Source organism: Micropterus salmoides, unplaced genomic scaffold (assembly GCF_014851395.1).
Source record: "Micropterus salmoides isolate LMB-PRFRI ecotype aquatic unplaced genomic scaffold, ASM1485139v1 Ms_hic_scaffold_11, whole genome shotgun sequence".
Lineage (NCBI taxonomy): Eukaryota > Metazoa > Chordata > Actinopteri > Centrarchiformes > Centrarchidae > Micropterus > Micropterus salmoides.
The window spans coordinates 35381957-35454045 of NW_024040152.1; the positions used below are offsets into that span (position 1 = coordinate 35381957).

Below are 72089 nucleotides of genomic sequence, written 5' to 3' on the forward strand. Positions count from 1 at the left end.
AGCTGCACGGTACCAGCTCGCCTCGCCTCTTTCTGTTTTTTACTTGTACCTGCTCCCAGGTCCTATCACCTCCGTCTTACCTGCCTTTACATTCTGAGTAATGTTGAAATGTTTTAACTTAAAATCAAGAGACAGCTGTTTGTGCGTCGCATCGAACATTACGTCACGGCAGTCGTGTGTGTCGTCGCTATGACGACCAGCTACATTGAGGGTACCATCTCTGGTACCGGTAACGGAACAACGGAATAAGAAGCGGGAACGCTGACGTGTCTGCAGCGGAGGTACGTCAGGTCTGTGAGTGAAGAGAACTGACGAAGTGATACTGACGATGGAGAATGAAGAATAATTAAAACGGTGAAATAAGAAACAAGTTACTAAAAATAGTCAAAACATGCCCGCTAAACCTCTCCACCACATTAGCAGAAAATACCGACATATATTTTATACCAGAATTGTGACTTTTTGGCCGTATCGCCCGGCACTACTACAGCTGCCACTGATATTAATAATTCATTTATAAATAATCTTATATATTTTGAAAAGAACTTCTTATTACCTTGACAACAATATTATATTTTCTTTCTTTAAATGTGATATATTCAGTCACACCTTTAACAGTTTATGTATAGTACATTTTTAAATTGGTATTATTTGACACAGTTAAAGATTTAAATTCTTTCAACCATAACGTGAAGTCATGTTTGATGTAACTTTATATGTTGTGGGGGTAATAATCATATTTCCGTCTGGCAGCGGCGCCGGTGCCCCAGTTTATTCTGCATTGTGTTCTGAAGCAGAAAGGTTCTAAGTCTGAAAGTGGATCCTCACTGGTGCGGGGTTGATTCCTCTTTTCCTCGACCAAAGTCCAGGTTTATTTACTCCAACAACAAAACAGCGTCACAAAGACAGAAATAGAAGACGAGGCGTGGGGCGAGGCAGCAGAGAAATTTATGAACGTTTAATATGATGGAGCTGATATGAACATAAAAGAGGCCGGGCTCTGTTTACAAGAGGAATGACTGGAAGCCACCTGCTTCCTCTGGCACATTTATATGTTCAGTGTTTTTATGTGAATAAAAGTCATGTAACCTTTCTGCATCAAACTAATTTGTCTCTTTTTCATTTCCCTAAAGTCAATTCTTCTCTTCACTGCGTTTCCCGTTTTTGATATCTCGTTACACATTTTATATTCACGTCTTTGTCTGCCTGTAAATCCACAGGTTTACCAGTCCTGCTGATTTTATCATGATTGGCTCTGCTGTCTGACTGACGGGAAGATGGAAGCGATTCACAATTTCTTTTTGAAAATAGTCAATACAGCAGTTTTTTCCCTTTTCTTGGGAGATAAACTCAGCTATTCTGAGAGCAGATTTTCAGAATAAATATTCTGTTAAGGCAGTGATTCTCAGACTGGAGTGAAGGGAAATCAATAATACTGATATAATAATATCACTGGAACAGAGCCATCATTAATGTAATTAGCTCCACCTGACAATTCAAAATGTATGCTGGGAAAAAGTTTCCTTATGTCTGATGCACAGGAGAGGACCAGGACCACACGTGCGTTTATACTTACTAAACGGTTTCAGAGCGGCGGTTCCGGCGCGAATCCTGCGTGATCAAACGTGACTCTAGACGGAAACAAACACGGAGGCAGACGCGTCGTCATCAGCTGGTCGACCTTGTGCGTGAATCAAACTGTGGATGAATTCGAGGCTGAGAGGAGGGAATCAGCAGGTTTCTACATTTTATAGAGCAGCTACACGCTGGGGACGCTTCCCGCTCAGCTCTCATTGGCTGGGGCGCGCTCCAAGCAGTGGGAGAGACAGCGTAAACAAACAGCGGTACGTTCGAACACGCTGGACTCAGAAACAGCCACAGAGGGAAAGACGTTCTAAGAGCAGGCGAGGGGAAGACCTGTGTGAACATCTGTGAGCGGCTTCAGTGCTGGATAAATCTAGGAGATTAGAGAGGAATGAAAACCGATGCTGAGGGCGCTCTGTTTCTGCCGGACAGGGTGAACGGGTGAACAGAGAGAAGCGGGTCGGCTCCTCGTTCAGCAGTAAATGTACAGTAGAAGTTACAGAGGCAGCTTCTCAGGATGAAGAGGAGCTCCTGTGCTTCCCAGCTCTTCTCAGTCACTGAATCTTTGTACAAACTATTTCCAATAACTCTAGTTTTTTTCCTCTGTTGTGTTTGTGAGCTTACATGTTGTTCGTTTGATGATGTTTGTTCACTAATTGTAACTGTTGAAGTTCCTACCGATAAATAAACTAGACTCCGTGTCTTAGTTTTACGCTTAGAAAAGTATTTTGCTTCAGTACATGTCATTGTCACACCTTCTACAGTGCTGCTGAAACGCGCCCTCTTATTGAGGCCGACGTGCTCTCCTGCAGCAGATGCTGCAGCAGAGTAGGACTGGTTACCATGGCAATGGCCCGAAGGCTCGGGGTAAAAAGTAACGTCGGGACAGTTGAACTAGCAACCCGAAAACAAAAAACATTAGTATTTAAAATAAACAGATTAGAAACTCGACATCCTGCAGTTGCTTTGCAGCTCATGGCGCGTACCGTTGTACATTCACTCATCTGGCAGACGCTTTTATCCAAAGCGACTTACATTTGAGGAACAAGCATCAACTACAGATCTACAGCTGACAAAACATACTAGTAAGAGCTCATAGTTCATATCACATCAATGGGGTAAATACCGAGGGGAAGGAAGTAAGAGTTAACAAAAAGTGCAATCAATACAAGATAATTGTGGATGACAGAAGAAGAAGAGCACAGGAAGTGCATGTTAGAGGTTAGAGGTGTTATCAGAGGAAGTGTTCTCTGCATCGTAGGGCTGAAACGATTTATCGATTAAATCAATAAAATCGATTCATAAAATGCTTCAACACAAATTCTTTGCATCGATGCTTCGTTTAATCCATGTAACTTTCCAGCACAGTGTTTTGCAGGGACATTTATTACTGTTGCACATGGCGTTTACGCTGTGAACACGATGTGATTATGATGCCGCTGTTTGCAAAGTGGAGGAAAAGAGAAAACGGCGACAAAGTCTGGGATTATTTCAAGCTAAAGAAAACAACAACTGATGTTACCATCCGTCCACCGTAAAACCCAACTTATGTCGCCTCGGCAACAGCACGACGCCGCCTGATCAGTTCTGCAGGCGGACCACAGACGAGCTAACGGTAACTTTAGCATTTAGCTGAAATCCTGACTGATTGTTAAGTTGAAGCCAAAGTACGCCGCAGACCTCAGCTGAAAATGTGACCACGTCCTTTTTGGGCCGTGAGCTGTGACCTCACAGTCAGGAGGTAACTGGGTGACGGGGAGCTGTAGGAGGACGTAGGGAGCACGTAGTGTGAACGCCACAACGGCTTCAAGACTGCCATCATATTACAGCAGGTTGTGTGAACGGCACGTCCATCGGTCGTGTAGTCTGCAGGAGCCTTTAGTGTAACTTGTAGCACTCGGTGATGTTTGTGTTTGTAAAGCAGCTGTCTGGTTGTTGTTTTGATGTTTGCTGTATGACACACTATGAATTTCCAAAAAGACCAATAAATATCTATTTATTGGGGGGGGGGCGTCGCCAAGCAAAAGTACTTCTTAAACGACGCATCGATGAATCGCTGAAATAATCTATAGAAGCCTCGAATACTAAAATCATCGTTGGCTGCAGCCCTACCGCAGAGTGTTCAGGAGCTTTAGGGCGGGGCTACAAGCTGATCGACAGGTCGCTACTATGGTGGGAGAGGGAGCACGTCATGTTCGAGTCTGTTAGTATGTTTTGTTTTAAAAGTAAATTGTTTTGTTAAACTTTTGATTTTTTATGATTTTAACTGTGGTTTTTAGTTTTTTATATCCAAACACTGATAAATAACTTTTGGAGGGAGGGACAGAAAGTGTCAAACCGACTGGCCCAAGTGAATTATTTAAACAGCATTCGTACAGGTGTTGTTCTGCCCCGAGCTGATCGATCACTTCAAAAGGTTTCTACTGCGGTCCTGTTGAAGAAAGAAAAAAACTGACTGATGGCTGAGGGGAAGAGGCGGGGCTTCATTATGGCCAACACTGTCAGGAAATCGCCTGACGGGTGCAGAGTGACTCAGGCGTGCGTGTGATATCAAAGGAACACCCATCATAGTCTGACAGCTGTTCTGTCAACACCCTGTTCACTCTCACTTTCCTCACCTGAGACCTGACCGCTCTCTGGGCTCAGTTAAAAGGTAGACTATGACCACAGGCGGGGATTACACAATCATTTTACACACTCAAACACTGTGTCACACTTTTTTTTCACTCCCCTGTTCTGTTCCACCGTTTTCTTCTACGGGACTTTTAATTAAATTACGAGATACGCGCGGTACAGATTGGTGCTTTGAAACCAGTTTTATTAGCGGCCAAACCAGCAGACAGCAGGGAGGAGATGAGGAGGACGTGGGTTTAGCGAGCTGGATATTCAGCCATATCAGGTGTTTTTTGTTGAAACGTGTTCAACTTTTCATAAAATCGACGTGCTCGTTAATTTCACTTTTCGTCAACTGACCAATCACAGGCGGGATATAGAAATGGTTTGACGTGCTTCAGTAAACTTTCAAATGCATGAATGGTTGAACTGCAGGAATGGTTCTGATTATTGATGAGCGATAGCTGCATTAACAAATTAAGTCGGCCATTTTTCTTGCACAAGTATTTAATAACTGAAAATATGAAACTGCTGTTTTGTCCAAATGGAATTCATTTTATACCAGTGGTGCTGTATAGTGTACTATTACATAAAGTGACATTAGCCTACACATGGTAAAATAATAATAAATAATTTATATATCAACATACCAGCAGCATACTATTAGATTAAAATTGAAATGTCTAGTTTCTCGTCCATGTTCTGTGAAAGAGCGTCTGCCAGTATGTGCTGCTTCCAGCCTTCCCCTCGTTCAGATTCACTAAAGTTACTGTAACGCTGCTCACTAGTCTTGTTTCCATCTGCTGTGGGTTGTTTGGCTGCTGCTGGTGGGTCGTGAATCCGTCCCTGATCAGACTGATCAGTGTAAAAAGCTTTAACGAAATATTAAGGTCGATGCCGAGGTGTCCAGATACCAGGGTCTTCACTTCCTGTCCTCTACTGGTTTCACACCATAGTTGAACACAAGGAGAAGAAGCACACATGTACTCTAAATATGTGTAAGATAAATAGTTTGTTAAACTCTGTTACACGTGCTCCTCGGGGAAAAGGTTGGCGTAGAGCCCTGCGGTGCGACCAAGAAAAAACAAACTGGCTGCACTCTGTTTAAAGTTTAGTCTGAAATGTTTTTAAGGTTTGGGGAAGCAGAGACGACGGAGCTACAGATTTAAACAACCGGGCATCTAACTTAAACATGTGAGCGAGTGTCGTTTTACGGGATTTATTTTGTGTAACATTCATTAAAAGGTTAACGATGTGACTGACTCACAGGCCGTCCCTCCTCCCGCTCAGACTGCCGCTGGTCTCCGTCCTCCCGTCCTGCAAACAGCAGAACAAACACGCTCAGCTTAACACGATTCACTTCCTGTCAGCTGTGATTCACCTGAACTCTTCTGTAACTCCCCGCTGCACAGAAACAGGTTTATTATCTCATTATTAATTATTAAACGCTCTCACTATTACAATAATGACTTCGTAAAAGAAAACCACACTCCAGCACTGCAGGTGGATCATCATCAAGAACAAGGGGAAAAAGGGGAAATTCTAATTCAATGAAACAGGAATTAAGTTTTAAATATGAAAGAGGACTTGTGTTTCATTTAGGGCTCCAGCTAACCATTATTTTCATTATCAGGAATGAAAGAGGAAGGTCTCTGAGAAGTAGTAGAAGTACTGGACTGAACACATTTCAGCTACTTGTACTTTATCGAGTATTTAACAGATTTGTACACATAAAACACATGAAGAGTTTATAAAATCTGATGTTTCGTTATAAATTAAACTTCCAAGAGTTTATTCAAGTATTGAATGACAGCTGTTTAAGAAGATTTGCAGCTTCTCCTCTGAATGATTGTAATAACTGATGTTTGTTAGTAACGTTGAGCTCGTGAAGGCGTCTCTGGGCTCTGGGAAACTGTGGCGGCAGAATCTTTACCAACCAAACAATCAGTGGATCGATGGAGGAAATAATCAGCACATTGATCCAGAATGCAAAGAATCATCAGCTGCACTTAAATGAGGAGGAAGAAGAATCTGAGGAGAGGACATCTAACATTTAACTGCTTTATTACTTTAAGGACATTTTCTGGATTATACCCACATACTTTTACTGAAAGAACATGTAACAGTATTTTCAGAGTGTAGTATTAATACTTTTACTTAAGTAAGGGACCTGAAACTTCCTCCAACATTTTCCTGATTGACGATTAATCCTTTGTTCTTGATCTGTGATGTTCTGATGTCAATTTTGATGAAAATAGATTTTAAAGCATTTCTTTCCAGGTGAACTTAAGTTCTACACGTCCGTAGTTGAAGCTACAGGAGACGTTGAGAGCAGGACAAACACACATCGACCTGTTTTTCTCTTTTGCTAAAAACACATTTTATGTGTAAACTGTTTAAAATCCACATGGAGGAGGTTCAGAGAGGAAACTAACCGTCCAGAGGAGCGCTGAGATCTGCTGCTGCACAGGAAGAGGAACCAGAAGCACCGGCTGCCGACTCTGCATCTGACAAAAACAACAACAACAACAACATGAGAAACAGCCCTGAATAATAATCTGATGACAGGATATTTAGCAGCATTCAGATTGTATAGAAGTCTGTGAGAAACTGTTTCTACTTGTCAGCTGATTTATTCCCTCAGTAAACACTTTCCTGATGAGTTTCTGGTCTCAGTCGCTAGTTTCAAGTCTTCTTCAACACAGCATGGTGTTCATTTAGTAAATTATGGTCCCATTTAGAGGAACAGAGACCAGGAAGCAGGGGAGGCTTTAGGGCGGGGCTACAAGCTGATTGACAGATCGCTACCATGGCGACCAGGACAGAGGCAACTCGTATCCGCTTTAGGTGAGTGTCGCCACTCGGCAGCCATCTTGGTAACGCCTCTGGGCAGTTATCTGGGACTAACAAGGCCTCTCTCTGATGAACGGGTTGTAAAACCTGCATGTATAGAAGCAGCATGAACAGCTGAAAAAATGTGATGACTTTTTCCCCACCGGTTAAACTTGTACTACGCATGCGTACTAGACCCTGACGTCAACCGAACCGCATGATTGGCTTAATACATTTCCCGGCTGTTAAAAGCAGACGAGGCTACAAAACGTAATGCCGCGTTCCAGACCGTTCCCAACTGGGAAATTTCCAGGCTGAAATATCCGACTTCCAACCTCAAAGCGTTCCAGGTGCATGTTGGTGCCCGACGCTGAAAGTGAACAAAATAAACAGCTGACTGTGACAAACTCTTTATCAACTGTGCACCCAGTTGCACTGAAAACTGAAGTGGTCGTCTTCAAAACACAGTAAACGTTGTAGCCGACATTATACTTCCTAATGTTTTGGCAATTTTTTCATTTTACAGAATAACCTTTGTGCAGAGAAGATGAGTCACCTAGCAACAGATTTCTACATCAGTTTACATGCAGAACAGGTTTTACTATTTGATAGTATTTACACTTTTTTAACTTTTTAAAACGCATGCAAATAAACTTTATGTTATTGTTTACTATCTACAATGTGCTTCCATGGGAGCTGCCATTGTCGTCATTCGGCTGCTGCTCCTCAAGTACATATTTTACTCCAAGTAGGAAATCCAACTTCAAGTGGCGTTCCGTTTTTTTTCTTTTTCTTGTCGGAGGTCAGAAATTTCCCTTTCTGTTCTCTCCATTTACCAAAGAATCTAGGATCAATGAGAAACATTTACAGCCGTTAAAGTTTGCCCGTCACATGACCTTTAACAGGAAACACACCCTGCGGGGGACGCTGCCTCTCTGGCTCTTCAAACATGGCGTGCTAGAAATCAACGTGCCCGAGACAAAAGAATCAATAACTGGCAGCAAACATGATGTGACAACAGAGCCCGTTTCACACGGCGGCCAACAGGATGAAACTTTAAATATCAAACTTTACAGGATCGATCAGTGGCGTGGAAAATATTCTGCAGAGCCCAAAACGCCTTGACCCCACGATTTTCAGAAAAAACAACAAACTAAAGAAATACTATCATACCGTCGATATTCTGAACAATACGGAGTGACTGATGACATGTAGTATTAGTACTTTTACTTCTATCAGAGCGTTTTCACACTGTAGTATTAGTACTTTTACTTCTATCAGAGCGTTTTCACACTGTAGTATTAGTACTTTTACTTCTATCAGAGCGTTTTCACACTGTAGTATTAGTACTGATCCGGAGAGACGGCATCCATCCCACTTGGGAAGGAGCAGCTCTCATTTCTAGAAATCTGGCCAAGTTTATTAGTGGACCAAATCCATGACAACCCAGAGTTGAGACCAGGAGGCAGAGTCGCAGTCTAACACACTTCTCTGCTCCTCCATTTCAGGAGTTACTTAGTGAAAACCCTATAGTGACGGTGTCTGCCCCCCGACCATCGAAATTATTTAAAAAGGTAAACAGAAGAGGAGCTGTGCATAAAAACCTCATAAAAATTAAACCACAAGAGCAATAGTGCAAATGAATAGGAGAGTTAAATGTGGACTCTTAAACATCAGATCTCTCTCTTCTAAAGGTGTACTAGTAAATGAACTAATATCAGATTATGATATTGATTTATTTGGTCTTACTGAAACCTGGCTGGGTGATGGAGAATATGTTAGCCTAAATGAATCCACCCCTCCCAGTCATATTAATACTCACATTCCTCGAGGCACAGGCCGAGGAGGTGGAGTTGCAGCTATCTTCGACTCTAGCCTACTAATCAGCTCTAAACCTAAACTAAACTATAACTCATTTGAAAGTCTTGTTCTTAGTCTTTCGCACCCAAGTTGGAAATCACTGCAACCAATTCTTTTTGTTATAGTGTACCGAGCACCTGGCCCGTACTCTGAATTCTTATCTGAATTTGCAGAGTTTTTGTCAACTTTAGTCCTTAAAACGGACAAAGTTATTATTGTAGGGGATTTTAATATTCATGTGGATGTTGAGAATGACAGCTTTAGTACTGCGTTTATCTCTCTGTTAGATTCCATCGGCTTCTCTCAGAGTGTTCATGAACCGACTCACTGTTTTAACCACACCCTCGACCTTGTTTTGGTGTATGGTATTGAAATTGAACATTTAGTGGTGTTCCCACAGAATCCCTCTTTATCCGACCACTGTTTGATAACTTTTGAGTTTGTATTGCTGAACTACTCGCCATTGGGCAAAAATTTCTATACAAGATGTCTGTCTGATAGTGCTGTAGCTAAATTTAAGGATGCGATTCCATCAGCTCTAAATACATTATCTAGTCACAAAGTAACGGAGGACTCCTATGCTAATTTCAGTCCCTCCCAAATCGATCATCTTGTTGATAGTGCTGCAGGCTCGCTGCGAATGACACTCGACTCTGTAGCCCCTCTAAAAAAGAAAATACTAAAACAAAGACGGTTAGCTCCATGGTATAATACTGAAACTCGCAAATTAAAGCAAATATCACGGAAACTTGAGAGGAATTGGCGTTCCACCAAAGTGGAAAATTCTCGTTTAATTTGGCAAGATAGTCTTAAAACTTATAGGAAGGCCCTCCGTAATGCCAGAGCAGCGTACTACTCGTCATTAATAGAGGAAAATAGGAACAACCCCAGGTTTCTTTTCAGCACTGTAGCCAGGCTGACAGAGAGTCACAGCTCTATTGAGCCAAGTATTCCCATAGCTCTCAGTAGTTACGACTTCATGAGCTTCTTTAATGATAAAATTCTACTATTAGAGACAAAATTCACCAAGACCTGCCCTCAACTGGCACCAACTTATCTCTTAACTCAGGAACCTTAGAAACAGCTGTAGAACCAGATACATGTTTAGACTGTTTTGCTTCCCTCAATCTTTACCAACTAACTTCAATAATTTCTTCATCTAAACCATCAACCTGCCTCTTAGACCCCATCCCGACTAGGCTGCTTAAAGATGTTTACCCTTAGTCAGCACTTCTATACTAGATATGATCAATCTATCTTTATCAACAGGCTATGTACCACAGTACTTTAAAGTAGCTGTAATTAAACCTCTTCTGAAAAAGCCCAAACTTGATCCGGATGTTTTAGCCAACTATAGACCTATATCTAACCTTCCATTTCTCTCTAAGGTTCTGGAGAAAGCAGTTGCTAAACAGCTGTGTGACTTTCTACAGAGCAATAGTTTATTTGAGGATTTTCAGTCAGGATTTAGAGCTCATCATAGCACAGAGACAGCACTGGTGAAAATTACTAATGACCTCCTTATTGCATCAGACAAAGGACTTGTCTCTGTACTGGTTTTATTAGATCTTAGTGCTGCATTTGATACCATTGACCATCAGATCCTATTGCAGAGACTGGAATATTTCATTGGCATTAAAGGAACCGCTCTAAGCTGGTTTAAGTCCTATTTATCAGATCGATTTCAGTTTGTACATGTTAACGATGAGTCCTCCATGCATGCCAAAGTTAGTCATGGAGTTCCTCAAGGATCTGTCCTTGGACCAATCCTCTTCACTTTATATATGCTTCCTTTAGGCAATATTATCAGGAAACATTCCATAAGCTTTCATTGTTATGCAGATGATACTCAGTTATATCTATCGATCAAACCAGATGAAACTCATCAGTTAGCTAAACTTCAAATGTGCCCAGGATGTTAAAACCTGGATGACCTGTAATTTTCTCATGTTAAACTCAGATAAAACTGAAGTTATTGCTCTGGGGCCTAAGCACCTCCGTGACGCATTATCTAAAGATATAGTTTCCCTGGATGGCATCACCTTGGCCTCCAGCACCACTGTGAGGAATCTTGGAGTTATCTTTGATCAGGACATGTCGTTTAAGTCTCACATTAAGCAAATTTCAAGGACCGCCTTTTTTCACCTACGTAATATTGCGAAAATCAGGAACATCCTGTCTAAAAATGATGCAGAAAAACTAGTCCATGCATTTGTTACTTCTAGGCTGGATTACTGCAATTCCTTATTATCAGGCTGCTCGAAAAAGTCCATTAAGACTCTTCAGCTGATCCAGAATGCTGCAGCACGTGTTCTGACAGGAACCAGGAAAAGAGATCACATTTCTCCTGTTTTAGCTTCTTTGCATTGGCTTCCAGTAAAATCCAGAATAGAATTTAAAATCATTCTTCTTACCTACAAAGCTCTTAATGGTCAGGCACCATCTTATCTTAAAGAGCTCATAGTACCTTACTACCCCACCAGAGCACTGCGCTCCCAGAATGCAGGGTTACTTGTGGTTCCTAGAGTCTCCAAAAGTAGACTAGGAGCCAGAGCGTTCAGCTATCAAGCTCCTCTCCTGTGGAACCAGGTTCCAGTTTGGGTTCAGGAGGCAGACACCATCTCCACATTTAAGAGTAGGCTTAAGACTTTCCTCTTTGATAAAGCTTATAGTTAGGGCTGGCTCAGGTGAGTCCTGAACCATCCCTTAGTTATGCTGCTATAGGCCGGGGGATTTCCCATGATGCACTGAGCTCCTCTCTCCTCTACTTTCTCTCCCTCTGTATGCAACCTTATCCCATTATTGCATGTTACTAACACAACTTCTCCCCTTTCTGGTAGTCTTGTGCTTTCTCGTCTCTCTCCTCTCTCCTCCTATCACTTCCTGCAGGTTTTCTGGCTCTAGAGCTGTGGAGTCTGGATCTGTGGTTGCGGGTCACCTGCTTCCCCCGTGTTCCTGCTCGACACCCTCTGCTGCAACGACTATTGTTGCTAGTCTTATTGTTATTATTGTTATTATAATCATTAACATTACGATGGTTACCATTAACACTATTATAAATATCTGTACCATTTTTCATTTAGTCTATAGCAACATCACCTTTACTGTCTGTACCTCTGTGTGTATATTGTGTAGGCTGCCTCCCTCCCCTCTCTCTCTCCTTACATCTCTCTCTCTCTCTCTCTCTCTCTCTCACCCCAACCGGTCGAGGCAGATGGCCGCCCACCCTGAGTCATGGTTCTGCTCGAGGTTTCTGCCTCTTAAAAGGAAGTTTTTCCTTGCCTCTGTCGCCTAGTGCTGCTCTTGGTGGGAACTGTTGGGCTTCTGTAAATAACATCACAGAGTACGGTCTAGACCTGCTCTTTATGAAAAGCGCTGTGAGATAACTGTTGTTGTGATTTGGCGTCATATAAATAAAATTGAATTGAATTGAATTGAGTACTTTTACTTCTATCAGAGCGTTTTCACACTGAAGTATTAGTACTTTTACTTCTATCAGTGTTTTCACACTGTAGTATTAGTACTTTTACTTCTATCAGTGTTTTCACATTGAAGTATTAGTACTTTTACTTCTATCAGAGCGTTTTCACATTGAAGTATTAGTACTTTTACTTCTATCAGAGCGTTTTCACATTGAAGTATTAGTACTTTTACTTCTATCAGAGCGTTTTCACACTGTAGTATTAGTACTTTTACTTCTATCAGAGCGTTTTCACATTGAAGTATTAGTACTTTTACTTCTATCAGAGCGTTTTCACATTGAAGTATTAGTACTTTTACTTCTATCAGAGCGTTTTCACATTGAAGTATTAGTACTTTTACTTCTATCAGAGCGTTTTCACATTGAGGTATTAGTACTTTTACTTCTATCAGAGCGTTTTCACATTGAAGTATTAGTACTTTTACTTCTATCAGAGCGTTTTCACACTGTAGTATTAGTACTTTTACTTCTATCAGAGCGTTTTCACACTGAAGTATTAGTACTTTTACTTCTATCAGAGCGTTTTCACATTGAAGTATTAGTACTTTTACTTCTATCAGAGCGTTTTCACACTGTGGTATTAGTACTTTTACTTCTATCAGAGCGTTTTCACACTGTGGTATTAGTACTTTTACTTCTATCAGTGTTTTCACACTGTAGTATTAGTACTTTTACTTCTATCAGAGCGTTTTCACACTGTAGTATTAGTACTTTTACTTCTATCAGAGCGTTTTCACACTGTAGTATTAGTACTTTTACTTCTATCAGAGCGTTTTCACACTGTAATATTAGTACTTTTACTTCTATCAGAGCGTTTTCACACTGTAGTATTAGTACTTTTAATTCTATCAGAGCGTTTTCACACTGTGGTATTAGTACTTTTACTTCTATCAGAGCGTTTTCACACTGTGGTATTAGTACTTTTACTTCTATCAGAGCGTTTTCACACTGTAGTATTAGTACTTTTACTGCAGAAACATTTCCAACGCAGGAGTTTTACTTCTATCAGAGTGTTTTCACACTGTAGTATTAGTACTTTTACTTCTATCAGAGCGTTTTCACATTGAAGTATTAGTACTTTTACTTCTATCAGAGCGTTTTCACATTGAAGTATTAGTACTTTTACTTCTATCAGAGCGTTTTCACATTGAAGTATTAGTACTTTTACTTCTATCAGAGCGTTTTCACACTGTGGTATTAGTACTTTTACTTCTATCAGAGCGTTTTCACACTGTGGTATTAGTACTTTTACTTCTATCTGAGCGTTTTCACACTGTGGTATTAGTACTTTTACTTCTATCAGTGTTTTCACACTGTAGTATAAGTACTTTTACTTCTATCAGTGTTTTCACACTGTAGTATTAGTACTTTTACTTCTATCAGTGTTTTCACACTGTAGTATTAGTACTTTTACTTCTATCAGAGCGTTTTCACATTGAAGTATTAGTACTTTTACTTCTATCAGAGCGTTTTCACATTGAAGTATTAGTACTTTTACTTCTATCAGAGCGTTTTCACATTGAAGTATTAGTACTTTTACTTCTATCAGAGCGTTTTCACATTGAAGTATTAGTACTTTTACTTCTATCAGAGCGTTTTCACATTGAAGTATTAGTACTTTTACTTCTATCAGAGCGTTTTCACATTGAAGTATTAGTACTTTTACTTCTATCAGAGCGTTTTCACATTGAAGTATTAGTACTTTTACTTCTATCAGAGCGTTTTCACATTGAGGTATTAGTACTTTTACTTCTATCAGAGCGTTTTCACATTGAAGTATTAGTACTTTTACTTCTATCAGAGCGTTTTCACACTGTAGTATTAGTACTTTTACTTCTATCAGAGCGTTTTCACACTGAAGTATTAGTACTTTTACTTCTATCAGAGCGTTTTCACATTGAAGTATTAGTACTTTTACTTCTATCAGAGCGTTTTCACACTGTGGTATTAGTACTTTTACTTCTATCAGAGCGTTTTCACACTGTGGTATTAGTACTTTTACTTCTATCAGTGTTTTCACACTGTAGTATTAGTACTTTTACTTCTATCAGAGCGTTTTCACACTGTAGTATTAGTACTTTTACTTCTATCAGAGCGTTTTCACACTGTAGTGTTAGTACTTTTACTTCTATCAGAGCGTTTTCACACTGTAATATTAGTACTTTTAATTCTATCAGAGCGTTTTCACACTGTAGTATTAGTACTTTTAATTCTATCAGAGCGTTTTCACACTGTGGTATTAGTACTTTTACTTCTATCAGAGCGTTTTCACACTGTGGTATTAGTACTTTTACTTCTATCAGAGCGTTTTCACACTGTAGTATTAGTACTTTTACTGCAGAAACATTTCCAACGCAGGAGTTTTACTTCTATCAGAGTGTTTTCACACTGTAGTATTAGTACTTTTACTTCTATCAGAGCGTTTTCACATTGAAGTATTAGTACTTTTACTTCTATCAGAGCGTTTTCACATTGAAGTATTAGTACTTTTACTTCTATCAGAGCGTTTTCACATTGAAGTATTAGTACTTTTACTTCTATCAGAGCGTTTTCACACTGTGGTATTAGTACTTTTACTTCTATCAGAGCGTTTTCACACTGTGGTATTAGTACTTTTACTTCTATCTGAGCGTTTTCACACTGTGGTATTAGTACTTTTACTTCTATCAGTGTTTTCACACTGTAGTATAAGTACTTTTACTTCTATCAGTGTTTTCACACTGTAGTATTAGTACTTTTACTTCTATCAGTGTTTTCACACTGTAGTATTAGTACTTTTACTTCTATCAGAGCGTTTTCACATTGAAGTATTAGTACTTTTACTTCTATCAGAGCGTTTTCACATTGAAGTATTAGTACTTTTACTTCTATCAGAGCGTTTTCACATTGAAGTATTAGTACTTTTACTTCTATCAGAGCGTTTTCACATTGAAGTATTAGTACTTTTACTTCTATCAGAGCGTTTTCACATTGAAGTATTAGTACTTTTACTGCAGAAACATTTCCAACGCAGGAGTTTTACTTCTATCAGAGTGTTTTCACACTGTAGTATTAGTACTTTTACTTCTATCAGAGCGTTTTCACATTGAAGTATTAGTACTTTTACTTCTATCAGAGCGTTTTCACATTGAAGTATTAGTACTTTTACTTCTATCAGAGCGTTTTCACATTGAAGTATTAGTACTTTTACTTCTATCAGAGCGTTTTCACACTGTGGTATTAGTACTTTTACTTCTATCAGAGCGTTTTCACACTGTGGTATTAGTACTTTTACTTCTATCAGAGCGTTTTCACACTGTAATATTAGTACTTTTACTTCTATCAGAGCGTTTTCACAATGTAGTATTAGTACTTTTAATTCTATCAGAGCATTTTCACACTGTGGTATTAGTACTTTTACTTCTATCAGAGCGTTTTCACACTGTGGTATTAGTACTTTTACTTCTATCAGAGCGTTTTCACACTGTAATATTAGTACTTTTACTGCAGAAACATTTCCAACGCAGGAGTTTACTTCTATCAGAGTGTTTTCACACTGTAGTATTAGTACTTTTACTTCTATCAGAGCGTTTTCACATTGAAGTATTAGTACTTTTACTTCTATCAGAGCGTTTTCACATTGAAGTATTAGTACTTTTACTTCTATCAGAGCGTTTTCACATTGAAGTATTAGTACTTTTACTTCTATCAGAGCGTTTTCACACTGTGGTATTAGTACTTTTACTTCTATCAGAGCGTTTTCACACTGTGGTATTAGTACTTTTACTTCTATCAGAGCGTTTTCACACTGTGGTATTAGTACTTTTACTTCTATCAGTGTTTTCACACTGTAGTATTAGTACTTTTACTTCTATCAGAGCGTTTTCACACTGAAGTATTAGTACTTTTACTTCTATCAGTGTTTTCACACTGTAGTATTAGTACTTTTAATTCTATCAGTGTTTTCACACTGTAGTATTAGTACTTTTACTTCTATCAGTGTTTTCACATTGAAGTATTAGTACTTTTACTTCTATCAGAGCGTTTTCACATTGAAGTATTAGTACTTTTACTTCTATCAGAGCGTTTTCACATTGAAGTATTAGTACTTTTACTTCTATCAGAGCGTTTTCACATTGAAGTATTAGTACTTTTACTTCTATCAGAGCGTTTTCACATTGAAGTATTAGTACTTTTACTTCTATCAGAGCGTTTTCACACTGTGGTATTAGTACTTTTACTTCTATCAGAGCGTTTTCACATTGAAGTATTAGTACTTTTACTTCTATCAGAGCGTTTTCACATTGAAGTATTAGTACTTTTACTTCTATCAGAGCGTTTTCACATTGAAGTATTAGTACTTTTACTTCTATCAGAGCGTTTTCACACTGTGGTATTAGTACTTTTACTTCTATCAGAGCGTTTTCACATTGAAGTATTAGTACTTTTACTTCTATCAGAGCGTTTTCACACTGAAGTATTAGTACTTTTACTTCTATCAGTGTTTTCACACTGTAGTATTAGTACTTTTACTTCTATCAGAGCGTTTTCACACTGAAGTATTAGTACTTTTACTTCTATCAGAGCGTTTTCACATTGAAGTATTAGTACTTTTACTTCTATCAGAGCGTTTTCACACTGTGGTATTAGTACTTTTACTTCTATCAGAGCGTTTTCACACTGTGGTATTAGTACTTTTACTTCTATCAGAGCGTTTTCACACTGTAGTATTAGTACTTTTACTTCTATCAGAGCGTTTTCACACTGTAGTATTAGTACTTTTACTTCTATCAGAGCGTTTTCACATTGAAGTATTAGTACTTTTACTTCTATCAGAGCGTTTTCACATTGAAGTATTAGTACTTTTACTTCTATCAGAGCGTTTTCACACTGTAGTATTAGTACTTTTACTTCTATCAGAGCGTTTTCACACTGTAGTATTAGTACTTTTACTTCTATCAGAGCGTTTTCACACTGTAGTATTAGTACTTTTACATCTATCAGAGCGTTTTTCACACTGTAGTATTAGTACTTTTACTTCTATCAGAGCGTTTTCACACTGTAGTATTAGTACTACAGTGTTTTCACACTGTAGTATTAGTACTTTTACTTCTATCAGTGTTTTCACACTGTAGTATTAGTACTTTTACTTCTATCAGAGTGTTTTCACATTGAAGTATTAGTACTTTTACTTCTATCAGAGCGTTTTCACACTGTAGTATTAGTACTTTTACTTCTATCAGAGCGTTTTCACACTGTAGTATTAGTACTTTTACTTCTATCAGAGCGTTTTCACATTGAAGTATTAGTACTTTTACTTCTATCAGAGCGTTTTCACATTGAAGTATTAGTACTTTTACTTCTATCAGAGCGTTTTCACATTGAAGTATTAGTACTTTTACTTCTATCAGAGCGTTTTCACACTGTGGTATTAGTACGTTTACTTCTATCAGAGCGTTTTCACATTGAAGTATTAGTACTTTTACTTCTATCAGAGTGTTTTCACACTGTAGTATTAGTACTTTTACTTCTATCAGTGTTTTCACATTGAAGTATTAGTACTTTTACTTCTATCAGAGCGTTTTCACATTGAAGTATTAGTACTTTTACTTCTATCAGAGCGTTTTCACATTGAAGTATTAGTACTTTTACTTCTATCAGAGCGTTTTCACACTGTGGTATTAGTACGTTTACTTCTATCAGAGCGTTTTCACATTGAAGTATTAGTACTTTTACTTCTATCAGAGTGTTTTCACACTGTAGTATTAGTACTTTTACTTCTATCAGTGTTTTCACATTGAAGTATTAGTACTTTTACTTCTATCAGAGCGTTTTCACATTGAAGTATTAGTACTTTTACTTCTATCAGAGTGTTTTCACACTGTAGTATTAGTACTTTTACTTCTATCAGTGTTTTCACATTGAAGTATTAGTACTTTTACTTCTATCAGAGCGTTTTCACATTGAAGTATTAGTACTTTTACTTCTATCAGAGCGTTTTCACATTGAAGTATTAGTACTTTTACTTCTATCAGAGCGTTTTCACACTGTAGTATTAGTACTACAGTGTTTTCACACTGTAGTATTAGTACTTTTACTTCTATCAGTGTTTTCACACTGTAGTATTAGTACTTTTACTTCTATCAGAGCGTTTTCACATTGAAGTATTAGTACTTTTACTTCTATCAGAGCGTTTTCACACTGTAGTATTAGTACTTTTACTTCTATCAGAGCGTTTTCACACTGTAGTATTAGTACTTTTACTTCTATCAGAGCGTTTTCACATTGAAGTATTAGTACTTTTACTTCTATCAGAGCGTTTTCACATTGAAGTATTAGTACTTTTACTTCTATCAGAGCGTTTTCACATTGAAGTATTAGTACTTTTACTTCTATCAGAGCGTTTTCACACTGTGGTATTAGTACTTTTACTTCTATCAGAGCGTTTTCACATTGAAGTATTAGTACTTTTACTTCTATCAGAGCGTTTTCACACTGAAGTATTAGTACTTTTACTTCTATCAGTGTTTTCACACTGTAGTATTAGTACTTTTACTTCTATCAGAGCGTTTTCACACTGTAGTATTAGTACTTTTACTTCTATCAGAGCGTTTTCACATTGAAGTATTAGTACTTTTACTTCTATCAGAGCGTTTTCACACTGTGGTATTAGTACTTTTACTTCTATCAGTGTTTTCACATTGAAGTATTAGTACTTTTACTTCTATCAGAGCGTTTTCACATTGAAGTATTAGTACTTTTACTTCTATCAGAGCGTTTTCACACTGTGGTATTAGTACTTTTACTTCTATCAGTGTTTTCACACTGTAGTATTAGTACTTTTACTTCTATCAGTGTTTTCACATTGAAGTATTAGTACTTTTACTTCTATCAGAGCGTTTTCACATTGAAGTATTAGTACTTTTACTTCTATCAGAGCGTTTTCACACTGTGGTATTAGTACTTTTACTTCTATCAGTGTTTTCACACTGTAGTATTAGTACTTTTACTTCTATCAGTGTTTTCACATTGAAGTATTAGTACTTTTACTTCTATCAGAGTGTTTTCACATTGAAGTATTAGTACTTTTACTTCTATCAGAGCGTTTTCACACTGTGGTATTAGTACTTTTACTTCTATCAGAGCGTTTTCACACTGTAGTATTAGTACTACAGTGTTTTCACACTGTAGTATTAGTACTTTTACTTCTATCAGTGTTTTCACACTGTAGTATTAGTACTTTTACTTCTATCAGAGCGTTTTCACACTGTAGTATTAGTACTTTTACTTCTATCAGAGCGTTTTCACATTGAAGTATTAGTACTTTTACTTCTATCAGAGCGTTTTCACATTGAAGTATTAGTACTTTTACTTCTATCAGAGCGTTTTCACATTGAAGTATTAGTACTTTTACTTCTATCAGAGCGTTTTCACACTGTGGTATTAGTACTTTTACTTCTATCAGAGCGTTTTCACATTGAAGTATTAGTACTTTTACTTCTATCAGAGCGTTTTCACACTGAAGTATTAGTACTTTTACTTCTATCAGTGTTTTCACACTGTAGTATTAGTACTTTTACTTCTATCAGAGCGTTTTCACACTGTAGTATTAGTACTTTTACTTCTATCAGAGCGTTTTCACACTGTAGTATTAGTACTTTTACTTCTATCAGAGCGTTTTCACACTGTAGTATTAGTACTTTTACTTCTATCAGAGCGTTTTCACATTGAAGTATTAGTACTTTTACTTCTATCAGAGCGTTTTCACATTGAAGTATTAGTACTTTTACTTCTATCAGAGCGTTTTCACATTGAAGTATTAGTACTTTTACTTCTATCAGAGCGTTTTCACACTGTGGTATTAGTACTTTTACTTCTATCAGAGCGTTTTCACACTGTAATATTAGTACTTTTACTTCTATCAGAGCGTTTTCACACTGTAGTATTAGTACTTTTAATTCTATCAGAGCATTTTCACACTGTGGTATTAGTACTTTTACTTCTATCAGAGCGTTTTCACACTGTGGTATTAGTACTTTTACTTCTATCAGAGCGTTTTCACACTGTAGTATTAGTACTTTTACTGCAGAAACATTTCCAACGCAGGAGTTTTACTTCTATCAGAGTGTTTTCACACTGTGGTATTAGTACTTGTACTCCAGTAATGGATCAGAGTACTTCCTCTGCTGGAGCCTTTGAAGCTCAGACTGAAGACCCTCAGCTTTCATCACACTCTGCAGAGCTGAAGGACTTCAGGCTGGTCTGCAGCGCCCCCTGCTGGCCTGAAGGCTCAGGTTCAGCAGTTACCTGCCGGGTGAAACTCTGCAGCAGAGCAGCAACTTCAGGGCTCGTATTCTCAAACCATCTTCAGGCTCAAAGGAGCTCCTGACAGAAGAGGAAGGTGACAGTCCAAAGGTTTCCTCCTCAGTGTTCGCCTTTGCATTCTGAGATAAAATCTTTCCCTAAGCTGCTTCTGGTGTTAAAAGTTTGACACTACAAACTGCTCAGTCTGACAGAAGTTCAGGGTAGTGCAGAGAGCTCTGAGTAAGGCTGTACCTAACTTTATTTTCATTAGTGACTCAACTTCTGAACTAACAGAATGTAGTAATGTGTGTAAGTTTAAGAAAATGTTCAAAACCTCTAGATGTCACCAAAGATGTAACTGATATTCAGAAATGTGTTTACCTGTTTGTGTTTTAAGCTGGTTCTTATCATATTTATTTATTTAGTTTCACTGCTATGTTGGGTGGAGCAAGGGAAGGGAATTGTTAAGTAATAAAAGGCTTCAGTCTACACCTTTGTCAGTCGTAAATTGTTTTATTTTGATTTATTATTATTAAAACACCTTCACAACTCTATGGAGTTGACTGGAATTTTTTTTTTTTATAAATTAAACTTCTGATTATCTTCTGGAATAATTAATAATTGACTTGGTTATTAAGCTTCAGAACACTGTGAACATGCCTGTCACAATTTCCAAAACCCAAAGATATGTAATGTTCTGTAAGACCAGAAAAGGCTGCAAGCATTAAAACGTTGGGCTTTTTTCCTCTTAATTAATTTACTTTCTACTATTTATTGTATTTTTCTATTCCATTTTTGATTAAAAGTGTATCTGGAGCTGCTGTAACAAGTGAATGTCCCCAGTGTGGGATCAATAAAGTCTATAAATCTTATCTACATGGAAGAAGTACTCAGAGCCATTACTTAAGTAAAAGTAGTCTAAAAATACTCCATTACAAATAAAATACTAAATTATTGTAACATTACTTACATGTAAGTATTATCAGCTAAATGTACTTCAAGTATGAAAAGTAAAAGAACTCGTGCAGAATTTAAACCCTTGCTCCGTATTTTTGGACATGTAAAATAGTCAATCTAAATATGTGAAAAGATTTAGGAGAATTCAATTATAGCCTCGAGACGGGCTCCATCTAAGAAACTGTCCCGTTAATTAATTAAGATTCGTCTCTGAAATCCCAGCTCGGCTGCAGGTCTCGCTGTCTGAACGTGATGCTGATGTGTTTCAGCCGCAGAGGAACAAATCAGGATGAAACATCATTTTATGAAGCGGAGTGTATTAATGTCCTGCTTCTCCTCCTGAACACTGAGTACAGATGTGGTGTGGAGTCCACGTGCAGGGGAACCTCGAGGTAACCACCAACAAAACCTGCTCGGAGCAGTTTACAGATGCGGCCTGTGTTGCCATGGCAACAGACCCCGGTTATCCGCCTTCCGTAGTACGGGTTTTATATGTTATTTATTACTACTGACGGGTTTTATATTTTTATATATATATATATATATACTCCTGACGTCACCTGGATAAGCCGGTTACCTCACTTCGTATTACAGACCGTTGGTCTAACTTACATGCTAAAAAACAATAACATATAAATCGTCCTTTTTTTTTGCATTTTCACAAATAGATGAAATGTTTCACAAATCTGAAACATTCTAGTCCAGATCTGACAGCTCTAGGGGGGTAAGTTAGTGGTTTTTGATCTGGAACTGCCGAACCGGATGTTGTAGCTGTAAGTGTCGAGGCAGTAATGTAACTACATTTAAGAAACATATCACCTCCAAAACAACTGTTACGGCAAGAACCAGAGTATTTAAGTTTTACTCACATACTAGTCCAATCCTCAGTCTTTCATGGAGGGGACTTGCTCCATATCCGAGTCAGATAACGTTAACGGCCGCTGCAGCTGTCACCGTGACGCCATTTTGTTTGTTTGCTAACAGAACTTCTCCCGCCATCGCTGCTAGCTCACCAAGCCAACACAACACGTTAGCAGACAGGATTAGCAACACTGTACGCTGACCCGGCTGGTTGTCTGATTAATATTACAAACTTAACTCGCTAAATAAAGTAACCGTTTATTCCCAGAGTCCTGTTCATTCAGAGTCTCACAGTGACGCGTCTGACCGTCCGTAATCACCTCCACCTGCTACACGACTGGCGCAACTGCTCGAGTGCAATACCACCTCTGGCCACACAGGCTGCTGTTACCAGGCGTTAAAATCCAGGGGGGCGCTGTTTCACCAATTTACAGAAACAGTGAAAATTGGAGAAAACACGGACGTGACCGTGGGATGGGTGACCAGACGTCCCCGTTTTCCGGGGACAGTCCCCGGGTTTAATGAGCTGTCCCGGAAATGTCCCCGTATTTAACTGTGTGCTGTAGACTGTATAAGGTGTTAACAGACCTGAAATCAGATTTTTCGTGGCCAGAAAGACTGGACAGCAGAGCAGACAGGTGTCGTGGCGAAAAGTGATCGCCCGCCGAAAACTAATTGCCGTCCGCGGGAGCGCGCGCAGCATGTAACGTTCCCGCCCTGTATCTTTAGGTCTGCAGCTGCTTTTATGTGTCTAAATAAACATCACTTTATGTCCCTGGTAACAGCAAATGTTTGTCTTTGTGAAACTTTAACGGTTCATTTAACAGAATAATCACAAATGTGGATAATCAAAAAAAAGTCTGACATGTACGTGATTTTAGGCAACAATAGAAGCCTGTTGTTGCAGATGGATTATGTGTTTGGTATAAGGTGACCACATTTCTGAAATGAAAACCGGGGACCTTTTTGGTTTGGTATGTCATTAAAAAATATTATGTTATTGTAAATTAAAAAAGGGGGGTACAATTTTGGTTTTACAATCTGTCAAATATAACTTCTGGATGAAATCAAGTCACTTTCAGTCAATATGTAGAAGCTGCAATCATTTTCTGGTAAGTCGAATACTGCATTACATGGGTTGTGTTGGCCATTTACATTTACATTCAATTCAATTCAATTCAATTTTATTTATATAGCGCCAAATCACAACAACAGTTATCTCACAGCGTTTTTCATAAAAGAGCAGGTCTAGACCGAACTCTGTGATGCTATTATCTAATTTATTCATTTAGCTGACGCTTTTATCCAAAGCAACTTACAGCTACTATACATGTCAGAGGTGACACGCCTCTGGAGCAACGAGGGGTTAAGTGCTCCAGAGTCTTGCTCAGGGACACAATGGCGGATGGGCCACAGTGGGGGATTGAACCCGGGTCTCTCACACTAAAGGCATGTGTCTTATCCATTGCGCCATCACCACCCGATTTAAAGTATTCCAACAGGTAAAAGGACTGGATTGGTTGGTACACAGCAAGTTCAATAATGTAGGGTCATAAGGATAATTGCAAAAGAGATCATGTCTTTATTTTATATATCATTAAGTCATGTTAGTTATAGGCTTCATCCCTTTTTCCAAATATAAACTAGGATATTAGACATAAGCCCACCAAACACATAATCCATCTGCAACAACAGGCTTCTGTTATTACCAATAATTACTTAAATGTCCAGCCTGGTTATGCTATAAACTGCAAACAGGTATCTGGCCCACAATTGTGATTATTTGCATGTTATGTCTGTTTGATCCAGCTAAAGCTGGACATGCAGCTCCAGACGGGCCACCAAAACCAGGGACCCGGAAAACGCGGACGTCTGGTCACCCTATGTCTGATATCCTTATTTATATTTGGAAAACAGACTAGCCTAATTAACACGACTTACTGCTCAGTTATATATAAAATAAAGACATGATCTCTTTTGCAATTATCCTTATGACTCCACATTTGTTTACTTGCTGTGTACAAACCAATCCAGTCCTTTTTACCTGTTGAAATACCTTTTAATGGCCAAAACCAATGGCCATTTTTCTACTTGCCAGAAAGTGATTGCAGCCTCTACTTATTCACTGAAAGGTAGTTTCTGCCTCAAAATAACTTGATTACATTCAGAAGAGTTATATTTGACAGATTAAAAACCGAAATTGTCTCCTGTTTTAATCATCACATTTTTAATGACATACTGAAGACCAAACAAAAAATGTCCCCGGTTTCTATTTCAGAAATCTGGTCACCTTAGTGTGGGAGCTGACCAAAGTGTTTGACATCATATCAAACAAAGACGGCCAGAAGTCTGTGGACATTTGACTTGTCCAGGTGTATTTTTACCTCTGTGAAACAAATCTCTCCAACATGAGAAGAAGTGAAAGTCTGAAGTCGTTCTTTTGCTGCCTAAAATAGTTTCACCTCAATGACCATTGACTGATGTTGATGATGATGTTGATGATCCGTAATGCTGTGACTACCTGATTAATAAATCGGAAAACAAGCAGTAACTACAGGCATCAGATAAACAAGAACAATGTGGGTTTTGAAATTGGAGGAGTTAAAGTAAAGCCCCCTAAACAGAAAATACTCAAGTGCAAGTAGCTCAACATTTGACTTAAGTACTATTACCCCTAAGTGGAGGCACAAAGACGACGCATATATCGGAGCGTCATCTCTCGTCCACAGTCCAGAGATTTATATTAGACTTATCTCATGGTCCCATGTTTAGAAGACTTATTTAGGATAATGTAGAGCTCCCTTGTTTTAATCAAAGTAAGACATAAATGAGAATATATGTGGGGGCACAAGGCGTTGATCTCAGCGATGCCAACATGTGGAGCCTCACGTGGTCTTAGAGTCATTTCTGTTTTGGGTTCTGTTTTATTGCAAAATTAGGATGAGATTTAAAGTACATGAAAATAAAAAGAGACATTTACAGAGAGAGTCATTCCTCTGAGCCAAAACTGTCCAATCCCGGTCCAGTGGGGGTCAGAGGACGGGGGTCTCCAGGCTTCTCAGCCACAGTTCCAGGGCGTACTTGGTCCCGGTGCTGACCCGCTCCACGTCCGGGCCGCTGACCGGCGCCCGGCTGACCAGCACCGTCAGAGGCAGGGTGGAGTCAGTCAGGGCTCCCTCTGTGGAAACCTGCGACACACTGGAAACACAGCGGGAGGTCAAAGGTCACGCTGGTCAGGAGGAAGTTAGTTGGACTAAATCAGTATCAAATAGGGCTGCACGATTTGAAGATTATTATTATATAATGAAACAAATGATACTATCAGTCTAACGTGCTTAATTATCAAGGAATGCACGAAATACTGACATTTTGAAATGTGTTTTTCTCAACTTGAAGAAAGTTAAAACAATAAACAGTATTTATAACAATAACAAGTCAAACAGAACAAGAGGAGCAAGTTTCTCTACAGCTACTGCTCAAAACACATTTTTCTCACTGCACGTAGGCTTTTCTGTTTTAGGGGCTGAAGGTAACGAGCAGACTGCAGCGCTCACACAGAAGAGAGCGTCACACACACTTTTTAATAAATCACACACTTTTTGCGGTTATGTAATCACTCATGACATCGTGCAGCCCTAGTATCAAACCGGAATATATGTTGGGGCCTGTGTGGTTATACTGTCCTGAATATTTTGGGTTTGTTTTCATGACAACAAAAAGTAGAAGAACAGAAACATTCCAGTTACAAGTGGCCGGGTCAGAACAGCAGCACTGTTCCTGCTGGTTTTCCTCCATAAATAACATCCAATGGTTGCTCTTTAAAGATTTCATTTCTAAAATTCCCCAAATAATGTTTGACAAGAACAACAAATCTGTGAGTAAGTTCAAAAACGTATTTATTCTAAAGTGAACCCAGAGGACAGCTGAAGTCAGAGGTGTGTCCAAGTCATTGTTTTACAAAGTCCTAAACAAGTTATAATTTGCTCTCCACCAAACTGAATAGCATTTTATATCATAACAAGATTTAAAATGGGAAATATACTTTAGTGAACTGCGTTAGCCGGTACAGAAAAAAGGCAGTGGCGCAGTTTGTCATCCAGTCGGTTCAAGTCAAAAGGCTCAAGTCCAAGTTAAGACACGATTCATTGGTGTTGAAGTTAAAGTCGGGTCTAAAGTCATCATATTTGTGACTGGAGTCCACTCCTCTGCCTGAAGTTTAATCTTTCTTACTGGTGGCACAAGACATTCTATTGAATGTTGGATCTTTAACTGTGGAGCTGTTTTATTTATTATTTATTAGTATTATTTATCCACAGACTGCTGTTAATAAGAACATAAGTTTCTGTCCCTGAAATACATTCTGCATTAAAGAGGAACTGAAACCAGTCCAGAGGCATCTGTAGTTACATCCAGACGTCTAAATTCACTGAAATCAGTTTAGTGTCAGGCCAAACATTTAAACCCATCACACGAGACAACAGCATTTATCAAACATCTCAAAATAAATTACAACAAGTCTTTTTTTAAAGAAATTATTATTGATTTTTATTCAATTATTAATTATTTTTCCTGCATTTAGCTGCAAAATTAGAGCATTTAAGTTGTTCCCTTTTAACAGGCGCACCTAAGAACACAACTCGTCACCTTAAACACATTAACTGAGACCAACATTAGTGAACCTGACACCAGATCTGAAAGGTAAAAGAAATGAACTGGAGGTCCGACGTATCTAAAGACCCCCTGACTAAATAAACAATTTATGATAATAATTTATTGATATTGAAACAAACATATTGTCTGTATCAGTTATTTCCTGTCCAGGATCGAGTTCCAGGTTTTAAAACACTGGCTCACTGACGCCCACAGCTGTAATCCACATGCTGTACTACCTGTACTGTTCATGCCACACACTGACCGTATGTATATTGTGTGCTTGTTCCAGCTGCCATCACTTCCGTTCCCTGCTCATGTTTGTGATCTGCTGCTACTAGCCTTTGTGTTAGCTGTTTAGCTAGTCTCTGTAACCCTGTTGCAGCAGTATTACCTTACTGAGCGTTTGTTGAGTAGCACACTTGAGTTAGTTGTGTTTTGCCGTGTTTCTGCAGAGTTGGGTTAGGTTGTAGAGTAAATACCGATACCCACTCTACACGTTCAGGATATTTTCTTTGTTTAGTCCATTAAGCCTCGTTCACTCTACGCGATTTTAAGCCCGATTTGCCGCTCGGTGAGCTCGGCGACCGTCAGGCTGTGATCGGGAGTAAATCAGCGATTGATCGCCAGTCGTTATGTGTGAACTACTCAACGACGCATCAAAACGGCTCCCTGTCTGACACATCGCCGACTTCTGCCAGACATTTAGCACGCCAAATATCTGGAGGAGGCTTTTGTTGTTTAAACCTGGTAAAAAGTCTTGTGTGAATAAATAACTTTTCCACCATACCAAACACATCTGGTTTATGCGTACGCCCCCTTTCCCCCAGGGAGCTGGGCTGTAACATCTTAGTTAATTTTTACTTTCTCTTTTTATCTGTACTCCTGTCAGTCCTTGCTGAATTTGCTCTCTCGGGATCAATCATTATCGAGATACCTGATGCTGCTCGGCAGGTCGTCCAGACAAACCTCGGCGTCCTCTCTGTCCACGGAGGACACGACGGCTCCGACCAGCCGGCTGTCGGCCCACAGACAGGCACTGACCTCGGCAGGAGACGGGCTCAGACAGGCCTGCAGGGTGGAGACATGAAGACATCCTACAGTCACATTCTCTGCTGGAGACACAGAGACGGTCACGTCCGCATCACCTGTAGTACCTGTAGCTGCAGGTGAGAGAGGCAGGAGTGCAGCAGCATGTAGATGACTATGTGATGTCTCTGGGAAGTCCTCTGGACAGCATGGGAGGATACACTGACTGACAGAGAGATCATTCACCATTAATGCGTTCGTTACACGGCTGTGACTCAGTGGCCCAGAGGTTAAAAACAGACACATTAAACCTCTGTGGACTGATTCACTCCACCCAAACAGAAAGAAACAGGTGTTATTGTGGAACACAGAGACAAAACCTTTGATTTAAAGAAACAGAACATGTCGAGAATGTTTCTGCCCGGTGAAGCTAGACAACAGTTTGCTTTAATGAATCTGGTTTGAGTGTTTGGTCTCCGTCTGTCTCACCTCCCAGAGTCCCAGTATTTTTGGAGAAACTTCCTCAGGTTTCAGTTTCAGGCCGGTTTCCTCCTCTAACTCCCTGAGGCCGGCATCCAGCAGCTACACACACACAATAAAAAGGATTACTCTGGCGTGACCGGCTCTTTGTGTTCAGTCAAGAAGAAACACTGCGCAGGAGTCACGTAAAATTATTTTCAGAAACAGAAAATGATTTACCGTCTCATCTGGCTCAACATGGCCACCTAGAAAAGAACAAAGCCACGAAACATGAGCCTTTAAAATACTCAGGTGTGTGTAAACTAAGACGTGTGTTTAAGGGCCATACCTTTCAAACCTCCAGTTTACTCTGGGATTCTCCCGTAATTTAACATTCTCTCCGACTGTCCTCCCATTGAAATATTTGCCCTTAAATCTCCCATATTCTTAACCTTAAAACCGCAGTTGCTTTTTCTATGACTGCACCAAGTGGGAACCTCCTTTTTCCTGATTTGCAAAGGCAAATGCCGCAAGATCAGTTATTGTTCTAAGCTCACGGAAATCTCACGCACTCTACAAGTAGCATGTATCCGACAAGTGCTGAATTTATACGCCCATTTATATATTGCTTATATAATGTTCAAACCAGGTATCGCATTCTGACCGCCAGATTGTAGTCACTTACTTAATGTTGGACTTAGTAGACCCAATCCTTGCTGCACTGATATTTTATAGCAACTGGTTCCTAGCAGTAACTTTAGGATTCAGTGTGTAACAGGGTTTCTGCAGGTTTCACCTGATCATATTTAACCTTTTAAGACCACTATGAATGAAATTTAAGACTTATTAAAACATTAAAACATGCATTCACAGGGCGGTATAATGTAAAAGAAATTAAGATGGTATTTTTGTGTTGGGGTTTTGGGGGCAGATCATTTTGGAACAATGTTATTACCACATCTGTGAATAATAAGTAGGAAAATCTAGAGCAGATTTTGGATTAACTACACCCCAAAAGCTAAACTTGCTAAAGAAGTCTTATGGGTTTGAATCATAACCATTAGATCTGGGAAAATTCATGAGGTTAGATTTGATTTTTACATTCATGGCGCAGCAGCAAGCAGTTTTGAGCCTCACCACCTTATAAAGGAAGGAAAACACTGTTAAAATGACCTCAGAATCATTACAGATTATTCATGTTTGCCTTTTGTGTCTTAACTTACTGCTTTAAGTAGAAAAGCAACATGAGAACCACCTCCCTTCTGGATAATTACAAGTATTTCATTTGTGCGTCAATATCCAAAAGAATAATCTCATTAGCTTAAAAGGACTAGTTTGCATCTCTAATCTGCTTTAACGTTACTAACCTCAGCTCTTCTGCGGTCACCGCCCTCCTTTCTTTATACTATCAAGATGTACAGTACAGGACAGAGCTGTAACCTGACAACTTAACGCTGATCTTATCCTCCGCTAACTTTCACCGTCACTTTCTGCCGCTCTCTCTGACCAACACTCCCTCATCTCCTTTCAGACAGCGTGACAAAGCGTAAGGATTTTACACTAAAGGTTCCCTTCAGCGTCCGTATGAAACGCCACCTGTTTCCTACGTTGCAGCAACACAAGGGTTAGCCAGTCGACATGCGCACATTCAGTGACTTGCTTGGTTTAGGTACTAACATTTCTGATGTTAGTCTGATGGAGTCTGTTGTGGTAAGGGTAGGGGACTTCAGGGGGCGGTCAACACCTTTATCACGAACGTAGCTAGCTAGCTAGCTGGCACTTCCGGTCTGTACGGGACGCTCCAGAGCGTCTCACACAGACGCTAAAGGGTAACTACGCTTTGTCACTCTTTCTCAAGTCGTCGGTATATGACGCCCTGAGATGAGAACAGGCTGCTCTGTCACTTGTCTTTTGAAGAATGAGTTGAGGGAGACAGCCGTGAGTGTTACCGTGCTGAACATCATTAATGATCGTGTTTCTTAAGGTTGCACTTCCCCAGAGCTGAATCTGTCATACAATCCGACAAAGACAATAACACAACGGCTGCATGTTGGTCTTTGTAGTCGTGACACAGCGAATTATATTTGGACTAGCGAAAGAAAGAACTACAACACCACGGGGTGCGGGAGCACTTCAATGAGCATTAGAGGCGTTACGTGGACGCTGGAAAATTGAGACCTGTTTAAAAGTTTTTAAGGCCTAGAACACAAACTTCAGTGACAAACTTCAGACTTTTTAAGGCCTTCAGTTTTGATGTTGAATACCCCGTGATCACCCTGTCTAAATGTAAGGGGGTATGTGGACAGTGGTAGGGGTGGTGCCAGTGTTGACAGGTATGTTAGAGGCTACTGCAGTTCTGTAGTAGTGCATACAAAATTAATATGAATTTAAAACAGAAAGGTCCAAATCTGAGCAGCAGAGGTGGAGATATCCTGCATCCTACCCTTCCCACAATGCACCTGCCCTCTCTAACAGACCTGGAGGGACCCAGACGTTGGGAAATATACGAAGCTCCTTCGACCGTCGTGTCAACAACACTCTCTGATTGGCTGTCTGCAGGAGTATAGCCACGCCCACATCTATTCCACGCTGCTGAACGTCCAGTGGGATCGCAGCTGCCTCCGTGGCTGACAGGTGTTTGATGGGACAGAAGGCGGGCCTCTAGGAGAGAAAAGGATAGCAGGGTTGTTTCAAAAATGGAGGGATGAATATTAAAGCACAATTCTGGTGATGTTCTACATTTTTCTTCATCAAATCTCATGTTCAGACTCCAACCAGCAGCGAAAGTATCCGCTAACAGGTCCTGTGTCTCACAGCCTCTTCTTCCTCTGAGCCATACAGAGCCTCAGTCCATCCTTCCCGCCCCAAAGGACCTCAATTCAGAAACAATATGAACAGCAGCGGGACAACTAATGTTTTGATCCAGTTTCACCTGTGTCCTGAACAGGGCTGAAACAATTCATCAATTAATTCGATTGCCAAACAGCAGCGACATAAATTCTTAGCATCAACGCTTCGTTTAATCCATTTAACTATTTAGCGCAGACATTTATTAGTGTCGCACATCGCGCTTACCAGTGCTTAATATGTGCCGGAGCTAGCCGGAGCCCCGCTGCTGAGTTTTAAGCCTTTTGCACTCCAGCACCTATAAAGTGCTTCTACACATATAAAGTCCAAGATTTCATCCAGACCAATAGGGTAGCTAATAATGGTTTCTGATCGCCCTTTAAAACAATGCGCAGATACGCTGTGCATTTTGAATATTTAAATTGATCGTAAATTATTAATTAATTCTTTTTGGCGGATGACGCATTTCACACGCTCTGGCACCTAATAACTTACAAATTAAGCACTGGCACTTACACTGTGATCAAGTGAACACGACGTGATTATGATGGCGCAAAGTGAAGGAAGAGAGAAAATAGCGAAGCACAAAGAAGAAAGTGTCCAAAGTATGGGATTATTTTAAGATAAAAGAAAACAACTCTGTAATGTTACAGCCCGTCCACCGTAAAACAAAACTGATGTTGCCTACAGCAACAGCACCTGAACAGAAAGCACCCAGGCTATCATCAAGTCCACCGAGCGGAACAAGGTAACAGTAACACCAACTTCAGCATTAAACTTCTTAAATGATGAATCGATGAAATAATCTGCAGATTACTCCATTACTAAAATGATCATTAGCTGCAGCTCTAGTTGCTGGTATGTTTACATATTAGTAGAAAACACACATGAATGACAGAGTTACATTAGCTACAGTTACGTTAGCAGCAGTCACGTTAACTACAGTAACCTTAGCTACAGTCACGTTAGCTACAGTCACGTTAGCTACAGTAACCTTAGCTACAGTCACGTTAGCTACAGTCACGTTAACTACAGTAACCTTAGCTACGGTCACGTTAGCTACAGTCACGTTAGCTACAGTAACCTTAGCTACAGTCACGTTAGCTACAGTTACGTTAGCTACAGTCACGTTAGCTACAGTCACGTTAGCTACAGTAACCTTAGCTACAGTCACGTTAGCTACAGTCACGTTAGCTACAGTAACCTTAGCTACAGTCACGTTAGCTACAGTCACGTTAGCTACAGTTACGTTAGCTACAGTCACGTTAGCTACAGTCACGTTAGCTACTGTCATGTTAGCTTAAGATACATTAGCTTCAGTCACGTTAGCTACAGTCACGTTAGCTACAGTCATGTTAGCTTAAGATACATTAGCTTCAGTCACGTTAGCTACAGTCACGTTAGCTACAGTCACGTTAGCTACAGTCATGTTAGCTTAAGATACATTAGCTTCAGTCACGTTAGCTACAGTCACGTTAGCTACAGTCATGTTAGCTTAAGATACATTAGCTTCAGTCATTGACAGAAACAGTTATGACGTCACATTCGGGGCTTTTGGATTTGTGGTTTTTGAAATTAAGTATTTTCACAGTCTTATTCTTAAACAGTTTTATACAAACAGCGACTTTCTTGACTTAAGTTATATTTTAAACTGATAGTGAGCATGTGTGTAATTCAGGACACAATTCAAACAGGATAAAAACATTAGTCGTTGTTGGCTACTGTATGTATTTTTTCTGCAATATGATCCCATAGTGGTCCACAGGAAGAGGAGGTGCTTAGGTCGCTATAGAGCTCCACTGCTGTCCTAATGGTACGTTCCATTTGACACAGGAAGTCGGAATTTCCTACAACTTTCAACTGGAACGAAGTTGGATCTCCGATTCGGAAAGTCGAGACAACCGCACTACCCCGACTTCGGGATCCAAGATGGCTGTCGGAGTATCAACAGTTAGTGAAAGTTATAGTTTATAGTGTTTATTAGCACGTCTGTGTACTTGTGACTCATAGAAATGTTCGTACACAAAGTGCTGTCCAGCAGCTGTCTGTGGACGTGTTGCTACAGTATTTAGTAAATACCACACAATGCATTTTTTTAATCAACCGGCGTATCAATAGCTAACCTGGCTAGTTGTAAACAAACAGCTGGTCAGGTTTTCCGACTTGTTAACTGGAACGCCGAAACTCGGTTGTGACATCATTCCCAGCTTCGACCTCCGACTTCCGAGGTAAATGGACCGCAGCATAAAACTGGGTCACATGATCCATCATCACTATAAACACACACTGTAGCTGCTAAGCTGCACAGACACCGTCCTGCTGCCCCAAATCCTCACTAGAGCACCACATGTGGATTAATCCGCCACTGAAAGTAGTCCCCAACAGATGCACTATTTCCTCATGTTTGTCTGATAGAAGCTGCAGAGACAGGAAGTCAGGAAGTGTTGGTTTGGGTCTGCACATGAGACTTTTCTTGATAATAACAAACATAGAATATTTTCAGCCTTACACTTTGAAGACAGAGGGATAAATATTAAAAACAGAAGCTAAATGTTTTGTGACCTTCAGAGGAATCCCTCGTCCTTTGTCTCCTCTGTAAAGGATGAACTGGTTTTTCTCCAGAGAGCAGTTCACCTCCACCTCGTCCTCACCGCCGTCACTGAAGTGAGCCGTTATACTCTGACAACAGAAGAAGAAGTATGAGGAAAGACAAACCAGGTATAACTTCCTGAGATAATGTAATGAAAAGCAGTAAAAGTGTTTGGTTGTGTGTGCCGTTAGCTGGTTAAAGGAACAATCCAACATTTTGGGGAATGTTTGTAAATGTAACCTTTAAATAATCTGGATCCGTCTGCACTGACCTGAACAAACTGAGCTCGCTGTGGAGCTGCTCGCTCCTTACAAACATAAACCAGGATCCTCCTCACTTTGTCCATGATGCTTCTCCACCTCAGCTGGAAGACAACAACAAGCAGCAGCTCTGTTAATGTTTCTGTGGTCCGAACAGGTCACTGCATTTTTCATACAGCCTATGGATCATTCTCGTTGATCTCTGGGGAGGACAGCAGGACCAGAGAAGATCTGGCAGTGTGCCAGACACTGACTGGACCGCCAGCTAAAAACACTCCTTTTAATACTTTTGTAATCAGCTCCAAACACTAGCAGCTTTCACGCCGCCTTATTCTGTGTATATTGTTTTTGTTTCTGTTTATAGTGTGTATATATATTGTTCTCTAGACTGTAGCCTGTGTCTGATCTTATTTTATAATTGTATTATTGTATGAGTAAGCACATCATGAGCAATGTACAATCCTAAGTCAAATTCCTCATATGTGCACACATACAAGGCAAATACAGCTGATTCTGATTATTTCACAGGGGTATTGCGCCGATCTGCCGGCTCACTGCACTTTATGAAACGTATGAGGCAGATTTTATTCACCTCTCAGCAGGAAAAGTTGATGACAGACGATCTGTTTGTGAAAAGCCACAGCCGACACGCCGTAAAGCCGGACCGCTATGTGAAAGCACACATGGTTGCAGGATTAAGGCCTTTTCACACGGGATAAAGCTGCAAACTGTTGTTCAGTGTGAAGACGCAAATGCGACATAAACGCAGATATTCTTTCTGCACTGATCTCTGCATGAAAGCGGCTACACTCCCACGCTCCCCTCCAGACTCCTGTCGCCTAACGTCCACCCCCTTACAAATCAACGCCAATCAAACATAAGTAACAGGAAAAGAACAACCAGTGAACGCCCCTAACACGCCCAATAATTTAGATCCCTTGGTACATCGGGGATCAATTTAAGTGCGACTCACAACCAGCAAGCACGCCGGTCTGCTGCTGTCAAATTTATAAGCAGAGTACATTTACCCGCCAATGCGGCAGGTAGCTTTCTAACATTTGGCCGCCAAACGGAAAATCCACCCGCATTTGGCGGATGGGTGTTTCTGCACATTAGTGTCTTTGTCGGTTCTGTGCATAAAGTAATTATTTTTTATGTTTTACATAGATATGTACATATTCACCCTCAGTTTCTTTGTAAATGATCAGTAAGCCTGTGAGTACACGTGGCCCATGTTAAAATGTTAGGCCCTAAAAAAGTACTTAAAATTACTTTTTTATTTTTTTACAAAAACTACAAATTGAACTATTTTTGTTTGAAAGAGCCTGGCGAAACATCTTTTATAAACATTTTGCTGTGTTGGTAAAATTACTTATGATTGCTGATCAAGCTGTAGATTTCTCTGTTCACACTCTTTAAACTTTATATTTTTCATTTATACTTACAAACTCTTTATCTATCTACCTTTTATTACTATTTCTATTCCTTATGCCTTGACAGTGTGAATTTGTGACAAAGAATTTCCCCTCGTGGATCAATAAAGTATTTCTGACGTACTTCGTGTAGACTGTGCCCCGCCCACCATAGAAATCTCAGACCAATCAAAACTAGTTTTACATGTCAACTAGTGTAGTAGCAACAATTCAAGATCAGTATTTGTGATTAGCTGTAATTTTACAGTGCTACAAAGCTCCAACCTTGTTTGGCCCACTTTATCCGACTTCCCCACCAGAAGCTTTTAACTAGCTTTGTCTGAGACTGACAGGGTCAGCGGGCCACATGTTGGACATCGGACTGAAACTGAACTGTCAACAAACACCAACAGTTAGCTGTTAGCTAACATTTAACGCCGCTAGAAGCTTCTGCATTGGGCTAAAATACAGCGACTTGTTTACTTTAACCTCTGCAGGTGTTACTGTCCACATGTCGGCGAATACTGACTAAAAGAAACCGAGCAGAAAGAGGAGAAACCTGCGTGCAGAGAGGAGGAGACACCAGCTAACGTCCGTCCGCGCATTTCAGCACCATTCTGCATCCGGTTGCGCACTTCAAAATAAAAGCCAGCAGCTTTCATGCCGAAATAATCGGTGTGAAAATCACCTTCAAAATAAGACGTCAGGAAGAAGATGTTTTACGCAAAGGAGTCAAACAGACTCCTTTCTCAACTTTCCTCATATCATAATGAAACTTTACAAGCTAAAGTAAACAAATTTACAAATTAGTTATTACATCATTAAATATGCGCTGGGACTGAAGGTTTGCATTCTGCACTTTGGACAATTTGGATCCAGACGTTTTTATGTTAAACAACAATCCAAATCTATGTGTCTAAAATCAATTAATTTAGCATTTGTTTAAACGCAAATCTAATATTGAATTATACGTTGTGATGTGTTTGTGTCACTGAAATAAAAGAATGAGACAAATGCAAGTAGGCTAATGTTATAAAATAAATAAAACAAGAAGTAATATTCTCAGCAGAATTCTGCATCTATTTGCGGTCTTCAAAATAAAAGCCAGCAGCTTTCATGCCGAAATAATCTGTGTGAAAATCTCAAAATAAGACGTCAGGAAGAAGATGTTTTACGCAAAGCGAGAATTCCAGTCAAACAGGCTCCTTTCTCAACTTTCCTCATATCATAATGAAACTTTACAAGCTAAAAGTAAACTTTAATAAAACTAAAAGTAAGTAAACAGAAAAGTTGTTTTGTTAAATTTACAAATTAGGTATTACATCATTAAATATGCGCTGATTTGCATATCACACATAAATCTTCCAGCACATTGATAAGAGTCTGATGGATTTTTTGGGTTTCATTGTGATAATAATAGTTTTTTAATGGATTTATTGAAATATACCACTCATATGTGTGACAGACCTTTTCCCTCCCATAATTTTACAGATAAAATACCACATAAATGACAATGACAAAAGATATTTAAGACCTCAGAATAGTGTGTAAAATGATGATAATTTGAAGGGCGGGGAAAATGACTTGGCGTTCCTCAAACATGTCATTTTGAAAAAACATCTGCTAACACATAAGAAACATGAACACATCTCTTAAAGATATCTGATATATGAACTAGCTAACACTGTGCTCTAGAAAACAAGCTTTCAAACAATATATGATTCAGTGTGGAGAGTTTTAAAAATACCAGTTGAACTTTTACATGGAAAATGCTAACGAACATTAAATTTACTCATCTGCATTTAACGGACTCAGGATAAAACGGACAAATAATAATGTAATTTAGATTATTTTGTATATTTTATGGAAGCATGCAGATAATATTTGCAAAATAGCTTGAAATCTGAAAATTGACAGATTGAAGCAAAAATCATCATTTTGGACTGTGGTGTCTCGCCTTACAATACCACAGTGTAGAAAGTAATAAATCCTGCATCCAAAAGTTGACTTAAGTAAAAGTATTAACATCAAAATGTATAGAAAGTACCAGAAGTAGACATTCTCATCATGCAGATTGTATTGTTAATCCGATCTGTAAAATAAGTAAAAGGTAAAATATTTGAGAAATCTGGCGTAGTATAAAGTAACATAACATAGAAATACTCAGTAAAGTACAAGTACCTAAACACTGAGCAGTAGTTGAGTAAATGTGTTTGGCTTTTTTTACATTTAATCACCATACCCAGATAATGTTGTCAAGACATCATACGAGTCATGATTTTGTTTTAAGCCCAATCCATCCATCCATCCATCGTGAGCCGCTTATCCTGCGTACAGGGTCGCGGGGGGGCTGGAGCCAATCCCAGCTGACATTGGGTGAAAGGCGGGGTACAGCCTGGACAGGTCGCCAGTCCATCGCAGGGCCACACACAGACAAACAACCAGTCACACTCACTTTCACACCTAAGGACAATTTAGAGCCACAAATCAACCGAGTCCGCATTTCTCTAGATGGTGGGAGGACTTTGATGTTTCTTCAGTAAAAACAAACAATGTGTGGAAACAAAACTTCAATTTATTGAATAAAATCAGAGCTTTCAGAAACAAATTCAAACACAGACTCTCACAGTTTCATCTCAAGTCAACATCGATGGCTCATTTCTGTATTTTCATCAACACGTCTGTTTTTATTCAGATTGTCATTAAAGAAAAAGTATTCAGTTATGTAGTAAAGTGCAACACAGTTTGTTCTCAGATGAAAACAGAAAATCAAAGCAAAGGTTTCCAGCGCCTATAAGCCATAGCCGTCAAAAACCCTTTGCCCTTCCGGGTCAAAACACCTGCCCACAACAGTTTGAATGCTGCCTTTATAACCTCGACCCCAGGTAATAGCAGAGCGACACCCAATGTACAAACAGGAAACAACACCCAATTCCTGAAGGCACAAAACACCACATTTGGCTCCTACAGTGGAGTTACGATTTCTGTAACCTGCTAGTATATTTATTCAGTTTTTTCCAAAGATGTAATGAGTTTTATTATATTATAATAAAACACACATTTAACAAATATATGAACATAAATAACAATGAAAAAGTAAATATTACAGCATTAAATGGCAACTTTATACGAGATAAATTTGCATTTTGCTTTCCAAACAGACAAGTACTGTAACGTTTTACCTCATACTATGTAATCTCATTCATTTTGGATGTTGATATAAATGAGATGAGTCAGCATTAAGTTAGATAAGGATAAAATATGATCAATTGTTACTTTAGCTGCAGTGAATTTTTTTCCAATATATATAAATATGTGAGTGTTTTTCCTCGCTTTGTTCTTAAAATACGTGTTTTATTATTAGTTTTCAATGACTGAGCTTAAATACAATTCATATCATGAATAATAAAACATAATATTTCATATTGTCAGGAGTGACATTTTACGCCTTTAGTGCATGGTGAACTCACATGTGGACAGTTAAATAAAATTTTAAATATTTTTTTTTTATAATTGATGCATGGAAGTGTTGATAAGTTTATTTTTTGGTAAAATATGTTTTATCAATGTGGTACGTTAAAGAGAGCTTTTGTACAGTATTCTTTGCAAAGTTTGGTTTAGTACACAACATTATCGCTAAATAAAAATACATTCATGGTAGATAACCACATGCACAGTGACATATAGTTCATTTCAACTCTAAATTTACACACCCAATGACCAGTTATTAAACAGCATCTCTAAATAATGCTCCTTTGTCACCAGACTGCCTTCATAAATGAGTCCGTTTAATTTTGTCTAGCTTGCATAAGACAACCTGTGAAAAGCTTTCAACACTCAGTCTTTACCTGTCGTGTCTTCTGCTGAATTCGGCGTTAAAATAAAATGTATTAAGCTGTTTCAGAACGTCGTACTCAGTTTGTCCCGACATGAAATCCTCTCTCTATTGATGGCATCTGAATCATCTGCTCAGCAACGACGGGTTAAGTGTCTTGCTCATGGACAAGGCATGCGTCTTTTCCACTGCCCCCCCAAACCCCAAACCCACATTTAAACCTGAACACAATTTTGACCCCTAAATTACCCAGAATGCAGTGCAACATGACTACTCTTGGAAAGAGTATAATGACAGGCAGAGTCAGAGTATGACAGTACTCTGCTGTAGTATTACTGGTGGTATTCTCACGGTGAGTTTGGAGGCGATGTGGAGGTTTGTAAGCCATCGCTGTCCCGATGCTGCAGAGCCATCGTGGAATTACACCTGGAAGTCAAAGGTCAAACCAAAAACTCATCATCATCTGGTCTTTTTCATCATCTTGTTGATTAATCGTGACAATAGTCGGCAGATTGGTCCATAATGAAAATAACCGTTAGTTACAGCCTTAGCTATAGGCTGAGTGGGAATCGTGATAATATATTGGTAAGATCATTATCCTGCTGGAAGTAGCCAATCAGAAGATGGTACACTGTGATCATAAAGGGATGGACATGGTCAGCAACAAGACTCAGGGAGCGTTTAAGCGATTCTCTGTTGGTACTAAGGGGCCCAAAGTGTGCCAAGAAAATATCCCCCACACCATTACATTACAGCCTGAACCGTTGACACAAGGCAGGATTGATCCATGCTTTCATGTTGTTTACTCCAGATTCTGACCCGACCATCTGATTGTCTCAGCTGCTATCCAGACTCATCAGACCAGGCAACGTTTTTCCAATCGTCTATTGTCCAGTTTTGGTGAGCCTGTGTGAACTGTAGCCTCAGTTTCCTATTCTGAGCTGACAGGAGTGGCCCCCAGTGTGGTCTCCTGCTGCTGGAGCCGATCTGCTTCAAGGTTTGGCGTGTTGAGATGGTATTCTGCATACCGTAGTTGTAACAAGTGGTTATTTCAGTTATTGATGCCTTTCTGTCATCTCAATCCAAACTGTCTGACTGAAGAAGGAGGCATTCCGAGATACGTTATTAGTCCATCAGTCTGTGGCACTGCTCAGGTGTTATGAGAGCCCAGGTTGCTCTGATAGTGGCCTTCAGCTCTTCTGCATTGTTGGGTCTGGTGTATCGCATCTTCCTCTTCACAATACCCCATAGATTTTCTATAGGGTTAAGGTCAGGCCAGTTTGCTGGCCAATTAAGAACAGGGATACCATGGTCCTTAAACCAGGTACTGGTAGCTTTGGCACTGTGTGCAGGTGCCAAGTCCTGTTGGAAAATGAAATCTGCATCTCCATAAAGTTGGTCAGCAGCAGGAAGCATGAAGTGCTCTAAAACTTCCTGGTAGACGGCTGCGTTGACCTTGGACCTCAGAAAACACAGTGGACCAACACCAGCAGATGACATGGCACCCAAACCATCACTGACTGTGGAAACTTTACACTGGACTTCAAGCAACGTGGATTCTGTTCCTCTCCTCTCTTCCTCCAGACTCTGGGACCTCGATTTCCAAAGGAAATGCAAAATGTACTTTCATCAGAGAACATAACTTTGGACCACTCAGCAGCAGTGCAGTCCTTTTTGTCTTTAGCCCAGGCGAGACGCTTCTGACGCTGTGTCTTGTTCAAGAGTGGCTTGACACAAGGAATGCGACAGCTGAAACCCATGTCTTGCATACGTCTGTGCGTGGTGGTTCTTGAAGCACTGACTCCAGCTGCAGTCCACTCTTTGTGAATCTCCCCCACATTTTTGAATAGGTTTTGTTTCACAATCCTCTCCAGGGTGCGGTTATCCTTATTGCTTGTACACTTTTTTCTACCACATCTTTTACTTCTCTTCGCCTCTCTATTAATGTGCTTGGACACAGAGCTCTGTGAACAGCCAGCCTCTTTAGCAATGACCTTTTGTGTCTTGCCCTCCTTGTGCAAGGTGTCAATGGTCGTCTTTTGGACAGCTGTCAAGTCAGCGGTCTTCCCCATGATTGTGTAGCCTACAGAACTAGACTGAGACCATTTAAAGGCCTTTGCAGGTGTTTTGAGTTACTTAGCTGATTAGAGTGTGGCACCAGGTGTCTTCAATATTGAACCTTTTCACAGTATTAAAATTTTGAAATATATCAGTCTGTGTGGAATGAATGTATAAATTATACAAGTTTAACTTTTTGAATGGAATTACTGAAATAAATCAACTTTTTGATGATATTCTAATTATATGACCAGCATATGTGTGTGTGTGTGTGTGTGTGTGTGTGTGTGTGTGTGTGTGTGTGTGTGTGTGTGTGTGTGTATATATATATTTTTTGCTTAGTGTTTGGGCCCCTACAAGCTTCAGATTAAAAAAGGGTGTCCCTTTTCAGAAATATTTCTGATTGTACTTGTATTTTGATGTTTTGTGAATAAACTAAACCAGACTGAACTAAACTAAACTGAGCTTGGCATCGTGCAGAGACAAAGACTAAAACTAACACAGCGTGTGTGGGAGAAGTTTGGAGAAGGACATTCGGTCAGCACCATGGTGGTGTTAATCTCTACTGAGGAGGTAATTGTGCAGTGGAAGGAACACTCTGAGGAACTCCTCAAACCCACTAACACCTCTTCTATGGTAGAGGCGGGGCTGGAGCTTAATGGGTCATCATCGTCAATTTCCCTGATGGAAATCACTGAGGATGTCCCCTCTTTAAAAAGGGGGAGCAGAGAGTGTATGCAGATTACAGGGGTATCACACTTCTGAGCCTCTCTGGTAAAGTCTACTCTAAAGTGCTGGAGAGGAGGGTTTGGCCGACAGTGGAACCTCAGATTGAAGAGGAACAATGTGGATTCCGTCCTGGTCTTGGAACATGGGACCAGCTCTTCACTCTGGCAAGGATCCTGGAGGGAACTTGGGAGTTTGCCCATCCAGTCTACATGTGCTTTGTGGATCTGGAGAAGGCGTATGACACGGTCCCCCGGGGGATATAATGTATTACTTCGGGAGTATGGGATGAGGGGGCCCATGTTAAGGGCTATCCAATCCCAGTACGTCCAAAGCAAGAGCTGTTTACGGATTCTCTGCAGTAATTCGGACGTGTTCCATGAGGGGGTTGGCCTCCGCCAGGGCTGCGTTTTGTCACCAGTCCTGTTTGCGATATTCATGGACAGGATATCGAGGCGTTGTCGGAGTGGGGAGGGGGTTCAGTGGGCTAGGGATCTCATCGCTGCTTTTTGCAGATGATGTGGTGCTGATGGCATACTCAAGGGCTCAGCTAAGGTGATTTCTTTACTTTAGGAGAGTTAGAGTAAGTGTTTCTACACTGAACAAAATTATAAAGGCAACACTTTTGTTTTTGCCCCCAAGAATTTCTCTATGTACACAAAAGGCCTATTTCTTTTAAATATTGCTCACAAATCTGTCAAAATCTGTGTAAGTGAGCACTTCTCCTTTGCCGAGATAATCCATCCACCTCACAGGTGTGGCATATCAAGATGCTGATCAGAAAGCATGGGTATTGCACAGGTGTGCCTTAGGCTGGCCACAATAAAAGGCCACTCCAAAATGTGCAGTTCCATCACACAGCACAATGCCACAGATGTTGTTTTGAGGGAGCGTGCAACTGGCATGCTGACTGCAGTCCACTACTAGCCTGTACTGCATTGACTGGAGTTGTAGCTAATGCTAATTAGCAGCAAGATTGCCACCCTTTTCCACAGACGACTTCCAAAAACTTCTACAGAAAACTGCAGTGCTGGAAACCAGATCCACAGGTTAGAAGCGAATCTGGAAGTGAATGGATTATGTGGGAATGACTACTTTACCGTGGACCATGCTAAGAGCATGCTAACACACGGCTAATTAGCACCAACAAGACTACCAAGAAGCAGGAGGCTTGGGTAATAAATTTAAAAGTGGTAGTCCTCCCTGGAACGATCTTGGTGCAAAGCCGAAGAGTAACTCATTTCCCTGGGAAATGGGAGGATGAGTAACAGGCAGAACCCAGTGCCCTGAGATTTGTGATGCGACTGGCTGGCCTGCATCATCATCCAGGCAGAGCGCCTCTTCAACCCCTGTTCTTAGTAGGACACAGCCGTGGACAGCTGCGAAAGGGAGAGTTAGCAACAAACCTCCCCAACAACCGAGTGTGCAGCAGGAGAACAGCTTTTCACCACTGCTGCAGGACCCGGGATCTCCGTCTGATGACCTGGATAACATCCCATCCTCACAGAGAAGAGTAAGGACTGAGAGTAAATCAGAAAGTAAAAGGCTGCAGGGAAAGCTAAAACATCATAATGCACATTAGGCCCGTCCCCGACTAAGGATTTACATAGTTGAATCAGAATCGTCAAGTCCTGCCTATAGTCGACTGATAGTCAAATCATGTGTGAGAGTTATCATGAGCGTGAGAGTTCATTGATTTCTAGGATAAACTAAATATAAAACACAGTTAAATAATAAACAAGGTCAGAGGTAAGAGACACTGCAACAAGCCAGTTACTGCAAAAGTGGTAAATTAATTACAGTACCCTGGTCTTTGGTTTGATACGGATAGCCAGCTGCTCAAACTGAACATCAACACCAACTTGAAAGTGTGTGGGAAAACATGTCTTACCAGGATTGGGCGGTAGCGTCTGCGGACACTGATGGCTTTGCAAGAGAAAACACTGACAGTGAGGCTGAAAGAAATCTGCAGGGCGAAGACACCCAGGATGACATGGTAAAATTTAAATGTCCCCCACTGAAATCAGACAAACAAGCACAAACATCAGAGTGAAACACAGAAGTCAGCAGCACTTCAATCTGCGCTCAAACTGCTACTTTAAATATTCAGAGAAACAATAAAACTGTGATTTTAATGGTGCGGATTGTGATTTGTCAGCAATCTATTTGGTCTTCACTCTCTGTGTAAAAGTTGTTGTAATATTCCAGAATTAGGCTACTCACAATCTTCCTGATTAAGGGGAAACTTGAGACTTAAACAAATGTGCTCATGGTCGTATTATTCTTAGACATGGATATTATATATGTAGGGTGACCATACAAGGAAAACTAGGAAAACCTTTAGTCCTAGCAGATATATATTCAACAGAGGAGTCCTGTGGATCAGTCAGAGTGATAAACTTACTGTCAAGATGAGAATACACACACCCAGTGAGATAATAATGACGTTGATCACGTTGAACACCAGAGATGCCCAGACCTGCAGATCAGGAAACACAAAGACTCACACTGAGGTCTGATCCACAAACAAGTTTAACTGTGATTCATTCAGACTGTGGCTCCCTGAAGATACCTTGGTTCTACCGTGGTGACACGTACTGTGGTAAGCATACTGACTAAGTTCATTTTTCTCTTTCCATCTCTATACCTTTCATACAGCGCAGCGAGCTGACATCTTGGCGTAATAATCACGGAAAATTGGGCAGTGTGAAAGCGCCTAAAGTAACGGAGGATGCTAATTTCAGTCCTACACAAATCGATCATCTTGTTGATAGTGCTGCAGGCTCGCTGTGAACGACACTCGACTCTGCTGATCTCTAAAAAAGCAGATAATAAAACAGTCAGCTCCATGGTATAACACTGAAGCTCGCGAATTACAGATCACCACTGAAACTTGAGAGGAATTGGCGTTCCACCAATCAGGAAAATTCTTGCTTAATTTGGCAAGACAGTCTTAAAACTTATAGGAAGGCCCTCCGTAATGCCAGATCTGCGTACTACTCGTCATTAATAGAGGAAAATAGGAACAACCCCAGGTTTCTATTCAGCACTGTAGCCAGGCTGACAGAGAGTCACAGCTCTATTGAGCCACAACTCTCAATAGTAACAACTTCATGAGCTTCTACAGTATAACCTATATGTTTAGACTGTTTTGCTCCCATCGATCTTTACTAACTAACTTTGATCATTTCTTCATCTAAACCAGCAACCTGCCTCTAAGACCCCATCCCGACTAGTTTTATTAGATCTTAGTGCTGCATTTGCTCTCATTTGCTGGAACCGCTCTAAGCTGGTTTAGGTCCTATTTGTCAGATCGATTTCAGTTTGTACGTGTTATTGATGAATCCTCCATGCACGCCAAAGCTAGTCATGGAGTTCCTCAAGGATCTGTGCTGGGACCAATACTTTTCACTTTATATATGCTTCCTTTAGGCAAAGGCATTTAGGCCTTTCATACTGATACTACGTGTTACGTAGGCAGGTTCTAGGTAACGCAGGGAGGGAATAACAGCACGCTTATCAGACGTTTCACAAAAATAAAAATTGTTCCAGTCCTGCACCTCGAGTCAGAGTTGAGTGTGAAGTCTTTTGAAGACGAGTCTGAAGTCGAGACTGAAGTCACTGTGTGTGCGACTTAAGTCAGACTCGAGTCCAAGCCTCAAACTCGAGTCCTCATATCTGCTTCTGGACAACTGTCAAGTCAGAGGTGTTCTCCATGTATTGGAGTTCTGAATCAGACTAAAGGCTCTTCTCAGGTCGACATTCCTGTATTAAACATTCTTTATTCTAATATTTTGAGATATGGACTTTTGATTTCCATTATCTGTAAGACGTACTTATTAAGTTTCACTTTGTTTTTAATTATTTCATGATATTTAAATTTTCTGCGATGCACCTGTAGATATTCTGTAGATAGATGTAGACAAGATTCAAAGACAAAAACACTTCTCAACCTGTAGTTGGATCATTCGTTCAGAATATTTTTTGTATGAATACAACAAAAGGACAGATGACAAATATCTTAATTTCTTTATTCACCAGTATGAGAAGATGAAGTGTGAAAACTCACCAGTCCAAGTCTCGTCCACTTCGCCACCACAGCATTCAGAGATCCGGAGGGCAATGACTGAACCACAGCAGAGACACACATTCATTACCTTCTGTGCTTTAACTTAACAGAATTCAGGTGCTTACAGGTATTAATCAGTTACTTGTTGTGGGTGAGTGAAGTTTTACGTACGGCGATCAGGAAGGGGGACAAGACGACGTGAACTACGGTCAGTCTATTGATATTGGCCAGAATGATCCCAGTACACAACAGGCTGACCAAGATCTGAATAATCTGGAAACAGGCAGTCCTCGATTACTACACATGATCACAGAGGTGGAAGAAGTTCTCTGATCCTTCACTTAAAAGTTCAGTGTGTAATATTTCTGAGGGTCTATTTACAGAAATGCAATATAAGATCCATAACTCTGTTTTCAGTGTTGTGTAAAGACCTTACATAATGACCAATTGTGTTTTTATCACCTTAGAATGAGACATTTCTATCTACATAATCTCTGCTCCTCTTACATGGAAGACACCATGTTGCTCCGCCATGTTTCTACAGTAGCCCAATTGGACAAACTGCTCTACAGAGCGCATTTCATCACTACGCTTCATACGTATGAAGAAGAAGTAGTAGTAGTAATTCCAACCCTCACCACTAGATGTCACTAAAAGTAAAAGTATTAATACCACACAGTGAAAATACTCCAGTAGAAATAAGTCCTGTTTTAAAAAAGCTTTGTAAAGCTGAATTAAAAAACTATTGATGAGTGGAGCCTGTGACGGCCCCTCTGCAGAGTTCATACTGCTGTTGGTGAGCTGTCTGTCTCCAGGGCTGCAGACCTGATTGGCAGGGTTATCAGCGGCATGGGACACACCTGGGCCCGGTGCGTCCCATGCATATAAGCCAGAGCAGCAGTCTCGGTTTGGATCTCCTCATTTCACGGCTTCCTTTGCTGTTTTTGGTTTGTTTTTACGCCACAACATCCATGCAGCACATTTCACTTATCCCACTCATCGTTTTCGCTTATTTTCTTATTAATAAATCACTTTGTTATTTAGTTTACCCGTATGTCTCCCGTTTTTGTTACAGGCGGTGACAGAGCCTTACTGGGGTTTTCAAAGCCTGACACTGTGCCAGCATGGATGTACGGGCAGCTGTCACTGGATCACGGTGATGCTGAAGAAAAACTTAAAAACTTGAAGATTCTCAAGAAGTTCAGCAGCGTCTCTCTGGTTTCTGAGCTGATCTCCCCCCCTGGAGCGGCACCACTCCATAAACCTCTCACCAAATCTGACTAAATACCGACATTGTTAAGCTGTAAAATCTATATAAACTGGTAGAAACACAGAACCAGCATGAACACTACGTATCTGTTTCAGCGTCTCACCCCGAGGACCAGTGGTTGCGGCTTCAGGAAGACGGCCTTCATGGCGATGTTTGCTGGGGAGGTGGGCGGGGCCTTTGCGGCTGGGGGCGGGGCCAGTGGGGCGTAGACAGCAGTCTGGAGCGGGAGTCACGGCCCCTAATCCTTCGGCTGCGGTGATGGACGTCATGAAGAGAGGTCAGAGGTCGTTTAGGATCTCTGAAAAAAACTGACTGACCAAACAAGGGAGCCAGAGGGCACATCTAGAAAAATATGTGATAAATATTACAGATATTTATGGTTTTCACAGCTTTTCTGTGGTGAGAAAGAAGCAAAATGTTGCTCTGTTTGCTTTAAAGATAAAGTCTCTGTGAGTTAACGTATTTATTGATTTGATGGAAAAAGTAATTGTCTTTATCATGTAGAAAGAAACTGAATTGATATATTTGAAAGAAAGTGGACAGCTTTGCATCCAGGTGTTAATTAATATCAGCAAACAACTAGTTTGATATGAGAAGCCTGTTGCTGCTGAGTCCACACGTTTCTCCCGTTTATATCTTTCACATAACAAAAGGTGGTTGTTGTTTTACTTTTGAATATTAAACAGCACCAAACATACAGTCCAAGTCTCTTTAACTGTCATCACATGTGAGTTCACAAACTTCAAAACAAAGCTGCATCACCAGAGTATAGATTTGGCTGATTTGGCTCTTTAATCCACACGTGTTATCAAAGAAGACTTAAAAACAGCCAGACAAACACGCCGCTGCCAGATGAACTGACAGCAATGATACACCTGTAAATGTCCGTGGATTATATCTTAAATGTCTTAAATTTATAAGGAGGAAAATATCCATTTAACTCTAATTATCTCTGCATATACAATCCCACTGAATACTGAAGTACTATTTGTTTGTCTGAAGACGTTAGAAAAACTTACCTGCACTTTTCAGGTGGAGATGTTGAAGCTCACTAACTTGAATTTAGGTTTTATTCCGGTTTCTGGGTTGAACGGAATGTTCCCTCTACCCGGTGAAGCAGTCCTACTTGTTTCTGGGTTGGTGGGTGTGTCGCAGGTGTACGGGGACACCGGCGGATTAAACAGCCAGCGAAGCGCACTTGCGTAACACTTTATGGAAGGCCAAACAGGTCAAATATAGAGACACGGTGAGTTCAATGAACTAAATAAATCTTTGCTACGTTTTGGGGCTGGTTGAACTTCTTATGCTGCCTTCAGGTACACAGCATAAACTCATAAATCTGACTGATCCACCAAATAAGTTAATTTAGAGTGGAAACTAAAACAGACTTACAGCCAAAAATGTTTTAATGACTTGTTTTATTTTTATATTACACAAGAAATTATTGGATATTCTTAAATAAAAACTCACACATATTTTTTTATTTATTTAAAAAATTCCTTTCCCCTCACACTGCTGTGCTGTGTGCATTTAACTTGACTTTTGGTGTATATTTTCTGTTGTCTCTCGTTGTCCCAATCCAATTACTTTGTGTGTCCGTTAAAAATACGTACATCTAGTCTGTGTCATTTAAAAACCTTCTCAGCTTGTAAGTGGGAAACAGTTTTGACTACTGTCTCTCCGATAACGCCTGAAGACTGCATTTACATCTCCACAGCATAATTTCGAAGAATTCCCCTCTGACAGCAGCTTCACTTTGTCTTCTTAAGGAGACTGCAGCGCTGAAACAATGCTGTTAGCAAACAAAGCAAGTATTTGACAGTTAATAACAAACTCAGGTCAAAGGTCAGATGATAGTCCTGTAGGTTTGAATCATGTGGAAATTGTGGAGACTAATATAAATGCTGTTGATTAGGCTACTTCTCTCTGACATTTTGAAAATGTTTTTTATTTAGTTAGAGGAGCACATCCACTCAGATTCACCAGAAATGGGAAACTGGGCAAATTTGGGCAATAACGGAAAATTCGACAGAAAATCTACCTTTGATTGAATTTTAATTTAAGGAAAACCAACCTTGAACCGAACAAGGTCAAGGAATATTTGAATATTCTTCTGAAAATATTTTTTCCTGGCAGCAGCAGAAGGGACTGAAGGTTTGCATTCTGCACTTTGGACAATTTGGATCCAGATGTTTTTATGTTAAACAACAATCCAAATCTATGTGTCTGAAATCAATTAATTTAGCATTTGTTAAAACGCAAATCTAATATTTAATTATACGTTGTGATGTGTTTGTGTCACTGAAATAAAAGAATGAGACAAATGCAAGTAGGCTAATGTTATAAAATAAATAAAACAAGAAGTAATATTTTTTGTTCTCACCAAATAAAGATTCAAATCACCTTTAAAATATCTGAATCTGAACTTCTCTGGAATTAAAAACGGTTAACTTTCAAACTCAGTATTTGGGAATCTAGTTTGACTCAGCTGACAAACACATTTTCAGGATGGCACTCAAACCTGCGTCTACTATGAAAAAATAAAAAGCCCCACTGATATTGTGCTTGTGCACATTACAAACAATCATGGCAGTGTCGCCTCTCACATGAAGCACATTTTGTATTTGTTGGAAAGCTTTTATCAGGAGCTCATATGTTGAAATAGCTGATTGGAATAATTAAGAAAGAGAAGAGAAGAAAATACAGCAATACAGATCAATACTTTGAAATAAGAGAAAGTTTATTCAAAATTTTATTCCCTGCAGATATTTTTTCAACAAACACAACAAAATACACTTGGAAGAAGTTCAGTAAACTGCTCTGGATTTATCATCTTCAACATCAATAAAAACATCACACTTGTAAGCATTAGAATTGCATTTATATGATAATAATCAATATATAAGGACAGCGTCACCAGAACAACAATAAATAATCAAGTTTTCCTTTGAGACACACGGGGCGACAGCGTTTTAATTAAACACAAACATGTTTCTAACTTCTTTTTAGAGATTTCATGTCTTCTTGATTATTACTGATATGTACAGACCTCATTACACTCACATCTAATCCTGTTTACATACATTCAACCAAACACAGTAAAAAAAAGTAACCGTGTTGAAGACAGGATTCAATATTCATGCTGCTTAATCCCTGATTTTACAAATAGATTATATATATGTAGACATGAAGTTCAATTAAAATTATTCACAAAAACACAGTTAGGTATTCAGCCTTCATTTAAACATTATGTTACACATATATATCTAATGAAACACAAAGTACATTAAATGTCTATATATTAATTTCTTTCAATTGGACCCGTCACATTAAATCAGGGATCGAAGCTTTACTGAAGACTGAAAAACTACTGTGAAAAAATATTTCCTTTAACCTGCAGCATTTATTACCTGTATAAACAATAATGTACAGTTTATTATCAAAACTGTGCCCCAGTCTGCCCCCCCCCTTCAAGTTATCCCTGTTGATCTGGATATAATGACAATGAAAAAGGTTTAACCTGCTGAAAACAGACACCCTTTTCCAGGAAAAACGCCTAAACTAACAAACGCAAAATAAATCAGTAATATCTCCCCAACCATTTGGCCTAGATGCATAACTCTGGTCTGAAAGGTCAGAATCTAACAAATATAAATCCATTGTAAATTAACATATTTATTTTACCATTACAGAGTAAATGGAGATGCAATAAAGAAAAAATATGATATTTTCATACTCGCCTGGTAAAAAATACTATATTTTAATGCAATAAACCATCAAAACCATCATAAAATAGATTATAATGCACCAGACTATATTTTAATACACCTGGAATGCAATTGTAATTTATTGTAATTGTAAATTTGATGAAAATAAACAGTTATATATATATAATATTTACTGTTTAAATGTTGACTTTTATTGAGAGATATCTTTAAAACACTATTTATATCCATAAAACCACGTTCCAAATAATATAACATTGAAATATTGATAAAAACAGTGAATATTCATCAACATTTCTGTCACCAAAAGCACACCGACGCTTTACAGGCCTGTAGCGTGAGAAGGGAACATCCCACAGTGATGGCGGGAGGGATCAACCATTTATTTTGATATCTGGATATCCTCGGCCAGCAAATGGCAAAAAAGACTGTGTGTTCCAAAGCGGCGCTTCCCCTGCTCTGAAAAAAGTCGAGGGATGGCATGTACAGCTCCATGTTTTGCTAAATAAGCAAGATGGCGTCGGAGCCGAAACTCGGAGCATCAAATCCGCAGATTTTTGGACTTAAAATGACATATAAGGCAAAAGTAAGTCAGCGGTTTATGTGTTCTGTGTGTGTTCTGTGTTCAGAAAACTAGCTGACAAAGCTTTTTTGAGATGTTCTGGATGATTAAATATTTTTTTGGCTGTTATTCTGTATAACAAAAACAAACTTATATCTTCCTTAAAAACAAAAAAAGGAACTAAAGAGATGAAGATAAACTAAAGTTAAAGGACCCTGAGACATCCTATATGATAACATGACAGCTCAGACCATCAAGAATCATTTAGACCCATGTCCTGTCTCTCAGCTCTTACAAACGATATATCTGATGTGATCTATCTTGTTTTTGCCCTGTCTGAAAAGAAAATCAATAAAAACCACTGATCACACACAAAAAAGTTCCTCCATTAAAAAGGGACTCAACATTTTGTAAAATGTTTTTCTTGACTTGGATCAGATAAGACTAGGTTAAGACATTTAGCAAGAGGATTTCACAAAAATGTGTTTCAAGGTAGGAATGATCATGAGACAAATTTAAAATACTGCAAGACGGCTTTCAGTAAATCACTGTTACTACCCCACCTTCACGTCAAGATCTTCTGGGCTGCTCAGGGAAGGAACGCTCTCCATAGATTGGTTTGTTTTGCTGCCACCCTCTGGACTGACCAGTGGATTCTTTTTGAGGCCAGTTCTCCTGTGCCGCCACATGTGGATCCCTCCGAATATCAGCAAGCAGATGCAGGTCGCCAGCAGGAGGGAAACGATAACCAGCTCAGTGTAGTAGCTCTTCTCTTTTGGCATCCGAGTATCCTCGGGCAGCTCGTTCCCAGACTGGGCGTCTTTTCTGGAGGTCGAGGTGAAGTCCAAACCATTGTTTAGAAATGGGTTTTTCAATCCAGAATCTTCTTTCTTTAAGATGGTTTCTACATTGAAATTGGTCATGATTTTATCGCCATTGTAGTTTGTCTTGTAGTCTTCGAGGTCACCTGAAGACTGTATTGTAGTAATGACTGGTGCATCAGTTAAAATGTCCTCGTAGGGCTCGTCTTTGCCGTTGGTCACGAGGTTTTCGTCGGCCTTTGGAATCGGGTTCATGGAGCGAGGAGAAGCAATCTGTCGGACAGCATAGCTTGCAACTTCTTCTTTGTACCCGCCTTCCACCGCTTCACAGCGATAAATCCCGAAGGTGTCGGCGGTGGCGAGGAAGCTCAAACTGCCATCAGCTGACAGGATGAAGAGTTTCTCTGGCAGGTTTCTGAATCGGGGGGATGTCCAGGTCAGAGTGGCCAGGTTGGAAGGCTTCTGACACTGAAGCCTCACTGCTTCGTTCAAATGAACACCGACTTCTGCAGGACAGAACATTTCAGAGTAAATACAAGTGAGAGGAGGTGATGGTGCTGAGTAAGGCTCTCTGTTTTCAGTTATGCTGGCAGCACAGCTCTATGGAGGGCAACATCAGTCTGTCGGTCAGTTTACCACCTTGGTCTGGACTAAAATATCTGGAATGTCCTTCAATTTCATACAAACGTTGGTGTTTACCAGTTTGAATGTTTGCAATCTTTGGCTTTTACTGAAACATCTCAGCAGCAGTTGGATGGATTGTGATAAAATGTGGTTCAGACCTTCATGTTCCCCTCAGGATGAACTGTACTAACCTCCTCTGTCTTCCATCTAGCACCGTCATCATGTCAACATGTTAATGGGTCTTATGTGTCTGTGTTTATGACTAAATTCCTGCAGAACTAATGACATTCCCAACAGAATTTCCCCTCATGGATCAATAAAGTATTTCTGATTCTGATCAGCCTGAGCTGCACTCTGTGTTTGGTCCTAATTATCTAATGTTAGCATGCTAACACGCTAAACTAAAATGTTGAACATGGTAAAATGTCTCTGAAGATCATCCAGGTCATAGTTATCCAAGCCGGGTTAAAATCAAGGGCAACTGGACTTGGTGGAAGAGACCTGAAGACGTTTCGCCTCTCATCCAAGAGACATCTTAAGTTCTGACTGACTAGCAGGGAGTCCTAGCTATTTAACCACCAAGGTGATGGATAGCACTTGGTCATCAGTGCTCCTGGCTGTTGGAACGACAGTCGTGGTCGTTGGAGTCACCTGATGCCAAATGTGAGTGTTCGTTCTCCTGGGAAGACATGAAAGGGAGTGAAGGAAGCTTTTTACGCCACAGTAGATAAACCATCTCTCAACAAGGGAGGCTGAACCAACGCTCATTTGGCACTAACGAACCAAGTGCTATCCATCACCTTGGTGGTTAAATAGCTAGGACTCCCCGGCCGTTCAGTCAGAACTTAAGATGCCTCCTGGATGAGAAATGTCTTCCAGCTGCCCTTGATTTTAACCCACATCTGCTGGCATGGCTGAAGACTCTTAGCATCGTCACCAAACACAGAAGGATGGAAGGGAAAAGAAATAAAATCTCAAAAATGTTAGAGACATTTAAGATCAGGTTGTACCTTGAGCCAGTTATTTATTTATACATACTAAGGAAGATGTTACCTGTGTTCCAGCTGGCCCTGGTTTGTATCTGACATTCGTTTTCCACATTGTCGTCCTCCAGGTGTTGAACACTGAGGAGTAAACCGACAGCCCTTCAGTCATTACACAGGGCTGATGCAGCTTTTTATCTATTGCAATGACTCACTCACAATACATTTAAGAATAAATATTTCCATATAAAGTGAAAGTTACACAACTAAAACCCCAAATACAGAAACATTATTCTTGACACCTGAATCTGAGGCTAAACATCCTGTGAGGATCTCTGAAGATGTTTACAGAGTAATAAAGGCGACTTTCACTTACATGTTCTCATGACTGCTGTCCAGACCGGTGCAGACCCTGCTGGTCCGGCTCCATCCACACAGAGGATCTCTGGCCAGAATACACTGGCTGCAGGATCTGTAGATCGAGCACCTGGCCACAGGTACAGCGGTCACCCCCTCCGATGTCCCCACGTACAGAACTCCCTACAGGACCAGAAAACACTGTGATGTGCTCTCTGTGATCTACACGTCAAATATTATCAAATATTCTTCAGCCACCTTAAAAGCTTTTACTCGGCCCAAACCAAGCTCTCCTGGTCCATCAAAGCAGCCTTCAGGTCCTCATTCAGCTCTCAACTTTTTACTCTCTTATTTTAAAAAGGCATGTGCTCTCTTCATCGCAGGAGCACTGCTTCAGATTTGATTGTTTGTCTTTAAGTTGCTGGCGCCTCAGTCTCAAGCCTCCTACATGATTGCTCCCCCTCAAGGTCGCTAAGGTCCGCTGATCAGCTGTGGCTTGTCGTTCCTAAAGACAGGGACGGCCGTGCCTTCTCAGCAGTAACCCCTAAACTGCGGAATAAGCTACTTATAATTCTTGTCTAAAAACTCATTTCATTCCATGGCTTTTACTCCAGAGCTTTGGGCTCTTTGGTTTCTCTTTTTAGGGTTTTGAATCACCCGTTGTTTGTTGTCTATAGGCGCTTTCATGATGCCTTAAATTCCAGGATTATTACGCCACTATGACGGCTCGCTGCGCTGTATGAAAGACACAGAGCCGGAAAGGGGGGTCCGATTTGATCCGCCTCTGAGCCGGGAATGCTGCTACTAACAGAGGCAGAATGATGTCTGTGTGAAAAGCCACGCCGGCATGCCGGAACAGGAGTGACGTTTCAACGCTGTTGTGTTACAGTCCAACTCCGGAAGTCCATCGACTCTGCACGAGCGAATGCGGCATACTGGTGGACATTATTCCCACGTTTATTGCAGGATCTCGGTGTGAAATCAGCTGATTTGTGTGTTTTTTGTGCTATTATCTTTTTTTATTTATTCTTTGTGCAGCACTTTGGTAACATTGATTTTTAAAATGTGCAATATAAATAAATTCAATTGGATTGGAATTCTCCTGTAAACCAAAAATTGCTTGAAATCAGTTGTGTGAATTTCAGCATCGATCATAACGGCCTAATGCAGCTGGAGACACAGATTTAAAGGGATGATAGTTATAGTATGAACATTAATGCCTCTGACACTCTAAATCATCTCACAGCAGGAACTGTAATATAACCCTGAAGGTGAGAGGTTTACCTTGGACGGGGAGAGGATGATGTTTTTGACCAGCTGAGGTTGTGTGAAGACCTGAATCTCCTCGATGATGTGTGCACCCCGATTAAGCAAAACCACTTTGTGGAGGAATCCGGACTCTGGATGTCACACAGAGAGATGACGAACAGTGTTTAATACAGACTCTAGACTTCATGCCTGCTATCTGGAGATAAGAACTGTTTTCATTCCAAACATGATCATTAATGTTTAATTTATCTCACCTGTCAGAAGGAAAAGGACCGTATACTGTTTTCCGTCGGCTGCCTGAGTCCTCATGGCAGCCACGCGACTGTATTGCTGCCCCGAAGAAACAACAAGTGGACCGACTCCGACCGGTTTTACACCGTTGTTAGTCAGGAAACTCCTCTTCACCTCTGCTAATTCACTATCTGAAGCGTTGTCCAGTCCACACTGTCAGGAGAGCAGAGAGGCACTCAGTAACAGCTGATGGCAGTGTTAAAACAATACTTTAAATAAAACAGGCCGAGTCATCACAAACGGACGCATGGTCAAGAGCTGTTGGTGTCAGTTTGTAATAAACAGAAAAGAGGAGCTGGTCGGTGTTTGTTTCCCGTGTGGGACAAAAAGTCAACATTGATTGTTTTTATTTAAGTTGTGCAAGTTACACAAGTAATATTACTTAACTTATGTAAGTTAACTGACGTATGTCCATAACCATGAACTTTGCCTAAACCAAACCAAACTGCGTTGTTTTTATAATGTTAAGAAGTACTTTTATTTTGAAAGCCTAACCGGACGCTGCATATTTTTCTTGCTAAATCGAGCGCGGAGCCCTGGGCGTTAAAAAGCGACACCATGGGGTCTTGACCAAGCGTCTATATGCAGTTTTGGGAGTAACGCTCATCAGTAATGTATTGCTAATGTATTTGCTTTTTATTGCTGTAAAGCATTTTTTTTTTTTTAAATTGGTAATATTATACCCGTTAACCAAAATTAAGTGGTCATTTGTTTTTTTTGATAATTCACCAACACCGAGGAACATTTCAGCACCAGAAAAACAAATCCATGAGTAAAAGAGTAAGAGAGACTGCTGTCAGTTCATCCTGACCGATCCTGTTGGAGTGTCGGCAGATTCAAATAATCAAGCACATCTATCTGTAAAATACGCCCATTAAATTGCAGTGGAAGTAACTCAAAAATAGTGTTAAGTATTACAATTCACAGACAGTGATATTGTAATATAACTAATTACTCTCACATGACTAGTATAACTAGTAATCTATAATGTATTACATTTTTGGTGTAACTTGCCCGACACTGGGACGAGTTGAATGTGTTGAACTGGGCCTAGAATCGTGCCCTGAGGGATGCCACAACGCTTTCTTCCATAACACCAGTTTTACACTTTTGTTAGTTTTGTTGGTCTTATGACTATGAGTATATTACCAGAAGACCGGTGCACTATGGCTATCTGAGCTTATTCTACATGTGACTCTACGTTTTGTGTGAAAGTGACTGTCCCACCTGTCCCAGGTAGGAGTGTTTTCCCAGCTGTTGACTCCACTGGTGGGTCCGCATGTCGAAGGTCCTGTAGCTCTCAGTGAACGCCTCCCTGACGTCCTGCAGTTTAAAGACGCACACGGCAGATTCTGGACCTGAGGACCTGAACAAGTCCAGAGACAATACTCATTTTATTTCTGAGAGGACAGAAGCTGGAGTGCAACATTTTTTCTCCAACACGGTTTACTGTGGATGAGTTTCACTTGTTTTCAGGTCAGGTGGAAACACTAATGTGATAAAGATGAGGGTTTATAGCAAACTGTTCCACAGATTTGGTGAAAAAGGTTAGCAGTATGCTTGGAGCCTTTTCAAAGAATCTGAGCAGCAATAAGGACTCTGCTGGAAGAAAGGATCCCCTAAAATAAACACACACGCTTATTTAATCTTACTTAAATCAACAATATCAAAGAAAAGCAAATAATAAGGAGGCAGTTGAGGTGTTGGCAGGAGTGTATCAGTAGAGTGATGGTGAGATGTGGGTATACACCTGGACAGGTTTTGGACAAAAGGACAGAACGACCCAAACAGCATTGTAATCATTAGGTGGCAAGTCTGAGGCAGCCACTGAAGTAGTTCTAAATCCCTCCATGGTGTTTGGCTTGAATTCCTGCAGCCCTCAGTCAGGTTTACCATACCGAGGTTTGGCTGTTGTTATCTTACCACTGAGAGGTGAAGGCGGCGTAGAACAGAGTCTCTGAGGCGTCAGTGCCCTCTGGTGGCTGGAGGGTGAACACGTCCTGGAGAACATTGAACGGGAGCCGTTTGGGAGACTGACAGAGCAGAGGGGCTTTGGCAAAGGACGTCCACTTCTTCTGCAGAGTCCTCTGTCCACCAACATCATCCTGCAAAGCCAACAAAGAGCTATTATACTTTACATATCAGCACATTCTGCAGTCAGGGGCTCCTCTCTGTGTTTACTCTCACCTTGCAGACTTGGGCCACCCGGGCGATTCTCAAGTCATTCACAAAGCTGAACTCTTTCCCAACTTCACTAAAGAAGAAGTAGAGTTTCCTGTCTGATGAGTCCAACGACGAGCTGACAAACACTGGCTCTGAAATACAGGAAGTGATGACAGATGAGGAAACTGCGGGTGCAATATGATATGAAAGTAGGGAAAAGAGATCTGAGAGCAGATAGCTGAGTGACTGAGACTCAGATGTGATAGTACAATACTTTTTAAAGGACCACATCCTTTATGCTGAGTTTCTTCATTGAATACTTGACAGTCATCGATCAAGAAACTGAGGTTCGATAACAAGTCCTAAGTAACAATGTATGTAGCGAAGGGGGAGAGCAGTCACACCACCGAGATCCGAACCCGGGTCTACAGGGTACCAAACATACAACTTTGACTGCAAAGACTCTGTCACAATGACTAAAACACAGAAGTGGAGGCACCTCTACAAATTCAGATTTTTGAGATAAAGAGGAAATTAATCATCAGGGCCAGAAAATAGGAAGTCCAGTCTGTTGTGTTCTCACTGCAGCATGGTTTGTTTGAAAGTAAGTGAGGTACTGTGCTTCTGGAGGTTTTTATGGTTTAATGTCAGCATTTAAATTTCTGCTGGGCACTCAAAACAAACTGCTGAATCGTCCTCCACCTGAGCCTGCAGTCATGCTGGTAGGACTCACTTCTTCCAATGGACAGAGCTCTGATTTGATTCAACGGGTCACAATATCAGTGTGGACCAGAAGAATTATAGACTTGTACCGCTGTTGCATTCCTGTAATTCATAGGAATAATAAGATTGGGGTTCCTGTTAAATATCAGTAAACATGTTGTGTCTCTTGTGGACTTGTTTTCTGTGTTAGACAAGACCAGGAACATTCCCTCACCCTAGCCAAGTGCTGTCTGAACAGAACCACAGTCCAGTTTAATAATGCTGCAGATGCTACAGTTCTCCAATTTGTCAGATCCATTAATTAAAACGTTCCTTCAGATGTTATCTGGGGGGTATTACATTTCCACCATATTTGCTGTTTGCAAATTACTTCTATGAAAGTAACCATTTCAAAAAGACAGGAAACACTTTGCTGTTCAAAACTAGCTTGTATGTGTCTGTTAGGAGCTGAAAGGTCAGTCAGACTGAATTCTATGGCTTCACCTCAGCCATGATGTAATAAACCAAGACTCTGATGTGACTAATGCTAAGCTAAGCTTCTGTCTCTGTTGGAACTCCATGGACTCGACTTCAGCCTCAGGTTCAGGAGGAGTGGCTCCAACCAGAGGACCAAACTGGTAAGGCTCTGAACCTCCGTGTAGAGGTCCAAAGACTTTGGTAAACCCACGAACCCAACATAGTTTCTACCATCAGATCTCCTGCTGATAATAGTGATCTGAAAACAGCTCTGGTGGAAGACTTTCAGTCCTGGTGTTGGACCACCAACCCTGGCAGTGTTCATGTCTCACTTTACTCTTCAGGCTGCAAACTAGCGTCCAGTTTCTGCAGCCGTCTCTCTCTTTCTGATGCCTTTACTATTTTGTCTTCCTCTTTTTCTCTTGTGTCTGAAACTCGCCAGACAGTTTGACCAGCAGCTTAAACACTAAGAAGCTGGACATTGCTTCATTTACTCTTAAATGATAATCAGTTCACCGATGAACACATTACTCTTGTTTCACTCACCATGCAGTAAGCTGATAGACGTGTCCAGGCTGACGTCTGGGCCGCCATCTTTGCTGAAGTGTCGAGAAATCTGTGGTTTCGCTCCTCTGAAGTCGGTTGTCGTGGTGGTGAACAGCTCGCTGTCTACACATAAACAGAAAAGCTGAGCTTGTGTTTGTGCTTTAAAGCACACGCATGTGCTGCAGAACACAAGTATGATGAGGTCCAAGCACCCAGCGCAGTTTAGAGCTCACGCCTCCTGAGGAAAATGCAAGAACACATTTTCTTCAAGTTGCTTTTAAAGGCTTGGACCCCATTACACAAGTCTGTTTAGTTTGTGTTTGTTCAGTATTTTTGCCTTTAACAAACATCCACACTGACTCAGCAGGGACCGGACTGACCGACGGTGATGGCGGTGTTCCTCTGGAAGGGGTTGAATGGACAGCGGCCTTTAGCTCTGTCCTGTTTTACCATGGAGAAGCTTTCTGCATCCTGAAGGAGACGAAGAAACACAGAGGCTGGACTCAAATGTTAATGATAGTCTGACGTCATGTCTGAACTGGAGGTTTTATTTCAACCCGGTTCTTACTTTCATAATTTTGTCCATCTGTAACAGAAACACCTTACCGAACACGTTAACAGCTACATATCGATGGACATACACCGGCTGTTAATCAGCTAGAATGACTCATCATACTTCCATTCAGTCAGTAATCTGGGGAGACTTACGATGTAGGCATCATGGGGGTTGTAGGCGTAGCTGCCGCAGGCGTAGAGATGGGTGGAGTTTATCGGCTGCAAAACACGCACGAAGTTCGGACAGTCGACCTGCAGACACACAGACAAGTGAGATTATGTTTGTCTGTTCTGCACACTATAAAGCAACAATGTGTTGGAGGGCTGGGGGAAGGTGAACATAGATCAGAGGATGTGGTGATCTACAAATACACTCAGAAACCAGAGTGACGTGAACATGGCACCACGAACCTATGGCCACAATAAATAATGCTTTATTTAGAATTTATTTTACTCTTGTTGTTACCAGCAGCTGGGTGATTTGGCACTGTTAAAGATATTTCTTAGGGGGCTTAATTGATGTAACAGGAAATGGTAAGACAGGTCATTTGCTGAACCCACAAGTGTTCACTGACCTTCCAGCTCTGGTTGTTTCTCTCATATAACTGTCCTTCTTGGGGAGACAACAGTTAGACAAAACTTTCTCAACAGGCACCACAAACTACCAAATTACCTCACCTACCTTTAATGTAGTGCATTGTTGTTTGAGTAATGGATTACATGTAACGGCGTTAGGTAATCAGGATACAAAAAAAATGTAACTGGATGCCGTGACAGTACAGAAAAAATAGACGTAATCAGATTACAGGTACATTTAGTAAAATCTGGGATTACTTATAGGGATTACTTTAAGCAGAACGTTTCCATGAAACAGAAAACGCAGTGCTATTTGCCTCCATATATGTTTTTTATATACATGGTCTATGGTAAAAACCCAAAGCAAGAGAGGGACATGTTATAGACATTGATTGGCGTTTACAGTCGCCAGTAGCGGCCAATGTGTGTTTATGCCCCCACCCCATCATGCAGAGTCTGTGCGGACTGGTTCTGCGGACTGGTTCCAGGTCCCAGTGAGTGAACACGGCAGCTGGATCAGGACCGAGCACAGCCTCCGAGACCGACAGAGGCCAGTTTGGCCACTGGGGATACAGTACGAATATGGTTTTCTTGCCGGGTTTGGCTCTTGGCAACCCGGGGTTGAGTAAGCAAATAGGAACGCTAGCACGGCTAACCGACTGAAGTAACCAGCCACAGATACAGGCAGATAGGCTATGGTTAGCAGTTTAGTAAAAAGTAAAGCTATCACAGAAGCCCTGTGTAAATCATCTCAGTAAGTTACTGGATTCCCTGTTGGTCTCTGAGGCTGTGTTCGGTCCTGTTCATGCTGTGTTTACTGGGAGACTGCTCAGTAAGCTTTCGTTGCCCGCTCGCCCGGCTACGGTTTCCAATCTGGAACCGCATCCCTCCCTGCTGGGTCCGCCCCTGTCCTGAAAACCTCCAGGTCTTGAGTAAAGGTGTAAACACCTTCATACACACTATGGTAAACACTAAAACTTCCCTGGTGCTCCAAGCAGTACGGGCAGAGTGCGCTAATTTGACCAGTAGCTGCACAGCTCACTGAGCTAATAACAGCAGCTAGTTAGCTTTGTTAACTAACTTCAGCAACAAGTAAAGGTGCCTGTCCTTCAAGAAACTGTGAATCACAGAGTTGAGGCAGAGAAGCCAGGGGTCAAGAGAGGAGAAAACCAGGGGACAAGAGAGAAAAAAAAATATTGTCTCCATATTTCTAATATTTCTCCCTCACATATGATCCAGTTTCACCAGAATCAGTGAAGAAAGTTGTGTTTTTGTACAGTAATCAGTGGGGCCCAGCCCCAGAAACACTATGCTTCAGCAGCTTCATATTGTTTTCACTGGATGCTAAATTAATACAAGTGCGGAGTGAGTAATCAAAATTGTAAAATGGTTTTCCAAATGACAAACTTAAATATCATCAAGAATACCTACAAAACAATGTTTTTGTCACAGATGGGTGAGATACTGCCATAGTGGTGACATATAAAATATCATATAAAAACATGGATTTTGGGAACAGGAGATTTAGTTATTCTCTAAAGATACACTGAGCAGAAAACACATCATTGATACTCTCTTTGTCACCTGGAAACAGCTCTGTGACTCTGTGAGTGAACACTCAGTCCTGGAGTTGGACCACCAACTCTGGCAGTGTTTCTATCTCGCTTTACTCTTCAGACTGCAAACTATCATTCAGTTTCTGCAGCTCTCTTTCTGACGTCTTTATTTTCCCTTCCTCTTTTTGTGTCTGTTACTCACCACAACTCTTTGTTCTTGTTCTGTTTATTTCTGTTTACATGGTCTGACAAGCAGCCCCTTTCTGAACCCAACAGAAAGCCATTTTGAATGTTTCAGGAAATCTTTAAACGACTTCAAATTTGGGCAGTACAATCTCAAGACCTGTGTGATGCTAAACTGTGAACCTTTTTAGTATTTACCAAATGTCATGTCCGTGTCATTGCGTTGAATTTCGCCTACTGGCAACACAAACTTACATGTTCAATACTTTGGCATACTTCTCCAAGCAAGCTGATCCAATTTGGCTCAAAACTGTCTCAGAAAAGCCATAATAAAGCTTAGCTAACATTTCACTGAGAAGAAAAACATACCCACCAGGCAAGAGGTGAAAATCATTTCATTAATCAATAAGGATGGAGGTGTGCTCATAATTACCTCTGCGTCCTTCCCTTTAAGTTGACACTCCTCTATTTCGCTCTCAGATGGACTCCACTCCACCTGGACCAGAGACAGACTGCTGATTAATCCAAATCTTTACTAATGTATAACTGAGCCGATAAATCTGTAAATCAAAGCATCATGGGAGTTGGGGGAGCTCACCTTCTTCTTCAGGTGGATGACGTCACTCTGACTGACATCCAACGAGAGGATGGCGTCCCGGGCCCCTACATACAGGGTGGATCCATCGTCGCTTAGCAACAGTGTGGTTGTGTTGTGGACGTCGGGGAGGCTGAAGAGGACCAGAGGTCGATCTGCAGAGTCTGGACACGAACACAGCAGAGTAGAGTGAGAGAGGAGCTAAAGATTTAAGGCAGAGCACTTCACAGCACAAAGGCCCAGACCTGAATCCAGACCAGTCTGGCTAGTTTCTTTTTATGTTTGAATGTTAAATTTAAACTGTAGTCTGTAAGTAATTACATCAACAGTTCATCTTGGTGTTCAGAGACAGAGAGACAGAGACAGAGAGTTGATGTCATCTGAAAAAAGCTCAGGCACATCCAGTCATTTATTTGGTTAATGTCCTTGCAGAGAGAATGTTTGGTGCTGTAGTCGCTGGTAAATGTGGGTGTCGTCTGCATAACGGTTTATTTTTATTGTTTTGATTTATGTGTCCTAATGGAAGCATGGAAATGTTAAATAGTAGAGGATCAAGGACTGAGCCTCGGAGAACTCCACACATAATAATAATAATAATAATCTTTATTTGTAGAGCACTTTTCAAAAACAAGTTACAAAGCGCTTTAACAAGTGTAAAGGCAATAATACCCAAGAGACAATAATACAAAAACAATACAAGATAAAAGCATGAAAACATTGAAAAGACTAAAATACAGATAAATATAAAATTTGTAAAATACAATAAAATAAGCTAAAATAGGTTGTTCTGGTTAAAAGCCTGGCAGCTGAGTTCTGGACAGTCTGGAGTCGATCAATAGATTTTTGGGTTAAACAGGTGAAAAGGCTGTTGCAATAATCCAGGCGTGATGAGATGAAGGTGTAAAATGGTCTCGTTGTCCTTAAAATAACATAGATCGAATTTTTGCTATATTTCTAAGTTGATAAAACATGATTGAACAAGCTTTGTGGTGTGCTGCTCGAAATTTAAATTACTATCAAACCAAACACCAAGGTTCTTTGCCAAAGGCTTAATGTGATTTACTAGGGAACCAGCAGATGGCAGTATTTGTTTTGCCATCTGCTGAGACCTGATGACCAGGATTTCTGTTTTGTCTGAGTTCAGCTGGAGGAAATTATTTGACATCCATTTTTTAACTTCACAAAGGCAGTTGTTAAGTGAACTCAGCATTCAAGGGTCTGTGGATCTGATGGGCAAGTATATTTGTGCGTCATCAGCATAAATATGAACAGAAATGCCATGTTTATGGATAATATGTCCAAGGGGAAGCAGATACAAGGAAAACAAAATGGGTCCTAAGACCGACCCCTGAGGCACACCATATTTAACTGGACAGAACGAGGAGACATAGTTGTTTACAGACACGCAAAACTTCCTATTTGACAGGTAGGATGAAAACCATTCTAGGGCAGTACCAGAGATCCCCACCCAGTGCCTCAGTCTATCTAACATGATGTTGTGATCAATGGTGTCAAAAGCAGCGCTAAGGTCCAAGAGTACCAGGACTGAGCACATGCCTTCATCAGCAGACATTAAAAGGTCATTGGTGACTTTAAGCAGGGCAGTCTCAGTGCTGTGGTACTTCCTAAAACCAGACTGAAACTTTTCAAATATTCAGATGCATAAAACAGTTCCTGTTCTGAAGAAGACTCAAACGTCTTTCTGAACCTGAGACTCTGAGGTATGTGCAACAGCATTGTACGGTACTGTGTCTAAGGGAGCACTTCATCTAATAAAACTACAACTGAGAGCTTGCCTGAGTCTATTCAAAATCATTCATTCTTCAACAATAAAGACTGAAGTGCAGTGTGTCAGTGGTCTCAGGAGACCCCAGACTTCCCATCATGCATCTGTTCACAGCATGAGTGGAAACTGGTGAATGCCATGCGGTGTTCTTGCATCTATCTTCATATTAATGGGGGCTAAACAAAGACCTGGTTACTGTAGGTGTTAACCATACTGAGACTCTTAACAGGAGGAGAGAGAACAGAGAGCGATCATTAATACCACCAACAACGCTCCATCCGCATCACCGACCGACGCAGAGACAGCACTACTTCCTGCCTCAGAAGCCGACTGTGTGGTTTCAGGTTTGGAGAGGATGTGGTTCTGAGCTGCAGAGAAACTCACCGTCTGTATCTGCCTGCTTCACAGCAGCTGCACACTGAGATAAGAGTTTAAAATAACAACTGAGAAATAAGAGTAGCGTGATGGCGGTCTCAGCAGACAGAGTTTGGTTTTATTCACATGGTCTGCAATATCCTCAGAGAAAGTTAGTCATGAATCACGAATCCCAGATTTCTAGCAGACTTTGTAGGCAAGACGAGGCGGAGCTGAGCTGGATGTCATCAGGTTAACTTCACTGATCAAAACAAACACCATCCCTGCAGCCTGTGCATGAGATCTGCATGTAAGCGGTGTTTGCAAATCACTTTTATGAAATGGGCCCCTGAAACACACCACGTACTTCCAGTGCCAATCTTCAGTGTCGCTGCAACACCAAAAAACTTCAATTAACAGCCCGGCTTTTATTTTGCTCTGAATCACCCCGCCTATATTTGGGACAGGCCTTTAATTTCTTTCACATAAAACTCTCGCTCAGCAGAGACGGGAAATAGGCTGCTATCAAACTGTTTATTGAAACCAGTATGACAATTACTTATAGTAAATAAGGTTATCGTCTAACATATCAATTACGAATCATTCATTTTGTTCCGAGAGACAGCACATCTAGACCAACCTCAAGCCCAAAGGAGAGAGAGAGAGAGTGCCAGTAAATCTGAATGAATCACACCTTGGGGCTCATTGTTTTTATAAAATGAACTGAACGACTGATTTGTGGAGAATTTAACCGATGTGTAGCATGTCCATACTGACAAAAGTTTAAACATTTATATCTGTATGTGCGATCTAAGCAGCTTAGTTCAAGAGGGCGACCCGGTGGGTTTTAAGAGGTTTTATACATCCAATGAACTTCTATAAAAAACAGACCAGGCTTTTGTCAAACCGTGTAGCCACACCAGGCCAGTAAAGGGACAGGCGTCTAACTGTGTGTGGAAAGGTTTGCACTATGTCTGACTTCTGTGCATTAGATCAGAGTTCAGGTACGGGACCTGCACTTAAACATACAGTAGCTCGTTTGTGCAGAATTGTCCAACATAAAGATTCTGTTTGGCATCTACAGGCCACATCTCAGCTACTTCCCTCGCTACAGCTCATCTGTTCTGATGGTTTCAATACTGTAAGAGTGTAAGTTCACCTCAACTTCCACCAATAAAACAGAAACTGCTCACTTCCAGTCATGCCCTTTACTGATGTATTGACGAGTATGTTACGCTGTTATTAAGGCAGTGGCTCTCAAACTGGGCCAGGCCTGCCACTGGGGGAGGGCATGGATGTTGAGCCAACCTGAAGTTGCATGACTGTGGTTCACGTGGTTACATAAACAAAAAAAAATTTTTTTGATGCAAGCAAATCTGTTTCACTAACCTGAATCTTTTGTTTCATTTACATGTTATTAATGACTGATATAAAAAACAACTTTTGCTGGACTCGCGGGCCTTAAACTTTTCGGCTTGTAAAAGGAGGCATGACAGAAAAGGTTTGACCACCACTGTGTTATTAAGGTAAAGTCAAGACTTAAGACGAGGCTGCATTAAAAAAAAGATTTGTCAGACACATTTTTCAGAGTGTTTATAATTTCCATAAAACACACACAGATGCCACCTTTGAAGAGATGTCACCAACATGTTAAAGCCTCTCTGAGCGTCATTTATTGAGAAGACAGGAAATGATATGATGCACAACACTGCAACAGCTCCATGGTGGCTGTAAATGATCATACAGTATTCATCTCATCATTCCTCTCTGCACTTTGTGTTCAGCTAATGTCCGTTTATTCATTTAGCAGGAGCACTAGATGTCCGGGAGTAGTCTGACTCAGTGATCAGCTGTCAGGGAGGTTAAGTGGAAAGACAAAATGGCCTTCCTCTGAGGTTATGATGGGATAGACAGTTCAGACAGTAGGAACATCAGATGTGAAGCAGCTCTGGTTATTAAAGATTTTACTTTTACAGAAATGGAGCCTGGAGATCAAACCCTGTGATCAGTGGACAGCTCGTTCACAGTAACTTGATGGTGCTCAAATGTACTTTAAAGGATGTTCCAAATTAACATGTTACATCTTGTTTGTTTGATCCAAAATCAAAGTGTATTTAGGGTTATTATGTTACAAAGTACAGGGGGGGGGGGGGGTGGAGCAGTGGATAAGACACATGCCTTTGGTGTGAGAGACCGGGTTTAAATCCACTGTGAACAAGACACTTAACTCCTAGTTGCTGCAGAGGCGTGTGACCTCTGACATATATAGCAATGTAAGTCGGATAAGTTTAGATAAAAGCGTCAGCTAAATGAATAATTGTAATCTACAGACATAGAATGTCAATCAGCTTTAGAGGCGCTGCCAGAAGGATTTACAGAAGCTGCAGGCTAACCGACTGGTAGCTGTAGCTTCATATTTGGCGTGGAGACATCAGAGTCTGACTCTCTGAGAGGAAGAAGAAGAAGAAGAGAATTTTGCTAAATGTCAAAGTTTTGTTTTAACAAAAGCCCTGTGAGCGGTGCTGAAGAATAATTATGAACTTCCCTTCTTGGAAATGTTTGACCCATGTGTCCGTCCAAACTCTCAGTTCAGTCATTTTCCTGATTTTGTCAAACAGAGTGAATTTTGTGTTCAGTCCTTTTTAACGAGCTGAACGTGTGTGAATAATTAATTATCTAGTTTGTTTTAGTAAAATGTTGACAGTTAATAATCAATACTCAACATAGTCCTGTACTGAGGTCGAACAGATAGTTAACAATGTGAGAATCTGATTAATAAAAGCACAAGAATAAAATACTAAATCAATCAATCAATCAATCCTAAAACAACTTTGACAAATATTTTTTAAAGGAACAAAATGTTTCTTAATCAGCATCATTATATCACCATAATACGGTAGTGACACAAACACATGGTCAGAATATGTGATCCTACGTGACTGATAATCGATCAGAAATCTTTTTTGGACTTACTGAGGAGGAAGGAGTTTCGTGGAGGAGGCAGCGAGCCGGCGGAGCTTAGCAGACCAAGGAGGAGGAGGAGGACGACGACTGATGGAGGCATGACGGAGGAGCTGAGGATGGACTGAGATCTCTTCTCAGCTCTGAACGCACCGACACTCAGCGCTGAAAGACTGCGACTGAGAAGAGTCACCACAGGTTCCTCTTTCTGACGTCCGAGGGCGGGGGCGGGTGGATGAAACATCACCATCAGTTGGCTGTAGACAAGTCGGACATACCCTTTTCTTCTCGGCTCAGTGATGTTGAAATCACAGTCAGCTGGGGGAAAAGTTCTGCGAGTGACTGTTGGTCTGACAGCAGATTAGGGAAGAGAGCAGTTTTGTTTCTCTCATTACTCTGATTCATTTCATCCTGTTTCACATCCTCCTTCAGGCTGGTTTCACATTTCACCCCTTGGGACAAACAACCAGGCTGAAGACAGACTGTAGGTGATAGTAAAGAGTTTCTGTATAATCAAATGTCACGCAGTGAAGCTCGTTCTTCATCTCTTTCTCTTCGCTGGTTTAATGATCAAAGGACATTTTTCTTGCTTCCTCAGATTTGAAATGAAGCAGCTTCCAGTGATCTCGAGCTGAACCAGCAAGTTAAAACAAAACTCCTTTGACATCTGCTGCTTGTGACCGAGCAGGAACTTCCAGGTCTGAATCGTGAAGCCATTGCAAAAGTACATTAAACCCACAGTCTTTTCCAGCAGGGGGCGAATCCACCGGTCGCAAACAGAGCATTATGCAAGACTGCAGACCGAGACAGCCTCCATCAGAGCCAAATTAGAACATTTTAAAATAAATTTAACCCTAATTTTTTTGTTTTGCTGATCCAAAAATGTATCTGATCTGTGACTCAAAACCTTGGATCAATTCAACGTGACTTTTATGATCAATTCAACCCGTTCTCAGTCGTCACATATGGACGCATGGTCAAGACCCGTTGGTGTCCCTGTGGAGTGAGCCGTGAGGGAGACTTTGGTTGCAATTGACCCTTTGCTAAGCACCGCCCCCCTTAGTTACTGTTGCTAAGTCCGACAAACTGTCGGCGCTGCCACTGTGTATTTCTGCACTGCCCGGAGAAATATTGTCATATTTGTTGGAAAAAGCGATCTCAGAAAGAAGCAGACAGTTTTGCAGTTGCATTATACATTTGAAGGTTGTATTCAGGCTGTTAAACTGACAGAGACTGACGTGAAAAAAATGAAAGACTACCGATCACACAGTACAAGAACCGCCGCATCCCTGTATGGCGACTGAGACAAAAGACAACAATATTAAGGATCAACAGTGTTCCTGTACAGCTGGTCGGCCTCTGTTCATTATTACAGTCACTAAAAAGCAGAACAGCAGGACTTTATTACATTACAGTCAGTAGGAAGTTAGCCAGCGTTAGCTAACTAACATTAGGAACGATCCACAGCCGACATTTTTCTGGATTTATTTCAGGTTTTGGAAAGAGAATAAATCGTCCTTCTCCTTTCAGCCTCTCTGGGTAGCTGCTGTAACTTTTACAAGATGCTCCAGGAACAGCGTTTGACCAGATCTTAGAAAAATACAGCAGAAAAAAGCTGGAAAAGGACTCTTTTTGCATCAGAGTCAATGGAGCGCAGCCATAAAAGGACCTCAGTTAGAGCGAGGCCTATACTGCGCTGTGATTGGCCAGCTGTGTATTCGGGGTGTGGCTTAGCGAAGGGTCAATTTGCATCCCTCACCACTAGATGCCACTAAAACCTACACACAGAACCTTTATGGACTGTATAAAAGAAGTGGATGCAGTCGTGACGTCACATAAATCAGCTGAGTAGCCGCCTCATTTTAGCATTATTTCCAATGGAGCCAGACTTTGTTTTGCAACCAGAAGAGTCGCCCCCTGCTGGCTGTTTGATAGAATGCAGGTTTAAAGGACTTCGACGTTGGCCTTGCTTCTGAGACTGGAAGCTTCCCGCTCCGTTGGAAAGCTCTCTCTCTACAGCACCATGCTGCCAGATCCAAATAGAGTCATTTCCTTTGTATCAGCACCTGATCGTGAAAGCACAGAGGGCAGATTTAAGTTAAGCGTGAAATCTGATTGGTGATTGGTTTAGATACGTCACGTTTAGCTTGCTGGTTTAGCTTTCAGCGTCTGTCTCTGTTACTGTGTTTTGTGTGCTAATGGGACTTTTCAGACATGCTGTTACTCAGTTATCAATGTTGATGTGTTTGAGATATTATATATTGTTGTTATGAAGGATTTGATTGGAAATTGGGTCTGTAAATATTGATTGTCTGTAAAATTGTACAACACTTATCTTTATCTTTCTAAAAATGAGTGGAACATTTGTCAGTCGCTTTTATCCAAAGCGACTGACATTTGATGAACAACATATAAGCATCAATACAGTAAGAGATCTACAACTGACAATACATACATATAAGAGCTAATAGCACATATCGGATCAATGGGGTAAATACAAGAGCACAGGAAGTGCATGTTAGAGGTGTTATAGAAAGTGTTCTCGGAAGAGATGAGTTTTCAGGAGCTTCTTGAAGTTAGAGACTGCTCTGACAGGTCAATAATTGGATTTTTATGCCTGTATTTTTTGATTTATGAAATATTAAAATGAGATATCCAAAAATAGTACAATGTGTCAACAAATTAAAGCAATCATTTTGCTGTAACTCCACTCTGCAGCTCATTAGCTCTTCACTCAGCAGAAATACAAATTCTAGAATCTAATCTAATCAGACGTGGCGCTGAATGAAGGGCTGTTTGGGAGTTGAAATACCCGGCTCCCTTCAAAGAGCTGTATTTTCCATCACTAATTCTCCAAATAAACAAGCCGGGCGGGATACAAGCCCCCCCCCCCAACCTCAGACCACAGGACAGAGGAAGCTGTGGTGAGTCTTCCTGAGTATTTCTCCTCAGTGACACTTTACTGTCGGTACGTTCACAGCTGAGGGGAAGTACATCTCCATCTATCATCAGCTCCTCTGTCATGGCTCCATCAGTCCTCCTCCTCCTCGGCCTGCTGAGCTCCACCGGCTCGCTGCCTCCTCCAAGAACCTCCTTCCTCCTCAGTAAGTCTAAAAATAGATTTCTGATCGATTGTGTTTGTACCACTGGAGGATAATGGGAAGATAAATGAAGGTCTAACGATGCTGATTTATTCTGCACTTTTATGAATCAGATTCTCACTTTGTTGTCACAACAAAAATCCAAAGAGAAGGCAGAAAATATTCACACCTGGGACAACAAGATGTTAGTGCAGCTTCCCTAAATGTTCAATCAATTAAAGAAAAA

The 72089-nt window shown here is 40.6% G+C and overlaps 2 protein-coding genes and 1 pseudogene across 5 annotated transcripts in view; 1 reads left to right on the top strand and 2 right to left on the bottom strand.

Annotated features, from left to right (window-relative positions):
• Positions 1 to 25063: 25063 nt before the first annotated feature.
• LOC119898200 lies at positions 25064 to 36255 on the bottom strand (annotated as a pseudogene).
• A 15882-nt stretch (positions 36256 to 52137) lies between these two features.
• Positions 52138 to 69121, bottom strand: LOC119898202 (semaphorin-4A-like). 2 transcript variants are annotated; one of them, XR_005443507.1, is made up of 15 exons: positions 68775 to 69121; positions 63665 to 63825; positions 63500 to 63562; positions 60905 to 61003; positions 60577 to 60667; positions 60197 to 60319; positions 58496 to 58623; positions 58232 to 58413; positions 57536 to 57674; positions 56272 to 56461; positions 56033 to 56148; positions 54768 to 54931; positions 54462 to 54532; positions 52406 to 53290; positions 52138 to 52305 (listed from the first exon to the last, which is right to left on the bottom strand). XR_005443507.1 is itself a non-coding variant. In XM_038712391.1 (14 exons), exons 1-14 carry the CDS (start codon positions 69010 to 69012, stop codon positions 52518 to 52520), a joined length of 2538 nt encoding a protein of 845 aa, XP_038568319.1. In that variant the 5' UTR covers positions 69013 to 69121; the 3' UTR covers positions 52138 to 52517. The 2 variants fall into 2 exon arrangements, 1 of the variants encoding a protein (XP_038568319.1); XM_038712391.1 differs by having other exon boundaries at positions 52138 to 53290.
• Positions 69122 to 71690: 2569 nt separating this feature from the next.
• LOC119898203 (semaphorin-4B-like) overlaps positions 71691 to 72089 on the top strand; it is a 32884-nt gene continuing 32485 nt past the window's right edge. For 2 of the 3 annotated variants that reach the window (XR_005443508.1, XM_038712394.1), the window contains exon 1: positions 71691 to 71866. Coding sequence is in view for 2 of the 3 variants with exons in the window: in XM_038712394.1 (XP_038568322.1) it covers positions 71785 to 71866 (82 nt within the window). In the remaining variant the exon portion in view is untranslated. The remainder of the gene's footprint in view (positions 71867 to 72089) is intronic. The other variant, XM_038712393.1, reaches the window with a different exon arrangement.

Bases quoted from the DNA above. Each gene is read 5' to 3' on its own strand.
- LOC119898202 (XM_038712391.1), bottom strand. From the start codon at position 69,012: ATGGTGATGTTTCATCCACCCGCCCCCGCCCTCGGACGTCAGAAAGAG. The intron at 60,668-60,904 runs GTAAGTCTCCCC...CGTCTCCTTCAG, and splicing joins ACCCCCATGATGCCTACATC to GATGCAGAAAGCTTCTCCAT. The intron at 56,149-56,271 runs GTGAGATAAATT...TGTGACATCCAG, and splicing joins GGTCCTTTTCCTTCTGACAG to AGTCCGGATTCCTCCACAAA.